This window comes from Phyllostomus discolor, chromosome 3 (genome assembly GCF_004126475.2).
Source record: "Phyllostomus discolor isolate MPI-MPIP mPhyDis1 chromosome 3, mPhyDis1.pri.v3, whole genome shotgun sequence".
In the NCBI taxonomy this organism is placed as follows: Eukaryota; Metazoa; Chordata; class Mammalia; order Chiroptera; family Phyllostomidae; genus Phyllostomus; species Phyllostomus discolor.
In genome coordinates this window covers 135,431,166-135,495,722 of record NC_040905.2, presented here as the reverse complement: position 1 = coordinate 135,495,722, position 64,557 = coordinate 135,431,166, and the positions used below count along the sequence as shown (strand labels likewise).

The following is a 64,557-nucleotide window of genomic DNA, read 5'->3' as shown; positions in this document are numbered from 1 at the left end:
ACCCCTGTCAGGCATTCTCAGGAACCCTGTAGGCCCCAACGGCCAGCGACTCTGTGCTGCCACAGTCTGTGCCGCAGTGCTGCTGCCAACCACAAGCCAGGCGAGGGGTTGCTGTCCAATAAGATTCTGATGACACCGTTGACTGTCGGATATCATAGCACAAGGCATGTCTCACTGCTTGTGGTGACACTGGTGTGACCCAAGTGACTGTGCTGTGTCGCGTAAAGTCCAGCACATTCACTCTGGTACAGTACACAATAGTGTGCTTGATAATAATAAATGACTGTCGGTGGTTTATGTGATGACTATATTTTTCATCATTATTTTGGAGTGTTCTCTTTCTACATATAAAAAGAGTTTGCTGCAAACCAGTTACTGGGCTACACTGCAGCAGCCTCACACATCTCTCAGTTGGGTCATTCTCCCCTGTGCTTGATTTACTCTCAAGTGGTTTTGTACCGTAACAGGCTGCTGGGCTTGTAGCCTGGGAGCAGCGGGCTTTCCTGTGCAGCCTGGATGTGCAGTAGGCTGCACTCTCTGGGTCCGTGTGAGTGCACAGTATGACGTTCGTACAAGGAGGAAATTGCCTAGTGGTGAATTTCTCAGAACATGTCCCCATTGTGAGGCAGCACCTGACTGTGTGTGGAACAATCGGCAATATATCGGGACAGTCGTGCCCCAGGGGTTCATGAGGCTCCTTCTTGTTTCTCCCAAGTACTCTTCCCGGATGTAAACTTCCTTCAGTTCCCTGGGAAACACACCCTTTTACAGTTGGTGGACAATCTCTGGCTGAGCTCAGTTACCAAAGTCGTGTCTGTCGAGGATTCTATTTATTTGCTACAACGGCTACCTGAAAGAGACACAACATCTCTAAAGAGAAATCACAGTTATTCTAGGCACTGCTCATTTGCTAGATCATAATCTAAGCATTGAAAGTAGATACTCAACTACCTACAAAAAGAAGCTAATCTAAGAATTTCTTAGACTCCCAACTAAGCAATAGCTTGGAGTCATGGATTGTTAGGTCTAGCTGGCTATTATAGACTATGGTTTCTAGTTTTTCTCATTGGCTTCCCTACTCTACGAATTCACTAAAATTTCAGCAAACATGAGCCCTTCCTGGGGCAGATAAACCTGAGCAAACCTTTGTAAGACTGCAACGAGTGCTGTCTGAACTAGGTGGCACTGTGCTACGGTGACCTAGCTCTCCAGGACTTTTCACTGTATTTGTGCATGAAAGAGATGACCGACCCCTGGGAGTGCTCACATGAGAACATGACAATGAACATAGGCCTAATGCCTGCCATAGTGCCTATCCTAGCAGATGGCTGGATTCAGGTGGCTGGTGCCCATCCCGACTGCCTATGGGCACAGCTGCAGCTGCAAATATTTCACTCTCGGAAATAACATTTTTTTTCACACATTCCACAGGCTGCCTAATGTCTTCTTAACCCTGAATTGACTCAGCATTTCTCTGAATGCAGACTAACCTCCTATGAGATCCTTCTGCCATCATCACCTAACCTACATCTTGCATGTTGCAATGTTTTTATTCCTGCTACATTACTATTCCTGACTAAGGCGAGCCCCAATGATTGGGAAGTAATAATGTCCCATTTTGTGACACTGTGCCGTGATTTACAATACACCCCTTTACTCCTCTGAATTTAATTTTGTTTGTTGATGGTTCGTACTGTAAAAATGCAAAAGGGGATTTTCAAGCTGTTACTACCCAACAGGAGCCACTTGGACGGGGAAATGCCCACAAGCCCAGTTAGCCCAATATTCAGAGGCCCGTGCTCTCACCAGAGCATGCCCATTACCAAAAGGGTGCATTGCTGAGACCGGTGTGCCTTTGACGTCATCCATGATGTTGGGCTGTTATGGAAATAAAGGGGTCTTCTTATTTTACAAGGACCCCAATAAAAATGGGCAACAAGTAAACAAACTTCTTACTGTTATTCTATTACCCTCTGAAGTTACTGTCACCAAAACAGAGTCATACTAACAGGACTGAGCCTGAGTGTCAGGGAAATTCCCTCGCTGACTTTCACGCAAAGGCAGCAGCAACTGAATGTAGAAAGGTCGTAACACATGTGCATAAAGTCTACGCTACTTCTGCAAAAATAGACATGGACTTTTGCCATGATGACGTCCTTGCAACACGAATCAGAGAAATCGGGATGAGCAAACAATGGTTGTAAATTAAATGAACAGTCCAGACTATGGGAAATCCAGATGGCTGCTTGGATCTTTCAGGGTCCCTGGCAAACCCCATTTTCAAAAAATTTTTGCACTCCTTCACCCACCACGGTGCAATTAAGATGACTCAAATTATAAAGAAGCATTGGCAGGGAGCCTTCTATAAAGTTGCAAAGACAGTTTACCACCAATGTCTGACTTGCCAGGTTCATAATCCTGGAAAAACTATTTTTGTACCCAGAAGTCTCAAACCTCTTCCCTCTGGACACTTAGAACACCTGCAACTGGACTGCCACTCAGTATAGGTCACCAATATGTCTTTGTTACTGAATGTATGTTTTCCCTATGGGTGGAAGCTCCCCTTTCTGCAAGGTTGATGCCCTCACAATGGCCCAGAAACTGGTGGAAAATGTGCTTCTCACTTGAGATATACTTTCAATGACCTCCAGAGACAGAGACACCCACTTCACTGGGAAAACTGTATGAGCCTTAGTAAAAACATTACAAACTTTGGAATTATTGCTGTCTCTATCACCCTCAATCACCAGGCAAGGTTGAGAAAACTGATGGGAATCCTCAGACTTAAAATCTCTAAACTTGCCCAAACTGCTGGACTCGCTTAGCCTAGGATAGGGGTGTCAAACTCATTTTCACCGGGGGGCCACATCAGCCTCGCAATTGCCTTCAAAGGGCCCAATGTAATTTTAGGACTGTATAAATGCAACTACTCCTTAACAGTTAAGCGCGAGCTCAGTGCTGCCACCTGGTAGAAACAAGGTGGAGGGCCGGATTCGGCTGGTGGGCCTTGTGTTTGCCACCTATGGCCCAAGGTGTTGCCTCTGGTCTTGCTGACTGTTCACAGCAACCCATTTGGGAAACTAAGTTACTCCACATGAAATGGTCACCAGTAGACCAGTGTATACTGGTCTACACTTGCTGTTGATCCCTTGTTATCTCATACCAGTAAGTCTGTAAAGTGTTATACTAAAGCTTATCATCAACAGGTTAAAAAGCTTTTCCAGATTTCAGTTCAGAGGGTCCCGTTGGTCATGGTCTGGGACCTGGTGACTGGGTATTCTGGAAATATCACCAGAGGAAAACAGCCCTGGACCCCACTGGAGGGGACCTTACTGAGTGCTCCTGACCGCTGATGCTGCTGCATAGTTAAACCGCATTTAGCCTTGGGTCTACATCTCACAGCTAAAGGAGGCTCCATCTGACAGCTGGCCCTGTGCAGGTGCTGGAGACCTTCAAATCAAATTGACAAGGAAGAGAGTAGCTGGCATCCACTCGAGATCCTGGATCAAGACTTCATAGTATATCTAACCACGGAACACTTTACTTTTCTTTCTTTCCTTTACTCTGGCATTGCCTGGAGATAACATCCTCATTCATACCTCCCAGGCTGTTGCTAAGGGGGGTAACCTTTTAGACTGCTAGGCTTGTCCTTAGAGATTCTGCTCTATCCATGATGCTAAGGACACCTGTTACTCCCTGTGACCCAGTTCACTTCTATCTCAATGTTGCCACAACCTGTGTATGATTGACCCCCTCACCCCACAAGTCTCTTAGCAAGTTCAATATTTATGGCCAGAGCATCCAGTGCCTTGTTTTCACCTTTCTCTAATCACAACTGTCCTTGCCGAATTAGACATAAATACTCATGTAACTCTCAGAACATTTGCACCCCAGTGTTTGCATGGTTATCTAAATCAGATCTATCCCCAATCACGAGAAGATCTCACCAGCACCACTCATCTTTGCAAGGGATTTAGAACAGCTCTTTTTAAAAAATATTTTATTGATTATGCTATTACAGCTGTCCCATTACTCCCCTCATCACCCTCCACCCTGCACACCCTCTCCCACACACATTTCCCCCCTTTAGTTCATGTCCATGTGTCATAAGTTCTTTAGCTTCTACATTTCCCATACTATTCTTACCTTCCCCTTGTCTATTTTCTACCTACCATCTATGCTGCTTATTCTCTGTACCTTTTCCCCTCTTTCCTCCTCCACTCCCCTGTTGCTAACCCTCCATGTGATCTCTATTTCTGTGGTTCTGTTCCTGTTCTAGTTGTTTGCTTAGTTTGTTTTTGTTTCAGGTGTGGTTGTTAATAATTGTGAGTTCCCTGTCATTTTACTATACGTATTTTTTATCTTCTTTTTCTTGGATAAGTTCCTTTAACATTTCATAAAATGAGGGCTTGGTGATGATGAAGTCCTTGAACTTGACCCTATCTGAGAAGCACTTTATCTGCCCTTCCATTCAAAGGAAAGCTTTGCTGGATAGAGTAATCTTGGATGTAGGTCCTTGCCTTTCATGACTTGGAATACTTCTTTCCAGCCCCTTCTTGCCTGCAAGGTGTCTTGAGAAATCAGCTGACAGTCTGATGGGAACTCCTTTGTAGGTTACTGTTCCCTTATCTCTTGCTGCTTCTATGATTCTCTCCTTCATTTTTACCTTGGCTAATGCAATTATGATGTGCCTTGGTGTGTTCCTCCTTGGGTCCAACTTCTTTGGGGCTCTCTGAGCTTCCTGGACTTCCTGGAAGCCTATTTCCTTTGCCAGATTGGGGGAGTTCTCTTTTATTATTTGTTCAAATAACTTTTCCACTTGTTGCTCTTCCTCTTCTCCTTCTGGTACCCCTATAATTCTGATGTTGGAACATTTAAAGATGTCCTGGAGGTTCCTAAGCCTCTCCTCATTTGTTTGAATTCTTATTTCTCCATTCTTTTCTGTGTGGTTGTTTCTTCCTTCTGTTCCACTCCATTGGTTTGAGTCTCAGTTTCCTTTCCATCACTATTGGTTCCCTGTGTATTTTCCTTCATTTCACTTATTGTAGCCTTTATTTTTTCATCTAATTTGCAACCAAATTCAACCAATTCTGTGAGCATCCTGATCACCAGTGCTTTGAACTATGCATCTGATAGGTTGCTATTTCTTGGTTGCTTAGTTGTATTTGCTGTGGAGCTTTGAGCTGATCTTCCGTTCGGGCCATTTTTTTTTTTTCTTGTTGCATCTATTATGTATGAGGGGTGGAGCCTTAGGTGTTCACCAGGGCGGGGCAACCCAGTTGCTGGGTTGTGACGTTGTATATGAGGGTGGGGTCCGAGAGAAAACAATGGTGTTTGCTCTGTTTTCTGCCAGATTTCAGTCCTTTCCACCACTTCCCCCAAGCAAACTGGGCCCTTCTGGTGCTAATTCTCGTGTTGGTGGGCTTGTGCACATTCTAGAACCCTGTGAGTCTGTCCAATGCACTCTCCTGTGAGGCTGGGAGTCTCTCCTTGTGTGTTAACCCCTACAGGTATTTTCAGTCAGTGCCTGGAGGCTCTATTTCCTGGCGCTGGGACTCTGGGTTGCATGGTCTGTCTCACTGCCCAATTTCATCTGGTTTAACTGCGCTCAAATGTGGGATCGCCTGGACAGCCAGGCGCTTTGCGCGCAGTGCCTCGCTTCATAGTTGCCACCTTGCTAGGTCTGCCAGCCGCCTGAGTGCCCAGGGTCAACCCGCTGCTGTCTCGTGCCTGGGATGCCTTATGTGCCCGGTGTCACTGCTCTTTGTGCAACGACCCCTCTCCACCTGGCTGCCCGACTCCGCCCTTCCTACCAGTTTGGGTGAATGTGTCTATTTTAACTCCTTGGTTGTCCAACTTCCATACAGTTCAATTTCCTGTCAGATCTGGTTGTTATCTTGTTTCTAAATTGTTGCTGATCTTATTTTGGTTGTGCGAGGAGGCACAGTGTGTCTACCTACGCCTCCATCTTGGCCAGAAGTCCTTGCAAAAATTTTTGAAGAAATTATAAAAATTTATTGAGCAATATTAAGAAGAACTAAAAGGATATGCCATGTTTATAGGTTTAATGACTCAAAAGTATAAAAATAAATGTTAGTTTTTCCCCAACTGTGCCCCAGTAGAGCTCTCCCCTGTGATTTCAGCAGTGCCCCGCTGACTATATCCTTGCAGGTTTTGTCAGCACCCCAGTGGGGTCCCTGTCCCAGGCAGTTGCTCCTGGGAACCAGCCTTGTCCTCCTGACTGTAAGCAGCTGTCTTAGTGCAGCCCAGAGAACTTCACCATTGCTTGGCTGCAACCACTCTCTTTCTAGTGAGGTCTGAACTCCAGTCTTGGGTCCAGGGCCTCCTTGCAAATTTATCTGTTCCTTAGACAATCTCCAGCCCTTGAGCATTCTTTTGAGTTCTCTTTTATGCCATTTTAGTTGCTAAATTCCTTATACATAATTAGTTTTTTTATATTACATAGCCCTTGTTCAAATGCTGTGTCGTTTGTGTCTCTTAAGTGGATCTGACTGATACACTAGTAAGAGTAAAGTTGAAGTTGCACATATGTAATATGTGTGATCAGAAATTGTGTGTGTGTGTGAGAGAGAGAGAGAGAGAGAGAGAGAGAAACTTGCACATGTACGGCCAAGAGCAAATACGAGACTCTCCATAGCAGTGTTGTTCAGCATCATCTGGAACTGAAAATGAATCCAACAGGAGGTAAACTGGCTGTGGGATGTGAAAGGAAGAGATGAGTTAAAAATATCACCAAGGTTTTTAACATGAACAACTGGAAGATAAGAGTTGCCATTTCCTGAGATTGGGGAGTCTGCAGGAGGATGGAGGTTTTGATGTTGGAAGGGAATATCAGAAGACAGTTTTAGACATCTTAAACTTGAGATGAGGCATTCAAATGGAGGTGTCAATAGGCAGTTGGATATGCCAGTCTGGATAGTAAGCCTGGATTATCATTGAAGTTGTACATTTGAGGGTCCTTGGCATACTGAGGGTCCTTAAAGTCAAGAGTTTGCATAATGTCACCAAACAGGTGTGACACTGGGACACTCTTCTTGGATGACTGTCATAATCTCCCCCCTCCCCCCAGTTCAGTGGTTGTGTCCACCCCCCATCTCTACCCCAAAAAGGTCATCTTCCTTTGGCACCCAGAGTGACCATCTAAAAGCGTAAATCAGATTATATAACTTCATTGTCTGAGTCTCTTCAGTGGCTTCCTGCTGCCTGTAGACTACGGTCCAAACTCCTCAGCAAGAGAATCTGGCTGTTCCTCACACCTGCATCTCACTTTATTCTTCTTCCTCTGTTCTCTCCAGACCAGTCCCTGTACTGGGCTATGTTGTTTATTCTTCAAATTCACAGATTGTTCTCATTCCAGGGCAGTTGTACCAGTAGCTCCTTCAGCCTGGAGGGGAACCTCATCTTTCCTGGCTCCTCCTTCTCACTCAACTTTCAGCTCAATGTGCCACATCTTTACACAATCCCTTCCTGGACACTCTGGCTAGAATATTTGATCACTAGTCTCTTTAACAGGGCACTCAGTAGCACTTTCTCATGGCATTGATATGCACCATTGTGTCAGCTCTTTGCATATCATCCGTCTCCCCTTCTGGAAGCTCAGCTCCCCCAGTCTTGCCTATGACTGTGTACTCATATTCCCAGAGCCTTGAACAGCGATGCCACCTGGTAGGCAGTCAATAAATGCTTGCTGAATAAATGACTTACAGGATACTGCATCCTTTTTAGCTTCCAAATCAGGGACAGTCCTCACTAGCATGGCTCAGTTGATCAGAGTGTCATCTTGCAGACTGAAAGGTCACAGGTTGAATTTAGGGTCAGTGCACGTACCCAGGTTGCAGGTTCAGTTCCCAGTCAGGGTGTGCATGAGAAGGAAACTGCTCATGTTTCTCTCTCTCCCTCCCTTCCACTCTCTCTAAAACCAATGCAAAATATGTCATAGGGTGAGGATTAAAAAAAATCAGGGAAGAACCTTGGGCTGCCATTTTAATTTTGTCCAAGCATTATCTTTCTTCGTGTTTGCTTTTTACTCCTTCACCAGCTCCCCCGCAGGCACAAAAGCCCAACAGTGTTATAAAGATATTAGAAAGAATACTTTATTCCGAAGTCTGTGAATCAGAGGATTGTGTAAAGAAGTTACTTTAATCTGAAGGTCTGTACACAGTGGATCACACCGGGTGACTCCAGAAGGTGACGGTCAGCCTCCCCAGCAGCCACGCCCCAGAGGGTCTGTGGAGGCTCTAGCCAGATCTGCAACTGCGGCTGCTGTGGTGCCATCATGGGGGAGGCTCTGGAGCACTTCTTTGTCTTCGTAGGGCTGCTGGTGTGCCTGGTCTACCTGGTAAAATGGGTGAGATTCTCCAAATGCGTTTTCCTGCACTTCCGGAAAGTTTTGCCAAGGTCTTTCTTGAAGTCAATGGGACAGTGGGCAGGTAAAGAAAGCATTCCATCTTTTGGTTTCTGTTGTCCTTGCTTATTATTATTTGTCTCAAAAGACATATTGCATCTTTTCCCTTTGAGAGCAAAGATGTAATTCCTTTGCGTGATTTTAAGTTGGAGGGTTCTGGAAAGCATGAGCAAAGTTTGAATTGTTGGAAAACAAAGGCTGGGCCTGAGGGGGTGAACAGGGAGGACTGCACCTGTCTGCCTGTCCTCACCAGCTGCGCTTTCTTCCCCGTGCGGCTTCTGATGGTACAAGTAGTAAGTGCTGCAGAAACTGCTGCATCCTGTTCTCCACATTTTCAGAAGCCCGGAGTGCCTGTGTTTTGTTAGTGTGTTTCAAAATTCTGAAATCTGAATCATTTCAATTCACTTTATTAAAAAAATTTTGCCACATCCTTTTGGAAAGTGAGTGTATTACAAAATCAAGGCAGGAAAGATCTCTATGGAGACACCTTTATAAGATAGTTAGACAGAAACTCAGTCTGGTGGGTGTCCCAAGTGGGTTCGTTGCTGCCTCCCAAAGGGACTTATCTCCTAGAACCGCCACGTGGAATTCCAGCCCATGGCTGGGTTTAAGGTGAAGGGCATGAGGCTGGCTTCAGCATCTCCTCAAATAAAGTACTAAGGTTACATTTCCAAGTTGGGCACCAAGAACTCCAATGACTGAAAAACAACTTAAGCAGCTTTAGAAATACCATGCCAGGAGACATTGTAAACAACCCTATAGAACTGCCAGATAAAATACAGTTAAATTTGAATTTCAGATAAACAAAGAATAATTTTTTAGTATATGACAGCCCAAATACTGCATGGGGCTTGCTTATACAAAAAAAATTATTCACTGTTTACCAGAAAAATCAAATTCAACTGGCATCTTACATCCTTATTTGTTAATCTGGCAGTCTTATAACTTGAGCAATAGAAATAAAAATTTTAACATATGAAAATTGTTTGGAATGGAAAATAGGTTTGTAACTGTGGCATGCTCCACTTGCAGCGTGTGAGTGTTTGCCCCCTTCCAGCTCTGGATTCACATCCAGTACTCTCCGGTGAACTCTCCAGGTGCTGGAACTCAGTGGTCTGGATTCACACGCTCTGCTCTACACAGATGTGAAAGCCCACACTGGGGGGCTTGGAACTCTGTGCATGTGCTGCCCATCCGTGCAGGCAAGAGCCCCTTTAAGAACATACATTGCAGAAAAAGTTCACAGGAGGCTAGAGGCCAGAGCATTTGTTGACTCAGAAAACATAATCTCAACCTGCCTTTTGAGTCAGTATGAATAATGTTATCATTAGCAGGAGTGCAATGTCTTTGAGCATAGGCAGATATTGAGGAGATAAGTAGAGGGGGTTGGAGAAAATCTAATTATTAAAAACTAAAATTTTAAACCCCCCAGAGCTCTGTGGTTGATTTGCTAATTATGTCATTGGTATATCTTAAAAGACTTGTAGCTGCAAAGTCAGACAGTTTGGGTTCAAAACCCATCGTCATAACTTTTAGCAGTGTGACCTTGATAGAGTTAAGAACGTCCTCTCTTGGCTTCTGATCTGTAAATTAAAAATAATGATAGTCCCTACATTAGAGTCTTATTCTGAATAGTAAGTGAGATGATGCGTCTATAACACTTGAAACTGTGCATGGCGGAAAGGAAGCACTCAATAGATACCAGACATTGATTGATATCATTATTTTAACTATAGTACAGGCCTTGTACCGGATGATTTTGAATGTCCCTGTAATAGAGGGAAAGGCGAGGAAGAAGATAACTCTGAGCATATGTAGCACAGGAGCTCCAAACTCAAACCAGGGAGCTGCTTAAGTGTTGGTAATGTTATTAAAAAACAACACAAAAAACACCAAGTGGACTAGCTGATATGGACAAGCCATTTATTCCTCACATTACAGGGGAGTGTGTCAACCACGGACAATCAGTGCAAGAGAGACAGCCTCTCCTGCTGTCTGAGGCTCTGTTTATAAGGGGTCCCAGACAAAGGGGGCACATGTCCTAAGAGGACTCTAAATTACATTACTTCAGTGGGTAAAAGGTCTCAAGAAGCAGTCACAGGACAAGAAGCTGCTCCCAAAGGAGATAAGGAGGGAATTACAATTCACTCCCAAAACAATACACGTTCCTTCTGACCAGCCTTCAGTCACGGGAGGGAAAGGGCCATGTCCACTGACCCCACAGCATAACAAGCCCTTCTACTAAGATGAACAGGTAATATGCATGGATCCACTAAAGTACCTAATTAAACACATAACCACTAGCAATTAATGAAATCAGGGTGCTTCTGCCAGTGTGCTGCTGGAAGCTCATACAACTTCGTGTGCTCTTACTCTCAAATAAGCTAAATGTATGTGTATGTTTTGTTCACACTTTTAGAAAGCATAACTTTTAATTGTTGGTGCAAAGGTAAATTGCAGGTATGTTTATTGAATTGTAGCACATTTTAATATTATGACTAAATGAGGTCTATCCTAGAGCTCAGCCATTAAGTATGTATGCAGTATTGAATATAAAAAAATTAGAAGGCCAATCTGATTGTTCTATATGAAACAATAGTGTCATTGAATGCAGGCTCTTCAGGTCCCTTCAGTTTATTTCATCCTCCTTTTGCATTTCTGTATTTTCATCTTTGTTAAGTTCCCTACTTTTCCTGGGCTTTGATTGTCATAGATCTGTGGGGGTGGAGAGGGGAAGGAGGAGGACTCAACTTTTAGAAGGAACCTTGAAATGTCCTTACAGTACAGTTGGATGTGTGGATGGAGATAACAAGGCACACTGCTTGCCCTTGATGAATCAAGGCTTATGGGATCTGAATGAAATGTGCCCTGGCTGAAGTTTTTTATTTCATTTTGTAGTGTGTTTTCTCTAGCCTCACCAACCCCTGTGCAGGGGGAACAGGTCATTTTGAACGTTCAGTGAGGGAATTTGAGGGCTGCAAACTTCCCAGTTGGGTGGGGTGGGCTAGGAAGCAGAAGGGTGCTGCTTTGGAATACAGTTTTGTGTCCCAGAGAGCAGGCCTGTGAGGAGACATAGCCAGTGAGCAAGGGGGCTTACAGGTTAACTCTGTGCTCTAAACCGTGTCTGCTTTTTGCAGTGATCACTGGAGCGGGAGACGGCATTGGGAAAGCTTACTCGTTTGAGGTGAGTTGGGTTCTTGGAGGCGGTTCTCTGCCTCTCATGCTGAATGCGTCGTGGTCCTGTGACGCCCACCCCGAGCACTAGTATCTGAAAAAATACAATGATATTCAAAGGTGGCAGCCTCTCCCCTCAGGACTTGTTTTAAAATTTAGGGGCCACTGTTATTTTCTAGTGTAATTGTACCACAAGCATTTATATACTTGAACACAATATAAAAAATTATAAACTACTTTTATTTAACCTTTACATTATAGTTAGAGCATATATTGATTAAAAAATTATTTGTGTAGGCAGGACATATTATCTATGACTATAATTTCAAGAAGATTAATGGGCATTACCAAATATTACATAAAGAAATGATTTGATAGGGCTGAGAGTCACTGGAATGTGATGAGCATCTTTTATATTTTTTCCCAGGCTTCTTATTTCTCTGCAGATAGATAGATAGGTAGATAGGTAATAGATGAGCATCTTTAAAAATACACTTATAGCATATGTAGTTTTATATGCTGTTTTTATTATTACTACAAATTCCATGAAGGAAATATTGTTTCCTGGAATTCCTACATAGTTTATTTCTTCCTAGAGTCATCACACTGACCTCTACAACCAGGTAAAACACAAAAGAAATAGAAAGAGCCTTAGAAATTATGAGGATGGCTGTCAAAAAAATCAGTAACACCTTAAAAATATGAAATGCACGTCAATGATGAAAACTACACTGAACACCAGCGCAGCACCCACGTGTCGCCTTGTCCCCAAAAGCCTTCATCGTGATAGATGCTAAGCCACCTGGGGTGAAATGGACAGTGCAAGGTGGAAACACCTGAGGGCACCTGGTGGGAACTTCTGGGACCTTAAAAAGCTTAAACCACCCCAACTAAAGAAGCTCCTAGTACTGGTCTCTTGGGTCTGCCCTCCCATCCTTCATCCTCTGATAGTTTCCTCGGTGCCGACATTCTGCTTCTGTTCTTGCTCTTACCCCAGTCCGTGTACAACACCTTTCTGATGGCGAGTGGTGCCCAGCGCTCGGCGGGTGAGTGCTCATATGTGTGTTGAGGTTGGGGAGACCACTCAGCAACCATTTTCTGAAACCCCCTGTCTTCCATATCCAAATACGAGGAGGAAAGCTTTTCTAGCTGTGTGCATTAAAACTGTATCATCTTTTATGTAACCATTTCCTACCTTAGACCAGGTTCCTGGAGAAGGCCTAATCCCTCATCCAAAAGACCCCTGGCCTTACCTCCCATTTCTCCAGAGTGGTGAGAACTTTAGGTCCTTTGTGATTTTCCTTAAACTCATGCTGGCTTGACCTACTTGTGGTCCTCTCGATATCTTAAGACTCAGGCCCACGTGGAAGTTCTCCTCAGTCATTCATTTCTCCACTGTTTCCAAAAGCAAACAGCCTGGGGTTTGGGAGCTGGGGGTGGCAGTCCTCACTCTGACACTAACTGGAGATTTTGGACAAGTTGCACATCCTTTCTGGGCTTCCAGTCTTCACCAGCACAAAAGATGCCTCCCAAGAACTTTCAAGTTCTAAATTCTGTTTCTGCTCTAGATTAATTCTTGTTTTGCTTTTCTTGTATAATCTTTTTCTTTGTTTCTTTTTGTTCTTTTCTAAGGCAACATGGTAGACAGTTTTCTGGGCTCCTTACTTCTCCTTCATGCAGGCTTTTCTCCCTTCCAGGGAGCCTGCTCTTGTATCTCTGGTGCATGTCATCCCAAGGGAAGCAGTGTGGAGCCTGGGAGACTGTGGACTTAGTAGCTGAGCCCGAGTTTGGGAACTAATTAGACATCTTTGTGTTTAAACCCTGGCTGTGATGCTCACTGCAGAGTTTACCCATCAATAAGCTGGATGTGAAGACCATCCCGCCTGGGCGACTGCAAAGGTTAAGTGGCACGAGGAGGGCAAAATGTTTTCTTTGCACAGAGTAAGCTCTTCAAGCTCAAGCTAGTGACTATTATTATTGGATGTTTAAACTGTGCTTCCTTTCCTATGTAATCCTTTTGTGCTTACCCATATTTTTACCCTTCCCATTGTTCTTCCTTCCTTCCTGATGTTCCCAAGATTCTGTCTTTTGTTATTTTCTTCCTATTCAGAGAACTCCTTTAGCTATTCTTTTAAGGTAAGTCTGCTGGTGACTAATTCTCTTTATTTCCTTCATCAGCAACGTCTTGACTTCCCCTTCACACCTGAAGGATAACTGCTGGATAGTTCATGGTTGACAGTCCTTTCTTTCAGCTCTTGAAAAATGTGCCACTCACTTCTGGTCTCATAGTTTCTGATGAGCCTGATGTCATTCAAATTGGTTTTCCCTTTTAAGGAGGGCGTTGTTTTTCTCTCCCACTGTTTTCAAGGATTTTTTTCTTTATCTTTAGTTTTCATTTTAATTATGATGTTTCTTGGTGTGCATTTCTTTGGGTTTAACTTGTGTGAGGTTCACACTGCCTCTTGAATTTGTAAGTTTATGTCTTTTCACAAATTTGGAAAATTTTCATTCGTTCTTTCTTCACGTACTTTTCCCTCCCACCCTTGTCTCTCCTTCTGGACCCTAGTGACAGGGCTGTCAGCCCTTTCTTACAGCCCAACGAGCGTCTAAGAGGCTTCCCGCTTTTTTTTTCAGTGTATTTTTCTTTGTTGTTTGGGCAATTTCTACTGTTTTATCTTTGAGCTCACTAATTCTTTCCTTGGTCCCCTCCTTTTTACTGTTGAGCCCATCCAACAGGTTTTTAATTTTGGGTATTGCATTTTTTGTTCTAAAATTTCCATTTTGTTATTTTTTTATATCCTCTATTTCAGGGGTGTCAAACTATTTCCACCGGGGGCCACATCAGCCTCAAATTTGCCTTCAAAGGGCCAGATGTAGATCTTCTTGCCCCTAGTTAAGGAGTAGTTACATTTATACAGTCTTAAAACTACATTTGGCCCTTTGAAGGCAACTGTGAGGCTGATGTTGACCCCGGTGAAAATGAGTTTGGCACTCGTGCTCTATTTCTTTGCTAAAACTTTCTATTTTTCATTTGTTTTAACTGTGTTCATCACTGCTTATAAAAGCATTTTTATGATGGCTGCTCTAAAATCCTAGTCATATAAATCTGACATCTGTGCCATCTTAATGCTGGCATCTGCTGATTGCTTTTATTTCTCTCAAATTGAGATTTTCCTGGTTCTTGGTGCGAAGAGTAATTTTTGAATGAATTTTGGACAGTTTTGGTTTTATGTTAGAGACTTTGGATCTCATTTAAGTCTCCTTTTTAGGGCTACACCAGCATTGCTTCAGCAGGGGAGTGGGGCTGACTTGTCCCTACAACGTGAGGTAGAAGCCCAGATTCCCGCTTGTTTTCATGGCAGTGCGTTGCCTCCTTGTTACTGTGGGGAGGGGTGAGAGCACTGGCTCCCCCTTCGGCTGCTCTGGGTGGGGAAGGTGAGAGTGTCTCCTCACTGTTCCCCATGAGGCCACCAGAGGTACCTGGGGAAGACAACGGGGTGAGGGGGAAAGTCCTGGCTGTCCTCGATGACTTTCCTGCCACCATACAAGGAGAAGGGATGTCTTGGCAGTAGAAGTTCAGGTTTCTTTTGACATGGTGGGTGGGTGGGATGAAAGTCCCAGGTCTGTACTTGGCCTTCTCTGAGACCAGCCAGCCTGGCTGGGGGATGGGGCCATTGTTACAGCAGTCTCACCCAGATGAAAGTCTCAGCTCATCACTCAGCATTTATAGGCAGTGGTGGCTGTAGGACCATAAAATGTTTTTGAATTGTTTACCTGGAGTAAAGCAGTTTTTGTTTAAAGTCTTCTGCCTTGCTGGTCCTTCGGTCAGAGAGGACAGAAGAGGCTTCTGTTGGGGCTTATGTCTGCACTTGCTGGTGTTTCTGAAGTTGGGGATATGTGAGCCCTCTAGCTAGCTGATCTTCTCTTCACCTTTTGGAGTTCCTTTCCTGTATTATGCCCAGGTTGCCCTTTGTAGTTGCATTCAGTGGCAGGAATGGGGAAAAGTACTTCTACTTCATCTTTCTGGAAGCCTATTCTATATTGCATTTTAACTTAATCTGCAGTTATATTTAGAGTGGCAAAAGAGGCTTCACCTCCTGCTAAAGGGATTTCAAGCATTACTGGGAGCAAGTGGGAAAACATTGTGGGGAGGGATGGGCCTGGGAGAAAGGACCGAAGAGGGCCTGCCTTCTGTGCCCCTGAGGCTGCTGCCCTGCCCTGTCTCTCACACCATTTCTCCTCCTTTAGCACCTGAATCCAAGCCTCTGCTTTTATTCACTGTCACACAGAGAGAGCTCTGTCTTTCCTGGCAGTCCCACCACCTGTTATAGATTAGCAGTGACAAGCACCTTCCTTGACCAAGGCCCTAATATGCAGTAGGAGAAAGGCCCATTCATCAGTGTGGCAGCCATTCTTCAGGCTGGTGCCCTGCAGTGAATTCTGGGAAAGAGAGAAAGTGTTTCTGTGGCTTAACTCCCGGGAAAAGGGGGACAGCAAAACCCGCATATGGAGCCTGTCATCCTGGACATTCTGGAAATGGATTGAGCTCTGCTCAAGTGGACAAAGGGGACAATGCTGGCCCAGACAATTGAGAGCTCTCTGCGCCCCGTCCTGGCCCAGACCACTTCACATGGAACTTAAAAATGTCGATGGCTCTTGAGAGGATGGAAAGCCCACCAGACAGAGAGCATCCTTTGTGCCGAAAATGCAAATTGTTTCCCATTTAATGGACAACCTCCCCTTCAGGAGGCCAGTGAAGTGAACTGAGACAAAGGTGCTACATTTTTAGCCATCCTAGGATGGATCCCAGGACTCAAAGATGAGGGTGGGGGGGTGGATTTCCCATGTAGAGAAGAGAGGGAAGACTCCAGTGTACCAATGGCAGGGTCCCCCTGGAAACGGGACAGTCCTTGGTTTTTATTTTTTAAATAAAATTTAAAACTTTAAATTTTCTACTTATTTTTAAGCTTATTATTAAACTTTATTTCTCAGAGAAGTTTTAGGCTGACTGTAAAATGGAGTGGAAGTTACAGAGATTTTTTGTATGCCCCCTGCCCCCACACACCCATAACTGCCCCGTTGTCAACACCCCAGCCCCTTCAGAGTGGAGCGTTTGTTACAATCAGCGAACATACGCCGACACGTCATTATCACCCAGAATCCACGGTTGACCTTAGTGTTCACTCTTTTTGGTTAGTTTTCCTGTGGTGGTTGTTTTTCAGAGGAAACAGTCACACAGGCACGACTGAAGATGAGTTTCTTTGAGGGAATCTGTCTCCTGCCTCCCGCTCCTTTGCTCAGTCTGGCCAAAATGGAGCTTTATCTAGGGTCCATCGAAACTGACATGAAATCTTCGGCAGATTTTTCTGTGGTTTATTTTTCATTTAAACCAGAGCTGTGTTCCAGCTTTCGTTTTTGAATAAACTTTTTTGTATGTCACATTTAAGTACACTAGGAAATTGACTATTGAAAGGGAACAACAGATGCAGAGAATCACCTCTAATTATCTTTTAAAAAAGATTTTATTCATTTATTTTTAGAGAGAGAGAAAGGGATGGAGAAAAAGAGGGAGCGAAAAGTCAATGTGTGGCTACCTCTTGAGTGCCCCCTACTGAACCTGGCCTGCAACCCAGGCATGTGCCCTGACTGGGAATCCAACCAGCAGCCCTTTGGTTCACAGGCCAGAGTTCAATCTACTGAGCCATACCAGCCAGGGCTAATTATCTTTTTTTAAATGTCTAGATATTGATTGATTTTTAAAAAACTTTATTGTACATATTCCAGGTCAAGGACTTTATGGCTGAGGATCATCTGTTAGATTGAATGTAATTTACTTTAAAAACTTCAGCATAGATGATATGATATGCATGTGGGTCAGTTAATTTTTATATTTTAAACAGTTTCTTGAGATATAATTTACAAAGAAAAAAATTTACGTAAGTGCACAATTCAGTGATCTTTCATAAATTAACCAAGTTTTCCACCATCATCACCATCCAGTTTTAGAACATTTCCATCACTCAATACAATTGTAATAAGCTTCCTCACGCCTGGTCACAGTAAATCCTTCATTCGCATCCCTACCCCTAGGCTGCCGCTAAGCTTTTCTGGATACTTCATGCAAAAGCCACCACACAGTATGCAGTCTTTTGCGACTGGTTCTTTCACTTAGCACAGTGTTTTTGAGGTTCATTCATGTTGTAGCATGTGTTAGTGGTTCCTTCATTTTTATTGCAGAATAATATTCCATAGTCTGGATATACCATAGTTTGTTTATTCATTTACCAGTTGAATATTTGGATGTTCCCATTTTTTGACAATATGATAACATCACTGTAAACATTCATATGTGAGTCTTTGTGTGGACATATGTTTCCATTTCTCCTGGGTAGATTGCTCAGGAGTGGAATCACTGGACTATCTGGTAAATTTATGTTTAAGGTCCACGAGTTTTAGCCCCCATTTCTGCAGCACTTGGTTCATAGCTGAGGTTAACACCCAGAGGTGATGTCTGCTAGGTTTCTCTACTTGCCTCTCCAGACCCACTCTCTGTCCTTCTTCACTCTGCACTGTGCCCCACGAGGCTGACTTGCACCAGCAAACTCAGGTGGACTCTGGTTTCAGCTGGGTTTGGCCAGTGGGGGACCCTGGCAACAGGTGAGAGGGAAGGTGGAGAGTGAGGTTGGGTTCTTTTCTGTTCTCTCTGTGGGTCACGCAGCGTTGGCTGTGACCCACTGCTGAAGATAGCAGCGCTGCTGGGCAGCCCTCTTCACATAGTTCTTACTCTGGTTCTGCTAACAGTTCATTCCTCAAACTTTTCAGGCCGCAAGTGATGACAGGCCTATTGTCATTAGCCTCAGAGTATCGTGGTTTCTCTACACCCTACACACACCTTGTTAATTGTCCTTTTAGTAAACTCTCTTCAAGTTACCCAACTTGAGTATGCTGTTTCTGTCAGGACCCTGCTACCTCCAGTGTTTAGTTAATTTTTTTAATCCTCATCCAAGGACATACTTACTGATTTTAGAGAGAGGGGCAGAGAGGGGGAGAAAGGGAGAAAAACATGGATATGAGGGAGAAACTTCAATCGGTTGCCTCTTGTATGTGATCCAACCAGGGACCGAACCCTCAACCTGGGCATCTGCCCTGACCTGGGAATCTAACCTGCAATCTTTTGGCCTACTGGACCACACTCCCAACTTACTGAGCCATAACAGCCAGGGCCAGTTTTTAGTTAATTTTTAAAGATACTAAATTGAAGTTCATCAACATGTATGCTTCAGCAAATTGGACTTTCATTAGAGGGTTTGCCAGTTAGCCAAGAGATGTTATGAATGATTTCCCTCAGATAATGTAGTCCAAGAAAATGTGGATTAGCTAGAAATATTGTACAGGCACTTTTGTTGCCCTCATTAAAAAAAAAAAAAGATGTGATATCTTGTTTGGCCATGCATCTTGACACTTAGTGAAGGATTCTGTCACCCAACCCACAAGAAGGCTGACTGCATCCTGCCCCAGGACCATATCTACCCATCTGGAATGAACTTTCATCAAGGTCCTCACAGAATGCCTAAGGGGCAGAGGGCTGGGAGTCTGCTGAGCTGTAAGAACAGGTTTGTGATAGTTTTAGGTGCCAGTTTACTGACAGATGTTGGTGTGGTAGGATTTGGTCTGAGGCTTGCTTGCATTTTGAAGCACGCCATCTGCTGGCTGGGGTGTGGGGAGAAGACATGAAGCCCTCATCTACACTGGAGGATACAAGAAAGGCCCAATGATTATGAACAACCGAAGCATTTAGAACAGATAAAGACATCAGATTTACTGCCTGATGTCTAGGGTTCTGGCCATTCAGGGCTCCCGTTAGCTGTGCCCAGGTATAGGACCCCCGAGGCATCACGTGCAACTGCTCTGGCCTGTACAAAAGCAACCTACTGTCCTGAAGCAGGGCCAGCACTGCTGTTCTCCCAGGTCTCCTTGGCCCCAGCTGAGCCCCATGTGGGAACCACCCAGTCCACATCTCTTGCTCTCTTAAAAACCACTGTGACCTGCTTTTCATGTACTTGTTTTGTTCTCCTTTAAAAAAAAATTAAAGGTTTTATTTTGAGATCATTGGAGACTCATATGCAGTTGTAAGAAATACAGAGTTCCCACATACCCTTTCCCCAGTTTCTCCACAAAGTTACTGAACAGTATCAAGCCAGGGTGTCGGCACAGAGACAGTCAAGTATAGAATAGTTTCATCACCACAAGGATCGTTTATGTTGCTCTTTTACAAACACCCCACTCCCTCCTACTCCCACTCCCTCCTTAATCCCTGGCAAGTACTAATCTGGTCCCCATTTCTATAATTTGGTCATTTCAAGCATGTTACATGAATGGAATCATATGCTTTTGTAACATTTTTGGATTGACTTTTTTTCACTCAGCATAATTTTCTGGAGATTTATCTAGGTTTTGTCAATAGTTTGTTCCTTTTTGGTGCTGAGTAGGATTTATGTTACAGCTGTTTCAGCTTGCTCTAACCTTTTACCTACTGAAGGACATCTAGGTTTTTCCCAGTTTTTGGCAATACAAATAAAGCTGCTATAAACATTTGTCTCTAAGTAATTGTGAGAGCGGAAGACTCTATTTTTCTGGGATAAATGCTTAGGAGTGCCACTGCTGGGTGCTATGGTAGTTGCATGTTTAGTTTTAAAGGAAACTGCTGAACTATTTCCCAGAACGTCTGTACCATTCCCACCAGCAATGGCTGAGTCACCCAGATTCCTCATATTCTTGTCACATTTAGTGTCATCACCTTCTTTTAATCTTATTTTATCCATTCTGCCTGATAGCTGAATAGTGAGATCTAATTGTGGTTTTAATTTGCATTTTCCTGATGTCTAACGATGTTTATGTGTATATTTTTAATTCAAAGAGGCATAAAGAAGAGAATAGCAAAGCTCATCATCTCTTTGCCTAGATAATCCCTGTTAAAGAAAAAATAATGCAGGCATAAAATGAGAAAACTTAAGCACCACAGGAAGTCATAAAAAGAAATAGAGGCCTCTCATCATCCTTGCCCATATCCTGCCCTTCTCTGTCAAGGTCTCTGTGTTCAGAATGTTTTGAGATTTTTTTCCAGAAAGTGTAAATAAAACCCATGCTTATGCCCACACTTCCATGTGGATAAGGATGTTGATAGAGTGGTGGAGGATGGCTGCAGTGACAGACGGAATGGCAGTCCAGATTTTCCTGATTGGCAGGTGGCTTTGTCCAGGCTCCTTCTGTCTTGTCTTGTGGGCCTTTGCTCCACTCTTCAAAGCTGGAGCTGGGTCATGAGGCTGTATGTGTGTGTCCTGCAAGCCCACTGACAGTTCTGTGGCCAAACCTGGGGCAAGAACAGCCAGGTGTCATTTAGTCTCATGCCCACGAAGACGTGGCAAACAGGTTTCAGTAGGCCACCAGCAGCCTCCCTCAGAATGCACGCCTGCATGTCTGCATGTTAGTTTTTGCCGTGTCAGCACCATGGGATCCTACTTTACACAGCCATGAACCCTGCTCTCATCTTTATGTTGTCCGTTGAATAATCTAGGGTGGAGATCTTGCCACAACAAAGGCATATGGGTAGATGGCCTACATTCTTTTTAATGATCTCAGGGATATTCCTCTCCAGGGATGTACCGTGTCTCTTTTATCAGCTTCTTAGGTGTTGGCACTAAGGTTGAGTTTCATTTTTGTTTTTACAAATAATGCTTCAAGACACACCCTTGAACATATACACCTTCAAATATACATCCCTATCAGTAAGATAACTGGCTCATGGCTGTGTACATTTAAATATTGGATACTATTGCCAAATTGTCTTCTATATGACGGAACCAATTTTAACCTATCCTATATTATTATACATCTTAATATTTATATAACATGAGTTTAATATATTTAAAATATTATGCATTTTACTTTTTGTCACTCTGATGTATGTAGGTAAACCTGTATTCTTGGCTATTAATGTCCAGAGAGTGCTAGAAGCAAAATACACAACTAAACATTGTCTGGTTTTATTCCTCCACATCTGGGAAGCTCTAGTGTCACCCCCAAAACCTGGGATGGTATGGATACAGGCACTGCTCCCAGCTCCTATGTGACAGACAGAGCAGTCAGAATCCTTCTCAAGACAGTTCTCCGGGAAGCTACAGGGAATGGCACAGAGCTGGCCCTTGGAGTCTATTCACTTGCCTAGCTCTGCCTCAGACCAGCCCAAGAAATCCCCACTGTGACCTATTCTTGACTGTCATCTTACTTGGCAATGTATGGTGATACTTTATGTTGTTTCAGCAAGAAAATTCTTCTTCCTAATGTCTGAATTACTCAAGTTTAAGTTATTCCATCTGCACTTTCAGCTTATTCTCTTTCATCTTGCCTTAAATGAAAATAGTAGCTTTTAATTATTTTTGCACTCCCCTGGATTTATTGCTTTGTTCTTGTGTGGCTTGACTTCAACCCTATAATTTCTGATTTAGGCTTTGACTGTCCTAGGTTCATTGTAGTATGCCATGAATGTGTGTGTGCATGTGTGTGAGAGAGAGAAAGAGAAGGGGGGAGAGAGAGAGGAGAGAGAGGACAGAGAGGAGAGAGAGAAAAATGTATTAAACAAGAGTGTATATAATGCATAGATGTGTTTTAAAAAATAGTGACATGAGTACTGTGTCCTTTATCATCCAGTTTAAGAAATAATATGTGACCCAAGTCCTTGAAGCATGCCATACAGCCACATGTCATGCCTTTGTGTTTCCTCTTCCTCACCCTACAGATGTAAGCACTATTATGAGCATTGTATTAATAATTTTTTCTTACTTAAAAATTCTATTACATATACATGTATCCCTAAACATGTCGGTTGCATCGCTTGTTTTGAATTTCATTTAAATTGATTCATATATTGATGTCTTTTTTTGTTTTTTTTAAAGGTGTGGTTGTTAATAACTGTGAGTTTGCTGTCATTTTACTGTTCATATTTTTTATCTTCTTTTTCTTAGATAAATCCTTTTAACATTTTACATAATAAGGGCTTGGTGATGATGAACTCCTTTAACTTGACCTTATCTGAGAAGCACTTTTCCTGCCCTTCCATTGTAAATGAAAGCTTTGTTGGATAGAGTAGTCTTTGATGTAGGTCCTTGCCTTTCATGACTTGGAATACTTCTTTTCAGCCCCTTCTTGCCTGCAAGATCTCTTTCGAGAAATCAGTTGACAGTCTGATGGGAACTCCTTTGTAGGTGACTGTCTCCTTTTCTCTTGCTGCTTCTAAGAATCTCTTCTTGCCTGTAATCTTGGGTAATGTAATTATGATGTGCCTTGGTGTATTCCTCCTTGGGTCCAACTTCTTGGGGACTCTCTGAATTTTCTGGACTTCCTGGAAGTCTATTTCCTTTGCCAGATTGGGGAAGTTCTCTTTAATTATTTGTTCAAATAAGTTTTCAATTTCTTGCTCTTCCTCTTCTCCTTCTGGTACCCCTACTATTTGGATGTTTGAACGTTTAAAGATGTCTTAGAGGTTCCTAAGCCTCTCCTCATTTTTCTGAATTCTTGTTTCTTTATTCTTTTCTGGTTGAATGTTTCTTTCTTCTTTCTAGTCCACACTGTTGATTTGAGTCCCAGTTTCCTTCCTGTCACTGTTGGTTCCCTGTGCATTTTCCTTTATTTCACTTAGCATAGCCTTCATTTTTTTCATCTAATTTGTGACCATATTCAACCAATTCTGTGAGTGTCCTGATTACCAGTGTTTTGAACTGTGCATCTGTTAGGTTGGCCATCTCTTCATGGCTTAGTTGTATTTTTTCTGGAGCTTTGATCTGTTCTTTCATCTGGGCCATTTTTTTTTTTTGTCTTGGCCCATATATTGATACTATCTGCAGCCAGCTTCTTATCAGTCAATATTATGTTTTTGAAATTCATCCATGCTGATATATGTGGGACACAGTTCATTCATTTGCAGAATTGTTTAGTAGTCCATTATGTAATATATCCCAATTTAGGCTTCCAATCAAGAGGGAGGTGTAGGTAGACATGCTTCACCTCCTTGTACAACCAGAAGAAGGATCACAACTAACCTCAAAACAAAAAACACCCAGGGCTGCCAGAAAATCAAATTGTGTAGAAGTCTGACAACCAAGGATTTAAAGAAGCCATATTCATCCAGATGGGTAGGAGGGGCAGAGAAGGGGAGCTGGGGCAGAGAGGAAGTGGTGTTGTGGCTGTGAAGAGGTGGTGGTGGTGGCTGGTAGAATGGGTCATCCCACATTCATGTGTGGTGGATAAAAATCAGGAGGAACACATTGGCAGCAAGCAATCCCAGCCCCAGGCTAGATTGCACAGCCCATGGTTCCAGTGTCAGGAAAATAAAGCCTCATAACTTCTGGCTGTAAAAACCAGTGGGGGTTGGGGCAGCAGAAGAAATTGCTGGTCTCTTGGGAGAGTCTAGCTAAAGGGATAGTACAGCCCTAGAATGTATGCAAATTACCTACTCTGGGAACCATCACCAAAGCAGCAGCTAGAAGGGTGCCAGTCGCACATGGGAAGGGGGTGAAATGACTAGAAACAGGACATGTGCCAAGCAAGCCTCCAGCAGCCAGACAGCAGCATTGTCTCCTCTCCAAGCCCTCCCTCACATACACAGCCATGAAGTGGTGAAGGAGGTTGCCCCACCTTGGTGAATACCTAAGGCTTTGCCCCATACAACTTAACAGGTTCACTAAGACAGGGAATAAAAGCAGCTCTACCTAATGTATAGAAACAAACACAGGAAGGCTGCCAAATTGAGGAGACAAAGAAGTATGGCCCAAGTGAAAGAACAGGACAAAATCCCAGAAAAAGACCTAAGCAAAACAGAGATAGGCAACCTATCAGATGCAGAGTTCCAAATTCTGGTGATAAGGATGCTTGGAGAACTCACTGAGTATGGCAAAAAACATAAGGGAAGAAATGAAGTGAAATAAATTGAACACTAAGTGTACATACACTAAGTGAAATAAAGAAAATTCCACAGCGGTCCAACAGTAAAGGGAAGGAAGTCAAGTTTAAATCAATGATTTGGAAAACAAGGAAGAAATAAACATTCAACCAGTACAGAATAAAGAAATGAGAATTCAAAAAAAATGAGGAGACTATAAGAAGACTCTGGGACATCTGCAAATGTGCCAACATCCAAATCATAAGTGTCCCAGAAGGAGAATAGGAAGAGCAAGAAATTGAAAGCTTATTTGAAAAAACAATGAAAGAAAACTTCCCTAATTTGGCCAAGGAAATAGGCATACTAGTCCAGAAAGCACAGAGAGTCCCAAACAAGATGGACCCAAAGAGGATCACACCAAGACACATCATAATTAAACTGGCAAAGTTAAAGATAAAGAGATAATCTTGAAAGCAGCAAGAGAAAAGCAGAGAGTTACTTTCAAGGGTGTTCCCATAAGACTGTCAGCTGATTTCAAAAGAAACTTTGCAGGCTAGAAGGGACTGGCAAGAAGTATTAAAAGTGATGAAAAGCAAGGACCTACATCCAAGATTACTCTATCCAGCAAAGCTGTCATTTAGAATGGAGGGCAGATAAAGTGCTTCTCATACAAGGTAAAACTAAAGGAGTTCATCATCACCAAGCCCTTATTATATGAAATGTTAAAGGGAATTATTTAAGAATAAAATCAGAACTATGAACATTAAAATAACAACCAACTCACAGCTATCAACAACTGAATCTAAAAAACAATAACAAAAACAAAATCAAACTAAGCAAACAGCTAGAACAGGAACAGAATAATAGATATGGAGATCATTTGGAAGGTTATCAGTGGGGAGAAGGAAAGAAAGAATAGAGAAAAGGCTACAGGGATTAAGAAACATAATTGGAAAGGTATGAAACAGACAGGGGGAAGTTACAAATAGTACAGGAAATGGAGAAGCCAAAGAACTTACATGCATGACCCATGGACATGAACTAAGGGGGATGGGGATTGCTGGAGGGAAGTGGCATACCAGTTTAAGGCAGGCAAAGGGGGAAAAATTTAGACAACTATAATGGCATAATCAACAAAATATAATTAAAATACATATCTCAATTTAGTTATTTTTTCCTCTGTTGACAAACATTTCTGTAGTTTCTCTTTTGCTGATCTGCACACATTGTCTGCGTCTCCTAAAGGACTTGTGTGAGAGCTCAGAACATGCCTGGGAGCAGAATCGCTGGCTTATAAATTGTTCAGAGCCTACATTACTAGATAATGTTTCTTCCAATTAGTTTCTAGAGTTTTGGTGTTGAGGTTATATCAGCCTCATAAACTGAGAAGGAAAATTTTACCTCTTTTTACTTTTTAGGAATTATTGGTTTTTTAAATGTTTAATAGAGTTTGTCTGTAAAACCACCTTTGTTTTAAAGTACTTATTTATATCACTATCATCATCACTGCATTATTGTTATTATATTTTAGTGGTTGTTGAGCTATTTTTGTTTTTAATATTTTTTGATAAGTATTAGATTTATATTTCCTAGAAATATATCCATTTCACCTTAAGTTTTCAAATTTATTGACTTTTTTGGTAACATTTTTTTACTATGCTTAAAAAACTTCAGCAGGAAATGTGTTTATCCAAGGCTATGAATTAATTCACAAAATCACTGGTCAACAGCTTTGTTATGAAAATGAGCCTAGATATCGAGAGGCAAGTAATGGGAGACATTCATCCCCCTCCACTTCCTCTCCTTTTTCTAGGACTGCAGTCACTCAGATGTTGGGCAATATTATTTCTGAAAGTCCTATTGTGAAGATCCTGAATTCATCCTCTATTTGTCTTTTTTTTCCCCATAATTTCTGTTTCTTTGCCTCTTTGCTTTCTTGTTTGGAAAAGGATTTCATCAATTTTGTCCTCCAACTCTTCTACTACATTTTTCATTTTTTGCTCTATTTTCTTTAAAAATTTTACATTTCTAAAAACATTAAAAATGAAAACTTTTAAAATAAATTAAAAATTCCTCACCAATTCTGATGGGTATTTTTCAACTATCTTTGCAGTTCTATGTGAAGATATTTTATTAGGTAATCCAGAATTAGAATTGCTCTATCTTTCTGATGAATTACACCTTTTACTAATCTTTATTTCTGGTAATACTTATTTTCTTTAATACTTGTCTTGGCTGATATTAATAAAGCTGTGCCTTTTGTCTTTTGATTGGTATTCACCTTGTATATATATTTTTTTCTCATTTTAGTTTCAACCTTTTTGTGACCTTATGTTCTAGAGGTGTTTCTTGAAAATATCCTAAAGCCCGATTTTAATTCAACTCCTCTCTGGTGTTCTTTGTCTTTTACTAGGGCTTGGTAGTACATTAATTTCTGAAATCTTGCAGATATTATGGTTATAGTATAACTATTGTGTTCATTTAGTCAAATGACTCAAAGGATTGCTAATATTTTATCTTCAGTATTTTAGAAGCACAAAGATACATGCTAAAACTTGTTAATCTTTTATTTAACTTAGTAAGGAAGGATACAGCAGGAAGACAAATGAGCTGATTGAGAACATTTGAGAAATGAAGTCATATGTAATCAGTCAGGAAAGGAATGTGAAATAACATTGCCAAGTTAGATACCAGATGAGCTAACTTTCTACAGGGTGATAATCATGTCATCTTTGGGTTAGCTTCTCTGCCAGGCTATGAAGTCCCCCAGACTGTTCTCTTTCAAACCTTGTTGGCTGTGAGTTCTCTGTACCTTTGTCAGTTGAGGGTTGTTAAACAAAGATTCTGTAACAGTGCAGTAACCTGCCCCAAGTGTCAGATGAGGTCAAGCAGGCTCATTAGAAAACATTCTAGGGTGATATTAATAAAAAAGTCAAGCAATTATCATTTTACCAGTGAGACAATGCATGGTGCTGTCGTCTGTTTTCTCTTTTTCCTGACTTAGCATCTCTCCTTTCCTGGTTGCTGAGGTGCTTGCACCTTCCAGGGATGGAGGAGCAGGAGAATCAGAGAGGAGAAGGGAGACCCTACACTTCTTATGCACTTGGTACCCTCCCTCATGAGAGAGCACCTAGCTCACTGGTCTTGGTGACTGACACCAAGTGTCTGAAGTGCCAGGTGACTGAAAATTACTTACTGAGTAATTTTCTGAGTTATGCACCACAGTGAGTATCCCTCCCCTTGGCCCTGGTGAACCACCCTCATCCTGCATTCTGCCTCACATTCTTCATCCAGCTGCGCTTCTGTGGAGGTCTCTTTGCTTTGAGACAATTGGTGTGGAAAGAATGTAGTCCCATACCAGTTCTCTCCCACATATGGTCAAGGAGAAAGCTCAAACAACTCTGGGTGGTGGCAGCAGAATGCGCCACTATCAGAGCACCAATAAGCTCCAGTCTCTGCTCGTAAGCTTGGGAGTTGGCCTTTGTCAGTAAGTCTACAGTTCAAGCACAATGAATAAGAAATAAGCCTTCTTATGTTACTACACTGCTGAGATTTTAGTGTTAACTTGTTACAACAGCACTGCCTATGTTATATTAACCAATTCAGGCAAAAAAGGGGGGCAGAGATAAAGAACAGGAAAGTACAATGTATGGAAAACATACAATAAGATGGGATGCTACTCCTCTCTGTTGACTCGAAGTGAGAGGCAGGTAATGCTCCTCCCTCATGCTGCCCTTGGGGATGGGAGTCACAGTTAGGAAGCAGGAAGAACCAAAGCAATCCTCTTGACAAATCCTTCCTCATTGCCACTCTGTTATATATTTATATGAGTGTGGGGTCCATCAGGGAAGGGCTCAAGAATGATATTACTTTACATTTTTGCCTTGGTTTTCTCTTTGAAATCACTTTGTGATCTGATTATCTTTTTGAGTCTTAGTACTTCTGCTGAAATTTCTAATTTAACATCTTATTACATAAATCAAAAACAATTAAGGGTATAAGAAATTTAAATAGACTCTCACACTGGTTTAATTAATATTTGGTAAGCCATTGTAGTGTATTGAGGTAAACCTCAAGTTTTGTTTAAGAGACAACAGTATATAAAACCGAGTAGCCAAAAAGATCAAATACACACTCCTTAAGGACGTTTATGGAACAATCATAAAAGTTGTCTGCTTATTAGGCTACATAGAAAACTGTGATAAGTTACAATAGCAAAAAACATACCTTTACATTCACTGAATACTATGCACTAAAATTAAGGATAATCTTGGAAAATGATATCCATATCCTTATCTATATTGAAAAATTATTCTTCAGTGTAGCTTTAAGACTAAAGAAAAAATAAAAATGGACACCCTTGTGTATCAAAGTATTATGCAGATGAAAAGTTTTAGTTTTGAATGAACTTAGTAGAAAAGAAAAGAGACTATAGTTGTCTTACCTGTCAAGAAATTGTAAAAAAAAAATAAAATAAATAAAAAAGAAATAGAAGGAGTAATTAATAAAGGGAAAAACAAAAATTGATGACTTAGGAAACACAGGAATAAAGTAAATCGATCAGTTTAAACTGAAGTAACTGATCAGTTAAGCTGATTCTTGAAAAAGACCAAAAAAGAAAACAAATCTTTAAAAAAACTTAAGCTAAGGGGAAAAAAAAGAAAACTGAAAGAGAAATAACAACATTAGGAACCTAGCTATAGACAAGATTTTTAAAAACAAAGAAGAGAAGCCCTGACTGGCTTAGCTCGTCGGTTGGAGCATGTCCCATAAACCAAAAGGTTGTGGGTTCAGTCCCCAGTCGGGACACATATAGGAGGCAACTGACTCTCTCTCTCTCTTTCTCTTTCCCTTCCTCTCTTTCTAAAAGCAATAAAAAAGTGTCCTTGGGTAAGGATTTAAAAAGAGAGAGAAGGAAGAAAATATTATTTAAAACTTTGTATCAATAAATTGAAAATTTAAATGAAAGAAATGATTTTATTCCTATGGAAATGTAATCAAAGTTGACTCAAGAGGAAGTAGGAAAACAATAAGAGACAAGTACTCACAGAAGAAATGTGAAAGGTTATACTTAAATAAAACACCTAAACATTTCCATAAGTAAATATTAGTAAATTCTCAAGGAATAGGTAAAACAAAATTTAAGATGACTAACCATCTTGATTTGCCTGGATCCGAGGCAGTTTCTGGGATGTGGGGATTTTAGTTTTAAAATTAGGAAAATCCTGGGACAAGATGGTTACCTACATGTTTCATGAATTGAATAGACAGATTAACATGAATCATACTGAAATGGAATAAAGATAACATAGGAGTATTAGAATCCAAGTTAAATACTAGCAAATGGAAGTTTTAAAAAGAAGTATTTAGAAAAAAGAATGCATGAAGATATTCTGAAATCTATAAATGTTATCTTCCAGAAATACTGGAAACATTGTGCATCGTATTGAGAAATTTGTTCTCAGTATAGTAGGAAACAGACAGTAATGTTTGCTTAACATTGTTCAGGAGGTGTTAATCAAGATAATAAGGACAAAGTATTCAAATCTTGTAAAGGAAGGGATGAATGATACTTTGTAGAGTATATTATCATCCATGATAAAAGTCAAATGTTGATGAACAAGTTATTAGAATGCATTTTTTTAACCTAGGTAGCTGGGCAGAGTTTCTAATTACAAATAATAACAAATTAGAGTATATAGAAAAAAGGTCGTGGCTGGGTAGCTCAGTTGCTGAGAACATTGTCTCAGTATGCCAAGGTTGCAAGTTTGATCCCTGGTCAAAGCACCAATGAACGCATTAATGCATAAAATAACAAATCAATGTCTCTCTCTTTCTGTCTCTCTCACTCTCTCTCTCCTTTCTTCTCTCTAAAATCAATTTAAAATATATAGAAAAAATAGCTAATACTATTTGAGGGTTTCAATATGTCAGGTTCTATGCCATAAACTTTTAAATGCATTTTCTAATTTAATCTCAGAACAAGTGTATAAAGTAGGTCTATTGATGTCCTTGTTTTGCAGACGAGGAAACCAAAGGACCAGGTTGTGCACACAGGTGCAAGTGATGAAAACAGGAATTGAATCTAGGTATTTAATTCTAGCCTTTCTTCTTCTTTCTATAGTAATTTAATTCACAAAACCAGAGTAGGGATATGGAGGAAACTACATGTCCTCCATATCCCTACTCTTCCTTGCATTGGTATAGAGTTGCAGCTGATAAGTGGTTGCCCAGCCAGGAAATTTCCCAGCCTCCCTAACATCTGGGTGGGGCCATGTGACTAATTGTGCTAGTGAAATCAAGCAGAAATAATGTGTGCCACTTCTTAGCCAAGGTGGCAAAGGCAGGGCATCTTCTCCACCCTCTTGGAATTGTTGCACTGGCTGCCTGTCAATGCCCTGGGCAATCTTCAACCTAGTGCTGTGTGGTAAATAAAGCCTTTCTTAGCTGTGGACTATTTACAATAGAGTCTGTTATATAAGACAAAAGCCAAACTTCGTTGTATTAAGCCACTGAAATTTGGAGTTATTTGTTACAGCAGCTAATGTTATCCTAACTAATGCAAATTAACAAGAAATGCTCCAAATTTACATGAAGAAACTTCTAAAAGTGTTTAGAAGAATTACAAAATCTGAATAAATGGAGATCATATTTATGGCTGAGATGACTGATCAATGCCAAGGAGTAACTTCCCTCCTGATTATCTCTAATTTCAATATAATACTTTCTAAAAAGACATAATTTTACCTCGAAAATTACACTAAGAAGATAAAACAAAAATGTTTTGAAAGAGCATAATAAATTGTGGGGATTTCCTCTATCAGACATCAGTTACCAAAGCTTATTATAAGATTATGATTAGATTGTAAGTGGCAGTGGTATATAAATTAACAAATAGGTCAATGAAACAGAACAGGCAGAATGGAAACAGACCCATGTACCACTGAAAATTTTGCATATGACTAAGTTAGCATTTTAAATCAGGAAAGAAAGGACAAAGAGAAAAATATTGTTGAGATAATTAGCCACCCATTTTGGAAAAAATAATGCTAGATGATTTCAATCTCACCTTATTTTCAAAAATAAATAAGAACAAGAACAACAACAAAACAAACTACGGAGAGTTATAGGAAAATCTATTTATATTCTTGGAGTTAGGGAAAATCCTAAAGAAAAATTTTTTTAAACCTTAAGGAAAATATTCACAAACTTGATGACATTAAAATTAATATATCATGTATGCTAATGTTGCAAAACAGACCTAAGGGGGGGTGTACGATATACTATTACTGAAAGGACCCCCCACTAGTTTCGCTATGCCCACCACCAGAGGAAAGACATCTCTCAATGCCAGAGATTTGTGAAAAGAAAAGGAAATATTTATTTAAAGCTATACAGACTTAGAGTAGTAACTTAATGTCTTCATTAAAATGTTAAAATCCTTTAGGATACCCACAGATGCACACAGTCCTTCTTTCTCCCTCTGCCAGTCTGGGGTACCATATCTCAGGAAAAGAAGCAGAAGTCTGTGATTTGGGTTCCCAGCACCATCAGCTGTGTTGTTGCCAGTGATCACCAGTTAATCCAAAGCCATGTGGCACCTTCTCATGGCCCACCAGCAAGAGTCCTTTCACCCCTTTTCTTCCAGGCAAAGTTTCTCCTGCTTCCTAAGCCATGTGGCAAAAGGGAGCATCCCAGAGCCACATGGTCCTCACTCTCACCAAAGCTGCAGGGTCCCTACTCTGCCAAAGCCACGTGGTTCTCCCCTCACATGGCTGCCGAGTCTGGGTTTAAATCCCCACGCCAATCTTCCCCTGCACCCCCATTTCCGACTCCTCCTACAATCAGTTACACCTGCCAGCATTCCTGTATTCTTCCAGCTTTACTGGGCTGCCATCGTAAGTCTAGGCAGGTGTGACCCCATGGCATGGAGCCAATCTTCTCCAAGCTCTCACGAGGGTGCTGTAACTAGGGGAGAGCTGCCTCCCAGTTACATCTTGGGTGGAAGTCACTTCCATTCCCCTGGCTCAAAGCATGGCCACAGCTATTTAACATACCTATGAAACCAGTTAAAGGTTATAGATATGTTAAATGACCATGCCAGAGGTTAGCTGTGAAGCTGTTGCCATACAAAATAGCTCTGCATGGTTCTGCTCCATGTGTCCCTTCCCCCAACTCAAACCTGTGGCAGGGGAGGGGTGAGGATATCCTATATATTTTTCTAATATTTCTTGGACACCTTGAGTTCTGGACCCCATTCCAAATCCCTGTTGGGACGCCCTTCTTGGCTGCATCCTGTTACACCAAGACACCATAAATAAAGGAGAAAATGCTATGTACATAGTAGGCAAAAAATTAATACACAGAACATATAAAAAGACTCCCACAAATAAAAAAAATAAAAATAAATTAAAAAATGACAACCCAGTAGAGGAATGAACAAAAGGTACATACTGATGTTTCATCCATAAATATACAAAAAGGTACTTAGCCCCACTGTTAATTGGAGAAATGCAAATTAAAACAAGAAAGGGATGTAATTTATTGACCATTAGGTTGGAAAAAGTCGAAAAGTTTATTAGTATAAAATATTGGTCAGAGAAATAGCTGTAATTGTATTTCTAATGGTACAGTTTTAAAGGAGGGCATTTGGGCAATACTGTTAAAATTTAAGAAACACATACCCTTTGACACAACAATTCTGCTGCTTGTCTATTTACTCTAGGGATTAATTCACTTGTATACACAAAGAGCTATTTAAGGTTTTTTCATGTAGCAGTATTGGTAATGAGAGAACTTGACAACCTCAATGCCCACTGAAAAGTGAACTATGAACACCTTGGAGCACTAAGAAGAAGCAAGGGGCTCAACACGGGCGGATGTAGAAACGGGTACCATACTTAGCAATAAGATAAAACAGTAAGTCAAAAAGACAATACTCACAATGCTATTTTTAAAGTGTGAAAAGAGAGAAAACCCACAAAGTGAACATTTGTTTCTGCATGTATTTATACAATACGTGAATGCATGTATATGCCGAGATGAAGTTAGGAAGTCGGAGCACCAAACCGGAGACAGCAAGAGCCTGTGGTGAGTGAGGGTGTGGACTGGTGGCATCAGGGACACCTTTCACAATGAGAATGCATTTGTGTATTTAATAGTATAATTTAATAAATTAAATTAGAGAATATGTAAATGCTGAGGCTTCAACCCCAGAGATGTTTATTTGGACGGTTTGATAAGAATTGGTGTTTTTTGACATCTTCCTGGGTGATTCTGAGACCACTGGCTTGAAGGTCGAATGAGTGGTTCTTGTAGACCCTATGTTACAGTCTTTCATTTGGCATCTTCTGTGTTTTCTAAAATACATAATCCTTTATGAAAATACTGGCATAGTGCTTGCTTTGGCAGTATACTATATGTACTAAAATGGGAATGACATAGAGAAGTGAGCATGGGCCCTGTGCAAGGTAATGTGCAAAGTCATGAAATATCCCATATATTCATTAACATTGAAGATTTCCTGTCATGTGTAATTTACCACAATTAAAGAAGTATAAATCATTTAATTAAAGCCATAAAGATTTTTTATTAACTGGGTCCTTTGTCACAAACTCAAATGTCATCAGTCTCTGTTTACATGAACATTGGTTTTCCCTCTTATCTTCAGGAAAAGCTGTAATTTTCTTCATGAGTAGCATTTTTAGGTGTGATGCCCAGCACAAAGTTTCCATGTCCCCTGTGCCATGTTATGCATACCACTTCCGCACTATCTCACTTGGCCCCCATGGGTCTTAGTCATATACATTCCAAAGAGAATGCCTTGCTGATCTCATGGAAGCATCCACTTATCCTGTACTTCCCTATTTCATTTTCTGCCCTGTTGGGAGCCAGAGAATAGCGAGAAAGGGCTCCAGTCCACGATCATGGCTATATAAAGTGAACCACAAGAAGAATGTCCATGTGAATAGGAAGCAGCTCAGAAGTTGCTGCAGAAATATGTTTTTTTATTAAGGAGTGCTGCCCTGGAGCCTGATACATGAATTATAATACCCTCCAAATTCTGATTTCCAGCACACATCCCATCCCAGGAGGTTCAGATGAGAGGGCATTCAGAAGGTAGGTATCTGCACAAAAAGAAAGGTGAAATAGTTCCTGGCACATCATAAACGCACACACATGAACTACTATGGTTATGTCACATTTAGCCTGACATGATGTGGCTCATAAACCAGAAACTTTTGCCACATTCTGCACATTTAAATCCAGGAGAAGCAAGCACATTCCCTTGCGACCAGTGGGTGATATTCCAGTTCGCCCTTAAATCAAGCCTTCCAGTCTACTGATAAGCTTTGTCTTTTTTGGTTTTCCCACCCCCAGCTAGCAAGACAAGGGCTCAACGTTGTTCTGATCAGCAGGACGCTGGAAAAACTACAAACTCTTGCCATGGAGATTGGTGAGTGACCCCCAAGGAGTAAGGACGATGTCTGTGGGGCCCACTGGTCAGGTCTGCTCTGGTTTTTTCCTCAGCATCCCTTCATCTGCTCTCTTAGCCCAGGTTGCTGGTGCTTCTTCGGGAGCTCAGTTTACAAAGTTAAGCACTGACTGATAAGTGGGGGGCTTCAATTCACCAGTGAGTCTTTGGGCTCGATGAAGCAGGATCAGATTCACGCACGAATAGGTCTACTCTCTTCATCTCTAGCTCCGGTATCTTCATCTCTAGAATCCGACCTCCTTGTCCAGAGGCCTAAGCTTCCTGGCTACATCTGCCACTCCCTTCAAAAGCAGATCTGTGTTTCCCTATGTCTGTGCTCTGCTTCATGCAGGAGGGTGAGGGGCAATGTTTAGCGGTGGTTGTCAGGTTTTAAAAAAAGATTTGATTCAGGGCTGCTCTGTATAGCTGTGAAGGTTGCATACTGTACAATACTGTCCTAGGGGGCAGCATTCATGTTACAAAGTTTTATTATTATGATCCTCTCTGAAGTATTCTTAGTTAATGATGATCATAATATCCCTTTTTGGGTATTTGCATTTTAATCATTAATTATTTATTTAGTGATTAATAAACTCCTTAAGTTAAAGGAACCGCCTTCAATTGTACAAAGACCATGAAGACCGTGGCAGGCTGTCTGGGAGACGCCTTTGTGCTCCTCAGGCGGTTTGGGTTCGGAGAGTGTGGGAAGCCCAGGCTGAGCAATCACACCACGAGGACCATTGAATGCCATTGGACCAATGAATTCTGCTTTTGTTTTATGTCTGGATATCAGAAGTAACTTTGACCAAGATTAGGACATTCTTCAGTGTTCCTCTCACAATGTTAAAATGTGCTTTTTATCATCCTCTTGAAAAGCAAGCGGCGTCTTTAGTATAAAAGCACTCCCCCACCCCCAAATTATGCCTCAAGATCACTTGCCCTTGAAACACTGGGTCTGAATCCAATGCTGAGCAGGCAGCAGCTGGTGAAATCTGTCTATTGCTTTCATATCTGCCTGAAGGCTCCTGCACGAGGCAAATCTGGGGGGAGGACCGAAAGAGCCCTGTCTGGGTGGGAACAGGGTGTGTGTGCCCTTGGGCGAGGTAGATAGCCTCTCAGAGCCTAGTTTTCTCCCCTGAAAAGTGGGGGATAATACTTACTTTACAATGCTGTAGAGAAGATTAAAATGTATTGTGTAGGTAAATGCTTTATGAATCCTAAAGTGTTGGACAAATACAGAATGTTGCTGTCTCTGTGGAGGGGACTGATACAGCACAGGCAGTGTCACTGTTTGCTGTCACAGCTCTTGGTCTATGCGTTTCAAAGTTGAGTGTGAAAGTCACCTGGAGTGTGTGTGCAAAGGGATCCCTGGGCCCACTCCCAGGTTTTTCTGGACCTGTAGGTCTGGGAGGAGCCTGAGATTTTGTGTTTCTAGTAAGTGCTCATGCTGAGAATCATGGCATTAAATCGTTGTAATGCATATACTTGTTATTGTAGTAACTCTTAGACTCACAGAGAAACCACCATTCACAAATCTTTAGCCCATCCCAGCATTTATCCAGGGCTATTTCTTGTTTCTTACAGGGAGTTGGGCTTGTGCTCTTCATAGTCTGCTCAGGTTGTGTGGGAGTGCCAGGGAAACTCCCCGGGGAAGAAGGGCATTTGGGCTCCTGTTCATTAAAGAGTAACCGTTGTTTCTAATGCAGAGCGGACTACAGGGAGTAGTGTGAAAATTATACAAGCAGATTTTACCAAGGACGACATCTATGAATATATTAAAGGAAAACTTGAAGGCTTAGAAATTGGGATTTTAGGTAAGTTGATTGCAAAGTTTGTTGTAATACATCAGTGAAACAATGATCTTAGTGACATTTGACTATTCCATGGTGGCTTAAACTTAACTCATAACTGTATTTTAAGCTGTAGCATTAAATGAATATTAAATCTCAATTCTTCAAGAGGCATTACTGGATTAATAGACTTATATATAGCTTTAGCATGTATCAGATTTACACATTTCTACTTACTCAACCATGTTTCCTAATATTGAAATGAATTTTCTTTCACTGAACTGATATTGGCACTCTACAGGAAGAGGGATTCTCAGAAACAGCAGCCTAAAGGAGTTCATTTAGCAAACAAACATTGCGTGGATGATCCATGAAAGTGGCAAGTCAATGTGATTATTTGAGACTTGACTACCTTATTCAGGAAACAAGATAATATTTTTTCTGTGCTGATTTATAAATGAGCTATTTTATAACTAAATACACCTTCTGGGGACAGTGTTTGTATTGTTCATAGAAGGAAGGTTTGATTCTGAACTTCCTGCTGAATTTTAAAAATATACCCTGGCTGCTGTGGCTCAATTGGTTAGGCATCATCCCACAAAGCAAAAGGTCGCAGGTTCGATTTCCCGTCAGGGCACATGCCTGGGTTGTGGGCTAAGTGCTTGGCTGGGGCGAATGTGAGAGCCAACCAATCCATGTTTCTCTCTCTCACTTTGATCTTCTTCTCTCTCTCCTTCTCCCTACCTTCTCCTCTCTATAAATAAATAAACAAACAAACAAACAAACAAATAAATAAAATCTTAAAAACATAATTACTAATTCTTTTTACTAATATTCTTTTTCTGCAATGTAAAACATCATTGCAGAAAAACTGGAAAGAGTAGAGAAGCACATAAAAGAATTATAAATTTCTCAAAATCCTGACAGCCTGAGATAGCATTTTGGTGCATATCCTTCTAGATACATAGTTTTATATATTTACATAAATTTTACATATTTACACATATTTTCAAAACGGGATTTAATTTACTGTTTTGTAACATTTTCAAAAACGGTACAGCACAGGCCTTTCCCCGCGTCTCTCAGACCCCAGGGGGCGGCAGCGGGACAGACTGCTCGCACTCCAGCCCAGGCTGCACGCACCCCAGTGCGCTCAGGGGCTTCCTGTTGTCAGACCACAGCATGTCCCTCAGACTTCCTCGCTGTCATCAAATCATGCTGCAGTGAACAACGTCATAGAAAAACCTTTTTGTACATTATTTCTTTAGAAACACTCCCCAAGAGAAGAATTTCTGGGTTGAATGTGATTATTTTTAAGGCTTTCAGTAAACGTTTGCCACTAGCTCTTTTGACGTCTCTCTGCTTTGCCTCTCCTTGTCAGTCAACAATGTTGGAATGCTTCCAAGCCTTCTCCCGACACATTTCCTGAATACACCAGATGGAATCCAGGTATATCTGTGCTTTCTGGGGATAGTGTCCTCTCACCAGGTACTGGGCTCCCTGGCTGGGTCATCACCAGGACCTGGGAAGGGTGTCTGGAAAAATTCTGAATTCCAGGTGGATATCTGGGGGTTTCCCTTTCCTTTCATCTTAGTGCTTGACAGTCAAGGGTACCACTGTTCACAGCTATCTCTAGGGTAAGGTCATCCCCCCCTTCTCTGCACATCAAAACTTACCTGCTTACTGTCTCAGTCTTTTGGGGGCTCTCTGCTCTGCCTTATAAGGGGTCGTACTGCCTGAAAAATTTACAATTGTGTATGCAAGTGGGAGGCCAGCTTTTTTTTTTTTTTTAATTGTCATACTAGGTAATAACATTTGTTCAATTTTCAGTGTGAGGGAAGTCAGTAACACAAATTCTGTGGTTGAGGGTATTGTAAGTTCAGCAAACTTGGTTCAGAACCATGGCCACCCTTGTTGGTCATGAGTAAATTTGATATGCATTTAGCAGTCTTTGAAGGTACTATTTGTTAAGTCTTTCCCAGGCCCTGACCTTTGACATCATGGGGTTATACCAATTCTGAGCAGGCTGTCATGTTTCTGCAGGTATTCCTATGTTCCCGTGGAAGCCCTGAGCCTACTGAATGGGAATAGAATGCCAGACTGTGTGGACGTCATTGTACATCCTTGCCAAACGCTGCTTCACCATTCCTCTAGCCCTGTGGTCGTTGCTTCTGGCATAAATATGTGTCTTTTCATTAAGCAGATTCCATTCTTGCTTCTCTTTCTCTATGTACACCTGTATTTGTGCTTGTTTCTGTGTCTGTCCCCCTTTACCTCTGTCTTGGGCAATTCTAGTAGCTTCTTATCTGGCCTCTGTAGCCCAGAATCTCTATCTAGAATTACACAATCATCTGCCTTTCTGTTCTCTATCTTGTTGTCTTCTAGACCCACACATGCTAACCTCTCTCCCTGCAGCTAGAAATTAACTATCTCCCTTTGAAAAACTGAGTCCATATTCCTCTTTAAATTTTTGAGGATACTCTTAACTTCTATTCAAGATCACATTTTATAGAAGCACACAGTGTGGATGTCAGAGGTGCCCCAGTTCTAGGGCATACTTGCTGAACTTCAGTTAGGAGTCTGAAATGAGTGAGCAAGCAAGGAACAGCTCACACACATGCGTTTGCCCACTTTATGGTTCTTTAGCACTGACTGCATCTCAAGAGAATTTCTGAAATGATCTGGATGATTTGTGGTTATGATTATTTATTACAGAGCCTCATCCATTGTAACATCACCTCGGTAGTGAAGGTATGTGGTCCATGTATGTGCTAAATGCATAAAATGAAGCAGGTATTAGAACGTGACAACTCGGGAGAATTGGCCCCTTCCTTGTAGAAGGAGAATTCTCTGAAATTGAACTGCACTTGACTGAGAGGTAACATAGCGACCTTTTAATGTCTTACTCTGTTTTCATCAAATACAATGATGAGTTTATTCTCCCTAGCGTTTAAAGCCTATTTCTGCATTGTTTTGTCACCTATCAGAGCATGTTAGACCTGATGATGCTGAAACTGATTCTGGATTCCAAGGTGACTTTTAAAAAATATTCAGTACTGTCCTCTGATTTTGTTCTTGTAAACAGAGGAAAACTCACTCTGTTTGGAGAAAAGACAGAGGGTGTGGTGTGGATTTTATAGACTCTTGTTGTTCAATAAATATACATACACAAAAACAAAACCCCACCCAAACTGGAATTGTTTTCTGGAGGGCAGGCCCTTTGTAGTACAGGCTTTTCCCACTAGGTGAGTGCTGTAGGAATCCATCTGTATCAGTGTACCAGCTAGCATTATTGTGAGAGGCTGCATTCTTCTGCAGTGAATTTTTTTTTGAAGACTCTTTCAACGCCCATTTCATGATGGGTGATTTATGAGTACTCACTGTACTTGAGTGTTCAGCAGTGTTTGACCCAAAACGGCATGACACCCATGCCCCACACTCTCTATTTACCTGATCTTGCCCCAAATGGCTTTTCAGTTTGTTAGTTTCTCCGATGAAAAAAGTCCTCAAAGGGAAATGTTTTGCCAAAATGGAAGAGGTAAAACAAAAATGGCAGAAGCACTAAAAGGCATCAAAATTGACAAGTTCAAAAACTGTTTTGAGCAGTAGAAAAAGTGTCTCGATAGGTGTATTACATCAAATGGAGAGTACTTTGAAGGTGGCTGAAGTTTAGACATGTAAGAATAAATACACAATTTTTTATAAATAAATTCTTGGGGGGTTTGGTTCCCTTTTGTGTTTGTTGAACTGAAGTTCACATTCAAGTGTATTTCTGACCCTAGCTCAGCTACTAGTTAGTCAAACAGTGTTGGGATGTATTTAACTTCCTTGAATTTCAGATTCTTCATCTGCATTAAAAGTGTTGGGCTAAACCCTGGTCAATGGGGCTCAGTTGGTTAGAGTACCGTCTTATAAACTGGAAAGTCATGGGGTCAATTCCCAATTAGGGCACATAGCCAGGTTTTGGGTTAAGTCCCTGGTCAGGGTGCACAGGAGAGGCAATGGATCAATGTTTCTTTCCCTTCCTTTCCCTCTCTCTAAACTCAATATGCCTGTCCTTGGGCGAGGATTATTAAAACAAAAAAAAAGGATTGGACTAAGTGTTGTGTCTGGTGCCATTCAGCGTAAGAACTTATAGATATGACTACCACAAGGCTGTCCTATACTGTACTCTTGATTGAATTAAAAAAACCACCCTTTTTGGGCAGTTTGGCAAAAGGTGCTACTTAAGAATGGACACAACCCGCTGCTTGGTGAGTAGATGGTACTTTTGTGTGAACACTGTGTTTTCCTTTCCTCTGAATGGTGAGAGCCCTTTAAATGGCTTGTGAATGAACCCTGGGCTTTCAGCCCCCCTTAGCCTACAGCTGGGCACCTGGCTCAGCACACAGAAACTGCATGTGGCAGCCCTTGTGACCATTCCATTCTGCAGCAGTGAATCAGGTATGATCCCTGATTTCATGGATCTAGATTGTGGCGGGGGAGTAGCAGGAGGCTCAGTCTCATCTTGAAAACATGGCTGTGGGGCTGAAAACATGGATGGGACTGGCTGTGGAGGGCTGCTTTCCCCAAGGAAAATCAGTTGCTCTCATCCTAAGAGAGGGGATGGATGCTGAGAAGACCAAAAAAAAAATTCCAGGGGAGTAAGTTGGACTGAGAATTCTTTTCTTTTCTTTTCTTTTCTTCTTCTCCTCCTCCCCTCCTTCTTCTTCTTCTTCTTCTTCTTTTTTTTTAATCATTGGTTGTTTTTCTGTAAGCACACTGGTATTTTATAGTTTCCTGCTCAGTTTTTATTGATATACACATTCTTTTTTGCTGAGCAATCAATGGCTTTTTAAAACTCCCAGTTGATGTAATTGTAAGTTTTATATGTCCAACTGTTGGCAGACTTACCACTAAAATCTTCCACATTATTTTATATGTTGATCTTTTGGTTTCGGTTCATTTGATCACAGGGCTTCCCAAATGCATTTGATAACCTCTGATTCCTATAGCAGAGAAACTTGATTTGTTAAAAAAAAATAGTTTACATATTGCTAGATACCAATTCCCTAAAAACAGAGAAAACACATTGCAGATTAGGTTGTAAGTATGCCATCTCCAGTTGTCCATGCTGGTTGGAGGCATGACAAGTATCACTTAATCATTCCAAAGGAACCATCTGGAAATAGCAGAGATCTCTGTCAAGGGCAGAGATGGGAGATGAGTTTGAGGGCAAAGGAAGGTGCAATCAGAGAATAAATGCTAGGAGCTTTGTGACAGAGATGCACAAAGTCTGATGTTCCCTCTCTAATTGGTATTCCCTGCCCAATGAGGCTGGAGAATTCATGTGGGACACTCTGAGGATGTGCTCCATGGACACCCTCAGTGAAGCTGGAAAAGCCCAGGAATGGTAGTGACACAATCTGGCCCTTGTCCTTCTTTCACCTCCATTAAAATCCAGGACTTCAGAAGGCAGTCCCATGGGTTCCAGGGAGCCTCCTCCCCACTACTCCCACCCCTCCGGCTGACCCTGCGCAGCGAAACCATCGCTCTGGAGGCCCCTGCAGTTGGGCGTAAGGGCCTGGCCTGTGAGGTGGGAGCGGTGGCAGGACTCCCACACAACACAAAGAAATAGGCAAAACTTGTCTTCTGGTCCTGAGTCTTTTTTATTTCTCTGCCTCTCTGCATCCATTTGGTTCCTCTCTGTCTCAAAACTGCTCTCCAGATAGGACCCGAGTCCACACAAGTGCACTTTTGAGAATGTTTTAGACACACAGTCGCCTCCTCCTCAATTCTTAAAATGTGGGCCTTATAAACCTCTTTTCATGGGACATTTAACCTCCAGAAGTGGCAGAGAAGACATCTTTGACGGCAGAAGAGACTTCTTAATATTGTTGCAATTCTGACAGACAGATAGACAGACATGTTCTGTTTAGGGAGATATTTCACAGACCACCTGCAGGTTGCTTATGTGGCTGCTGCTGAATTGACAGATGTCCTTCTCCACCTCATCCTGTGAACTTGAGATGCTTATGGATGCTTGCGTGGTTTCCTGATGGTCCCCCAGTCCTAACTCATGGCCGAGGTTTATGCTGGCCAGCTTACTTTTCCCTCTCTCCCAAAGTAAAGAGTATCTGGGGACCTCAGTGTTGGCCCCGCAACAAGAAGCCAGTTGCCATAATTTGTCATTGCCCTCATTTTGCAGGAAGACTTTAGCTTTATGGAGGAGAAAACAGAGGCCTCGGAGCAGTTTGCCATTTGTCTGGCTGCCTCTGTGGGTTTCAGCCAGGCTCTGGTGTTGCCAGAACGACCTCCAATAAGTGTTAGCAGAGTTTCAAGCCCATCTGAGGTTGAGCAGTTCTCCAGCTTCCTCCCACACCCGCTTCCCCAAGTCACGCTGTCCACTGCCGTTTACTTACTTTGTCCAGGCTTAACTTTGGTCTTCTCTTGTAGATGACACAGCTGGTTCTGAAACATATGGAATCAAGGTAAGGCCTTTCTTTGAAAGGGAGTAGAGTGGCAAGGTCTTCCAGGTCTGGCAGTCAGACTTGGAGATTGGGGGGATGGAGTTCATCTGGCTGCTACTTTAACAAATGATAAAACTATGATGAAAGGACATGGAGATTACAGAAGAAGAAAAAAAACCCCACATTCTGAGCCTGGCCAACTTTGCAAACAGATAAGCATATTGGAAGGTCAAATGTAACATATACTGGAGGGAAGAGAACAGCAGATTCAGCACACATTGTATTAAAAAAATTAACTTATGTTGAGCATAAAAGAAACTTCAGAAGTTGGCCTGAGACCACAACCATCTCTTTGTTATTATGAATTTCAGCTCTTGTCAGAATGAATATTCCAATTTAGTGGTAAAAATCACCACCCCATCAGTGCCTCCATTTATTCCATGTTTTTATCACCCTATTACAACACCCATTTGGGAACTGTTTTTTTTTTTTCAGATGGTATTTATTAAAAGCAAATGGTCGATAGTTTTATCTTCCCTAGAGGAAGAAAGGGCTTGGCTATGGATTCTGAAGTGCAGTTTCTTGGTTTTTCTGAATTGAACCCATCTCATTGGGATGGGTTAAAGAGATTAAATTTCAAAAGGAAAAGTAAGGACCCCAGAGACTTGTGTGGGGTGCCTGTGTGAGCAGATGATGGACTGTCAAATTCCACCCAAGACACATGGCATCTGTCTTGTCATGGGTTGTGTCTATGAGTCAAAAGGGAACTTGAGCTCCTGTGGCCACATTTGAGAGAGAAGGATCTCTTCCCCCGATCTTGTCTGAGCTCAGCTGGTTTCCTGAATTTCGGTGGGGGAAGCTTTGTTACAGCAGAGCCCATTTCCAGTCACAAGCCCTGATGTCAACTGACTGACGAGTGATGTCATTGTGTAGTGTCATAGACCATGACAAAGGGAAGCTCCACTCCCAGTCCTTGGAAGCAGAGCAGTTAGTGCACGTGCAAGCCTAAAGAGGGTGGAGTTTCCCGTGTTCACAGGAGTCCCTTTGTTCCCTTCCTTCTCAAGGTATGACAGGCAGCAAAGCAACCAAAACTTTGCTTCTTTGCCTTTTAGGCAGAAAGGGCTCATCTTGAACATATCTTCTGGGGTGGCCCTCTTTCCCTGGCCTCTATACTCCATGTATTCAGCTTCCAAGGTGAGTGATAGCATGTAGTTTGAGTTCCCTTCCCCTTCTTCCTCGTGTTTCTCCTAGTCGGCATTTTCTTTTGGATTATCTGACCAGTGGATGGACAGATCTGCCAGGAGGCACTCTTCTGTGCACAGCGTGGAGCTGTAGTCAGCAGGCATGTGGGTGCACACTGGGAGAAGGCACTGCTGCCAAGCTGACTAAGGCCTGCATGCCCTGCAAGCTGGGCATGAACAGCCCCCGGGGCCTCCAGCCCTCACTCACTTCCTTGCCTGGGAGCCCTGCTGCCTTCCTGTCAGCAAGTAACACTGTGATTTCCTTCCTGCCCTGGAGGTCTAGCCAGGTATCCTCAGGCCTTAGTCTTAAAAATAAACTCTCAGGGAGGGGTTAATCTACACAAGGGGCTCTTCCCCCTGGTTTGGGTCACTTATGTGCAGTGATTGGAGGTATGCATCTGTCCCCAGATGTATGTTCCCACTGATTGAAGGAGCTCTTCTCAGACTGAGAAATGAAGTCCTAACTGTCATTAAGAAAAGCTGCTGTATTTTAAGATAAGCGAAGGCTCCTGTGGCACCCTTTAAAATCTGAGTAAGTGGGTTCTGATGGAGAACCCAAGCTCTGGGTCCTGAGGTGTTTCTCCTTCTTGCTCTAGGCTTTTGTGTGCACATTTTCCAAGGCACTGCAAGCAGAATACAAAGCGAAAGGAATCATCATCCAGGTGAGGGTAACAGTTCTGAGTCCATGGAAATAAGAACTCCAGATCCTTATTGAGCTGGGGGCACTGCCCCCTGCAGGGCTGGTGGTGCAAGTGTAGCCGGGAGGAAGGTGGTCTGAATGACGTTCCCACAGCCATTGCAATGGCCACTGTGCCACCTTGGTACCACCTGCTGCGGCCCTCCCCCATGCCCTGGGTGCTGGTGCAGGAACTGGACAAGGTGAGTGAGCGCTCAGAATGCTGTTGACCCTCTTGCTACCTTTACTCTCTGATAGAGGTGCAGAGGACAGGCTTACATGGGAGGAATTGGGGAGAGAGAACAGAAGAACACTGGGCACTCGGCCCATGTTGGGAGGAGTGTGGCCTCCCTTGCAAGCCTTCCACTTGTGGTGGGCCACAGACAGCCTCCCACTTGGGGTCCTGAGCAGTCGGGAAAGAGGAGCTCTGCTTCCCCTTTCACCAGCAATGACAAGACTCTCATGGAGATGACCTTGTCCTTGTGCAAAGTGGTTGGGTTGTCACTGCTGTCTGCAGGCCAAGCAATATGGCACCTTGAGGTGTCAGTGATACACATGTGGTTAGCTCAGCAACACAGTCTACTGGTTTCTATAACCTGGAACAAAAAGTTTACAGAGGGTTTTGTTGTTGCTTGGGAAGCTGTGTGACATACTATTAGAAATGTGTGACATACTTTAGCAATACCTGCTTACCTCTCTAGGTTATTATAAAGATTTAATGAATAAACAAGTATGCAAGTTTCATCACTATTTTCTACAATAAGGTGTTTTGTCAACCAAATCTCACTACAGGAATGAAAATACTTATTATTTCCATGTCTGGAAATGGGTTGGGAATACATGCTCCTATATCTCTCGCTTGAGAGTAATGCTTTGAGATCTTTGGAAGAAAAGTGTTATGCAAATTAATAACTGCATTCATTTCCATGAGAACAAATTCAATTGGATTGATTCGTAATTATATTCAGTTATACACAATGTTATTTCAAGTGTGATATGAAGAAAATGTGATATGACAAAAATTACAAATGTGATTTGAAGAAAAAACAAACCAAGCATGGATCTTTTTTTTCTCTCTAAAGATGCTGCTAAGGTCTTTATGTTTGGGAAAAAAGTAAGAAACCCCTTGTGAAACCTCATGTCAGACCACATGGTGGTGCGACCATGGGCAGAAACAGTGTCAGATTTGGGGGGACAATGTGTAGTTGGTTTCTTTTCCTTATCAAGACAGGACAGATTACAAGATCTGTGCCACTCCTGGCTCCTAACTGAAGTGTGAAAGTGGGAACCCAGAGTGCTTTAAAGTGCTCCAACTTTGGCCATATAGGTTACAAATGAACTTCTGAGGTAGAGTTGCCAGATAAAATACAGGAGATCCAATTAAATTTGAGTTTCAGATAAATAACAAATAAAATTTTAAATGTAAGTATAGCCGATGGAATACTTAGGGCATAATTATACTGAATTATTTTGTTGTTTTCTTGGATTCAGTTTAACTGAGTGTCCTGTGCTTTTATTTTCAAAGTCTGGCAACCGTATTCTGAGAGATACCCCGTGACCTCAGTCCCCTGTCTGAACCCCTTGGTGGTGTGTGGCTAAAGCCTCCCCTTGAGTCAGTGGTAGAGTGAAGCTAGAAACCCGATTGCCCACTCTGGGCCAGTTCCATGCCTTTTTCGGTGCTCCCTTATCGTTTTGGATCCTGAAACTTGTTATGGGAAGGGCAGAGTTGTAAAATGAAGGGATGGGGAAATGGGGGTTCATTTTTCAGGGTTGGGCAGACTACTGCTGTGTTATGGCTTTATTTCCCATTGTAGGTGCTGACCCCATACTCTGTTTCGACCCCAATGACAAAGTGTCTCAATACCAGCCTGATAACCAAGACCGCCAATGAGTTTGTTAAAGAATCACTAAATTATGTCATGATTGGAGATGAAACTTGTGGCTGCCTCGTCCATGAAATCTTGGTAATTCATAACTAACTTCTCCTTTCTTGAAGCAATGAGGACAGGTGTGCAGGTGGTCCTCGCAGGGTTGGGCTAGCTTTTCCTTGCTATTGGAGGCCTGGGTGCTTAGCCCACAAAAAACCTCCAAGCTGGCAAATCTCACCTCTGGCTGCCTCCCCTCTTGCCTCAGAAGGTAAGGTGGCTTCCAGAGGTCCTGGGAAAAGTCGACCAAGACACAGGGAGCTTCTCTGAGGGGGTCCTGTCATCTCTGACCCTCTATATTCATAAATAATTAATTCTCTGGCTCTCCAGAAAAAAGTAAAACAAAACACCTCAGTTTGCAGCATTTGCTGATTTTCATCATTTAACTCCTCCCTCACAGTTGATTTTAAGCTTCCAGTGTGTTGTCCGTGCAGAGGAATTTAGGAGCGTGCTCGGCTGGCTCCTGTGAGCAGCACAAGCTGGCGCCTGTGCTCCACGGACTCTATCGAAGGTGGAAATGGGCTTCGCTGGCATGTGTCTCCAGTTCTCGCCATTCCCTGGCCACTTTTAGAAACAAAAACAAACATGAAACAAAAGTAAATGCGAATATTGCATGGTAATAGTGAAAACAAAACAAAACAAAACAGTTTCCACATAGTGCTGTTTCGAGAATCACCAAAGAATTTTAAACAGATCTTTTCCTGCAATCTCATTTTAACAGAGCCTTGGTAGGAAAGACATGCAGAAGCTGGGAGATGGAGCACCAGGGAAAGAAAGTGTTCACAAAGAGAAAGAATGGAGGGAGGGTGCTTTACCATGGACACAGCTCTCTTAATTTAGGGCTGTACTCAGGGCTGTTCCTATAAGCGGCTGTTTTAGTCTCGAGAAAACCTTGTTTGCTGAGAAAGTGTCACAAAACCTTTATATTTTAGCAACTGTAGTCATGCACTGTATAACAACTACGTATCTGTCAAAGACAGACTGCATATGTGATGTAGTCTCATAGATTACAATGAAGCAAAGGTTAAAATTGGCATTGCCTAGTGACCGGGAGCTATCATAGTGTCGTAGCACAATGCAGCACACATTTATGGTGATGCTGGTGTGAACAAACCCACTGTGCTGCCAGTTATATACAAGTGTAGGACATATAATTATCTGAAGTGTGTATTACTTGACATGATAATAAGTGACTATATTACCAGTTTATGATATACTGTATTATGCTTGTTGTTATTTTTTTAATGCATACCCTTTCTATTTATGAAAAGTCTGCTGTAAAACAGTATGCCGTGTTACAAGGGCATCCACCTCATACATGTTGTGTCTGCCACGACTCTTGAGTACATTTTCTCTAGTGCTTGTGTTAACCTTGTGTTGTTTTGTTTGCTGTGGCCCCTAAGCACACAAAGCCCACTGTTAATGTTGCCACATTGAGTGATTGACCTGGAAATGAAATTAACTGTGATTAAGGACTACAAAAGTGGAAAATTGGTGATGGCTATTGCTCACCAGTCAAGCATGCCCCAATCCACCATGGCTATGATCTTGAATAACAAGAACAACGTGATGGAAACTGTTAAGGATCTGCCTTATTGAAGGCAACAAGACGACAAGTTGTGAAGGGACTATACTACACAGAGAGAAACTTCTACTGACCTGGGTAAAGACTGGACACAGAAGTGTATCCCTCCCAGAACCGCAATGATCACGGCCAAGGCAAAACATTTGTGATGTTGAAAGAAAAGGCTGCACCTCACTATGATGCCGAATTTACTGCTAGCTCTGGGCATTTTAAATAATTCAAGGACCATTATTCATTCCATAATGTGGAAGTGAGTGGTGAGTCTGCAAGTCCTGCTCTGAAGGCAGCTGAAGAATTTTTGGAAACTCTAGATAAGCTGATTATGGAGGAAAATTACTTGCCAGAGCAACTATTCAGTATGGATGAATGTCTCTGTTTTGGAATGGATGCCCGAAAGGACTTTCATCCATAAGGAGGTCAAGTCAATGCCAGGCTTCAAGAATTTAAGGACAGAATGACAGTCCTGCTTGGGGGCAATGTCACACAGGCTACAGACTGAAACACCGTTTGGTCTGTCAAGGTGAGAACCCCAAGGCCCTTGAGCACATCAGAAAGCACACACTGCCAGTGTACTGCAGGAGCAATGAGAAGTCCTGGGTGATCTGGCTTCTCTTCCAAGATGCCCTCCTCAATGGCTATCCAGCAAAATGGAGAAGTGCTATTTGGAGAATAACATACCTTTCAACATTTTGCTTATTGTTGACAATGTCCCCAGATATACTCCTTTTACTGGTGATTTTTATCCCAATATCAAAGTGGTGTCTCTCCTTTCAAACACAACCTCTTTGATTCATCCAATGAATGAAGGAGTCATAGCAGCTTTTAAAGCCTCCTACATGAGGAGGGCCTTTGCCCAGGCTATTGCTGCAACTGAGGAAGACACAGATGCAATTTTGGAAAAATTACATCTATGGCTGCATCAAGAACCTTGCTTGGGCTTGGTCAAAGGGTGAATGGCATCTAGAAGAAGACACTCAAGAAGTTCCCCCCATGACTTCAAAGGATTTGCCAAGAATGAGGAGGTTGCAAAACCAGCAAGGCTGTGGTTGAGGGGACAAACGCCTTTCACCTGGGTGTGAGTGAGGATGACCATGAGGAGCTCCTAGTGGTGGTTCATAAAGAACGGACTAATAAGGAGTTGCTGGAACTGGAACAGGAACACATAGCTTAAGATGACACAAAGGAAAAGGAAACTGCAGGAGAAGAAAAACAACCTTCAAGAAAATTCCCAGTGTGGAGGTTAGCAGAAGTTTTGCAGACTTCAGCAAGATCCTTATAAAGTTTTTAATTAAAAAAAAACACCAAAAGGTTTTTATTTATAGAGAGGAATATTTGGATTGCATTATCTGCTTACAAACATATCTATAATGAAAAAAAGAAACAAATTAAATAAATCACCATGGACCCACTTCTGAAAAGAGTGACACCTCCTCAAGAAGAACCTAGGCAGGTCCTTCAGAAGTTATTCTAGAAGAAGGCATTGTTTTCATAGGAGATGACAACTCCATGCATGTTATTGCCCCCCAAGACCTTCTAGTGGGACGAGATGTGGAAGGGAAGACAGTGGTATTAAGGATTCTGAGCCTGTGTAGGCTTGGGCTAATGTGTGTGTTTGTATCTTAGTTTTTAACAAAAAAATTTAAAAAGCAAAAAAACCCTTTTAAATTTAAAAATATGAAAAAGTGTATAGAATAAGGATTAAAGAAAGAAAACATTTTTGTACAGCCGTAAAATGTGTTTGTGTTTTAAGTTAAGTGTTATTGCAAAAGAATTGAAAGATAAAACAACTAAAAAGTTGATAAAGTAAAAAAGTTATAGTAAGCTAAGTTTAATTTATTATTGAAGAATGAAAATTAAGAAATTAATTCAGTGTAGCTTAAGGAAATAGTGTTTATAAAGTCTACAGTGGAATGCAGTATTGTCCTGGTCCTTCTAATTCACTCACCACTCACTGATTCACCCAGAGCAACTTCTGTTCTGGTGAGTGCCCTATGTAGATGTAGCATTTTTATCTTTTACACTGTATTCTACCCTATTTAAAATTTTTAAATGTACTTTTGTACATGTACTTCTGTACATGTTTAGATATACAGATGCCATCATGTTATAGTAACCTACAGCATTCAGTACAGTAATATGCTGTACAGGTTAGTTGCCTAGGTGAATAGGCTGTACCACACAGCCTTGGTGTGTAGTAGGAGATACTATCTAGGTTTGTGCAATGTTTGCACAATGACGCACAATGACGGCATCATCTAATGGTGCTTTTCTTAGCACGTGTCCTCCTACTTAAGTGACATATGACTGAACTAGAAGATTTTGGGGCTTAACTTCAGTAGTCAGAAAAAACATTTTAAAAGTGATGAACATAAAAGTGATGAGATGTTTTAGTTATAACTTCCTTGCTCTTTTTCTCACCCAGACACTCATGTTTTTGTCTATTTAAGGCGAGATTTCTGAGCCTGATTCCATCCTGGGTCATCTATAGCAGCATGTTCAAGAAGCTGCTCCTGACTCGTTACACCAGCTACCTTGAGCAGAACACCAACATCAGTAGTCTAGGTGGGCTGATGGGCCATCCAGCATCATTTTCTTCACCAAGTTCTTCACTGGCTGCTGAAAATAAAGAAGCAGACCATCACCCATCACCCTCTGAAGCTGGAGGGCCATGCCACAGACACAGTACCTAGAATACAGCTTTTGTGTCATTTTGCTCATGTTAAAATTGAGGACAAATGGAGACCAATCTTGAAAATTCCCTGAGCAGATAAAGCCAGTTTACTCATACAAACAAAACTTACTTTAGCTTATTATGTAAGACTAATGATGGGATTCAGGGCAGGCTGCCCCAAAGTATGTTGCTTTGGTATATTGATTATTTTGAATTAAAGTTACTTTAGGAACAGCAAGAACACTCTGACCCTTCTTTGCCCCTCATGTAATAGGAAATATTGTTGTGACCATCTTTGGGAAATACAATGAGCCACACTAATTAATCTTACTGCAAGTGTTTGTCCTGGCATATATCAATTATGAGGAATTGTTTGACATTTCAACTACCAATGGAGTAACTTATAAAAAGTGTAAGCATGGTGTTTCTAAACCTTCACATCAAACCCTGGTAAATTAGCCTTTAGGGAAGAACTTCCACAACCAGCAGCTTAAGTGAGAAAAGAAATATACTTTAGCTTATATAGCATGGGGCATATTTTAGAAATAATTTTTAGTTGGTTAATAGGGGTTTTCCTAATGTATTATCCTGGCTTGATTCGAGTGATTGTCTACAACCTTTTTAAGGGTCTTTAAAGTAAGAGAGAACTTCCTCAAAATAAAGGCCCCAAGATGCTGGACTGGCTTATGAAACAAAGATAGAAAAGCTCTATAGTTTAAGATTTTTATACCCATCACCACTAGCACTAGATAATAGCTAACATTTGTTGTACACTAATCATGTGTCAGGGGCTGTGTAAATCCTCATAACTTAGAAAGTAGAAACTATTACTATTATTGCCTTCATTTTTACAGATGAGGAAACTGAGGCACAGAAAAACTGAGTAACTTGCACAGATTCACCTGACCAGTGAGTAGCAGAGCTGGGATTTGAACTTGGATCATCTTCCAGCATACATAGTCTAACGCACTACAATAGAGCCCTACCTGTCTGGGATTAGGTTCTTTAATTGGACTTAATGCAAATGGGTGAGCCCAATTTTCTCCAACTCTGTATTTTTTACTTTCGTATTTTGTGAAGAGAGGTGAGGAATTGGGTTCTGCAGCCAGGCCCGCGTGTCTCCACTCAACACTGACCACTTTCCCAATTTACCATTGTCTGGGAATCATTTCAGAATAGGGAGGCTTGCCAAACTTCACTGAACTTTTGTTTCTGTTGAGGAGTACTGAGCTCTTGTTTATTGCTTGATTCTTTTCTTTTTGTTTGGGGGTGTGGGACCCCAAGGAGCAGCATCAGCAGCTGGTCATTTTTATGGAGGCATTCACTCTCTGTTCCTCCAGCCTTCCATCTGTGCTGCCTCCCAGCATGCCAAAAGCCAGAGGATCCTTCTGACAGCACATGGAGCAGGGAAGTAAGGTGATTATGGGCTGCTCCTCTGAAAAAAAGTTGGAAGCTGTTGCTGGGGCTGTTTCCTGGTGTGTCATTCATTTCTTGTTCTTGTGGGATGGGAACCAGAATGCCCCACTTCAAAAAGACTCCTTTAGCTAATGCTTGCCAGAAAAAGCTGAAGATGGTCATCCCAGGGTCAGCATGATTTTAATCATGTTTGTCTGCTTCTGATGCCAAAAAAAGATGATTATTCTCACTGTAGTTTATCCACTGTGCTTGGGACTTAGCCTGGCTTGACTTGCTAGTGCCCTCTAAAGGTGTGAGAGAGAGACTGTTGGGTCTTTCGGTCTAATCTTGCAGGAATTTTAGAACAGAATCCAATTTGGGGAAAGAAATCTCTCAAAAAAATTTAGTTCTTTTTAAATAAGTTGAGATGTAATTGTCACATAACATTATATTAGTTCCAGGTGTTCAGGTATATAACATAGTGATTCGATGTCAGATTTTGCAAGACAATCACCACGAGCCTAGATAACATCCATCACCACACCAGGTTACATTTTTTTGTTCTTGCGATGAAAACTTTTAAGATCTGCTCTCAGCAAGTTTCAAATATACAATAGAGTATTATTAACTATAATCACCATGCTGTATATTATATCCCCAGGACTTATTTATTTTGTACTGGATGTTTGTACATGTTGACCATCTTCACCCATTTCACTCACTCTCTACCCCATCCTGCCCTCTGCTAACAACCAATCTGTTCTCTGTCTCATTGTTGTCATTGTGTTTAGTTTTCACAGACAGGTAAGATCATATGGCATTTTTCTTTCTTCTTTCTGACTTACTGTACTTTTTGGACCATAAGATGCACCTATAGAGGTTTTAGAGGAAAATAGGTAAAAAAAAATTGAAGCAAAAAATGTGGTAAAATTTAATAACATAATATTTCACCATTGTAAATGTGAACAGAACTCAAAAGCAGCATTTACAACCATTATTTCTCCCAATTTTGGGGGGGGTGTGTCTTATAGTCCAAAAATACATTATTTGTCTTAGCATAATGCCCCCAATGTCCACTCCTCAATTTTTTTTAGCTACGCTTTGAGTGTGTGTAGGGGAGTCATCAGAAAGAAAGACAAGGGGCAGAGAAGAGGAATGGAATTCTCTGAGTTTCGCATACTCGGCCAAGATGGCTGACAACCGCCAGGACACAGCCTTTTTGGACCCTGATCACTTCATCAGTAAAACTAAAGTTTGACTACATAGTCTATAATTTTCTATTCAGCTCTTATAGTCTATATATTTCAAGTACATTTTGGAAATAAGCTCTCTCAATCTTTAAAAAATAATTTCATTGTTTATATATTCAGTAGGAAATATAATAATTATAGAAGAAAGGGAAGAAAATAAAAATCACTATTTATTTCACCAGCCAATATTAAGCATTCTTCATTGATTGCAGATTTTCTTTTATAAATTTCTTGTGTGTGTGTGTGTGTGCGTGTGTCTAAGTGCAGATTTTACATTTTGTCTTTTCCCTTAATATTACAGTATAAGGTATCTTGGTGTTGAAAAGTATTCAAGAGATGAATTACAATGGTTACTTAATATTTATTCATATGACTGAATGCAATAAATTTTACCATCCCTTTCACTTTTCATTTAGGCATTTTCTGATTTTTACAATCTTATAAATAACATACAATCTACACCCTTACATGTGCATTGTCTTCTTGTTTTGAATATTTTTTAAAAGATTTTATTTATTTATTTTTAGAGAGGGAAGGGAGGGAGAAAGAGAGAAAGAGAGAGAAACATCAATGTGCGGTTGCTGGGGGCCATGACCTGCAACCCAGGCATGTACTCTGGCTGGGAATCGAACCTGTGATGCCTGGTTCTCAGCCCATGCTTAATCCACTGAGCTATGCCAGCCAGGGCGTTTTGAGTATTTTTATGGTGGTTTTATTAATTCCCATACTATACAATTCACCCACTTAATATATACTGTTGATTATTTTTATTATATTCATGGAGTTGTGTAAACATTACCATGATCAATTTTAGAACATTTCATCACCCTGTGCAGAAACCTCATCCATTGGCAGTCACTCCTCACTGCACATCCCCCTTCCCAAGATCTAGGTTACTGCTTATCTAGTTTATGTTTCTGTGGATTTTCCTATTCTGGGCTTTCAATACAACTGGAATCATATAATATGTGGATTTTTGTTATTGGCTCCTTTCACTTAGTGTAATGTTTTCAAGGGTCATCCATGTTGTAGAATGTATAAGTACTTCTATTTTATTGCTGAATAATATTCTATTGTATGGACAGGCCATCTTTATCAGCTCATTAGCTGATGGACATTTAGGTTGTTTCCATTTTTGGCTATTATGAATTATGCTGCTATAAGCATCCATGTACAAGTTTTATGTGTGTATATGTTCTCACTTCTCTTGGGTATATACTTAGGAATGGGATTGCTTCATTGTATGGTAACTTTAATTCTAAACTTTTGAGGAACTGTCGAGCTGTCTTCCAAAGTGGTTATACTGCCCTGGCTGGTGTGGCTTAGTTGGTTGGAGTATTGTCCTGTAACCAAAAGGTTGCAGGTTCAATTCCCAGTCTGGGCACATGCCTAGGTTGCAGGTTTGATTCCCCACCTGGGCGTGTGATACTCAGTCTGGGAGCCTACAGGAGGCAACCAATCAATGCTTCTCTCTTGTACCCGTGTTTCTCTTTCTCCCTTCCTCTCTCTCTAAAAGCAATGAAAAAAATGACCACAGGTGAGGATAAAAAAATTAAAATAAACCAAAGTGTCTGTACCACAGGTAATAAACACAAGGCCTGCGGGCTGAATCTGACCCTCCATTTTGTTTTATTGGCCTGGTACCTTGTTTCTACCCAGCAGCAGTGCTGAGCCCCTGCTTAACTCTTAAGGAGCAGTTACATTTATAGAGTCCTAAAATTACCTTCGGCCCTTTGAAGGCAACTGCAAAGCTGATGTGACCCCTGGTGAAAGTGAGTTTGACATTACTGGTCTATACCATTTTTACATTACCTCCAGCAGTGTATAAGGGTTCCATTTTCTCTACATGCTCACCAACACTTGTTCTTATCTGTCTTTTTGATTATAGCAATCCTGGTGAATATGAAGTAATATCTCATTGTGACTTTGACTTCCGTTTCCCTGATGGCCAATGATGTGGAACATCTTTTCAGGCACTCATTGGCCATTCCTCTGTCTTCTTTGGAGAAATGAATACTCCAATTGTTTACCCTTTTTTAAAGGAGGTTGTTATTTTTATTGATGTGTACATCATTAAAGATGTGTGTACACCTTTAACTTTCTGTTTTGTTCCCTTGAAGTAGGATTTCTGGATGAAAACATCTAAACATTTTTTAGAGTTCCTAATACTTATTACCAAGTTGTTTCTAGAAAAGATGTATAAATGTATACCTCCATCTTTGGCAGTGGTTCTCAATGCAGGTGTGATTTTGCCCCTGAAGGGATATTTTGTAATGTCTGAAGACATTTTTGACTTTCCCAACTCAGGGAAGGAAGATGCAACTGACATCTCCCACTCTCTCTCTTTTTTAATCTCCACCCAAGGACATGTTTCATTGCTTTTTAGAGAGAAAGGAAGGGAGAGAGGAAGTGTGAGAGAGAAACACTGATGCAAAAGAGAAACATTGATTGGTTGCCCCCTGTAAGCACCCAGACCGGGGAAGGAACCCGAAACCCAGGTATCTGCCTTGCCTGGGAATTGAACTCACAACCTTTTGATTACCAGACAATGCTCCAACCAGCTAAGCCACACTAGCCAGTATATGACTGGTATCTTTTATAGGCAGAGGCCAGGGATGCTTCTCAACATCCTACACTGAACAGCATAGCTCCCTTCCCTCTACCTAAGATGGAATTATCTGGCCCCAAACATCAATAGTACTAATGTTGAGAAAATTTGACCTTTGTTTTATGAAGGTGTTTGTCTCAATATTCTACTATTTACATCCAGCAAGTCTTGGTTTTAGAATTATGTTAAATCTTGCCTGTTGAAATGATTAAACTTTATGCTTTTTAATTATTCCCCTTTGGAACAGTATGTCTTCTGTAAGAAAACTGGAGTGTGATACATTCAATTTACTCCTACTAGTATTTGTTGAGGCCTACAGCATGTTACTTATTGCTGGACACACAGTGGTTTACAGAAAACCAACAAGACATTAACTATTACTAAAGGTGTAATGATAACAATTATTTACTATTTTTGATACCTAATATGTTTTATAACATGTACATTTTCACTCATCATGATACACTATGAAGTACATATTGTACTAGTTAGGTTTAAGTTCACTTGTGAACTTGTAATTGTGTCATAGAGACTTGGACAGTGGCTTAAAAAATGAAGACCTGTATTTCTTTGTTGCACCACAGTCTGTAGATAGGCAGTGCAGAGCAGGAATGGCAGCTCTGCTGGATGACGTTTTAAACATCCAAGTCCCTGCAGTTTAACCTCTATTCCAGGGGTATCCAAGGTGGTGTCTGGAACTCCAGCTATCACATTCACATCCAGGCAGCAATGTGGAAGAAATGGATGTCAAAAAAGGAGCAAAGAGTGAATGCCAAGTTCACTTTAAGGAAGATGCCTAGGAGTTGTTGCATAACATATTCTTTTACGTCTCATAGGCAGAACTTAGTGGTGCAGCCACACCTAGCTGCAAGGAAGGCTGGTGTTCTGCAACACCATATGCACATCTCAAGACTTCTATTACTGTGAAAAAAAAAGATATGGGGAGACAAAAGCAGTCTATGCACGGTTTTCCACTCCTTTTACAGGTAAAGACATGGAAGTTCAGGAACATTTAACAGTCATAAGTTACATGGATTAAAAATGCCAAACCTGGGATTTGACCCTAGCTCTGTCTGATAATAAAAAAATCAAGTCTTTGCCCTGGTTGGATAGCTAAGTTGGTTACCCAGAGCATCAATCTGATATGCCTAGTATGCAGGTTCAAGAAGCAACCAATGAATGCATAATAGGTGGAACAACAAATTGATGTCTCTCTCCCTTTCTCTCTCCCTCTCTTTCTCTAAAGTCAGTAAATATAAATTTTTAAAAATTCATATTTTTTGTTATATCACATCATGTTTCACTTAAAATTTTAATGAGGTTCCAAGACATGAATTGATTATAAAACAAAGAAGATACTTTTACTTTTTTATTTTTTAAATTATACTTTATTGATTATGCTATTACAGTTGTCCCAATTTTTCCCCTTTGCCCCCCTCCATCCAGCACCCCAAACACCTCAGGCAAACCCCACACCTTTGTTCATGTCTGTGGATCATGCATATTAGTTCTTTGGCTGCTCCATTTCCTACATGGTACTTTACCATGGCTATTCTGTAACTACCTATTTGTACTTCTTAATCCCCTCACCTCTCACCCATTCTCCCACACCTCACTCCAATCTGGTAACTATCAAACACTCTCTGTATCCATAATTCCATCTCTGTTCTTGTTTTCTTAGTTTGTTTTTTAGATTCAATTGTTGATAGATATGTATTTATTGCCATTTTATTGTTCACAGTTTGGATCTTCTTTTTCTTAAATAAGTCCCTTTAACATTTCATATGATAATGGTTTGGTAATGATGAAACTCCTTATCTGCCCTTTGATTTTAAATGATACCTTTGCTGGGTAGAGCCATCTTGGCTGTAGTTCCCTTATTTTCATATCATTGAATATTTCTTGCAAATCTCTTCTAGACCGCAAAGTTTCTTTTGAGAAATCAGCTGACAGTCTTATGGGAACTCCTCTGTAGGTAACTAACTGCTTTTCTCTTGTTGCTTTTAAGATTCTCTCTTTATCTTTATTTAACCTTTGGCATTTTAATTATAATGTGTCCTGGAGTGGGCCTCTTTTCATCCATATTGTTTGGGACTCTCTGTACTTCCTGGACTTGCATGTCTATTTCCTTTGCCAAATTAGAGAAGTTTTCTTTCAATATTTTTTCACATAGATTTCCAACTTCTTGCTCTTTCTCTTCTCCTTCCAGAGCCCCTATGATGTGAATGGTGGACCTTTGAAGTTGTCACAGAGACTGCTTATCCTATCCTCATTTAAAAAAAATTTTTTTTCTTGTTGTTCTGATGGTTGTTTTTTGCTTCCTTATGTTCCAAATCATTGATTTGTTGTTCAGCTTCATCCATTCTATTTTTGTTTCCCTGTAAATTGTTTTTTATTTCAATTAGTGAATCCTTTGTTTCTGCTTGGGTCTCTTCTATGCTGTTGAGGTTCTCACTAAGTTTCTTGATCATCCTTCTAACCAGTGGTTTGAACTCTGCATCTGATAGATTGCTTGTCTCCATTTTGTTTACTTCTTTTTCTGGAGTTTTGATCTCTTCTTTCATTTGAGCCATGTTTCTTTGTCTCCTTACTTTGTCAGCCTCCCTGTGTTTGTTTTTATGTATTACATAGAACTGCTATGACTCCTGACTTGGTAGCCTGGCCTAATGTAGTAGGTGTCTTGTAGGGTCCCATGACACAGCCTCCTCTGTCACCCAAGTTGGGTACTTGTGATATGCCCTTTGTGTGGGCTGAGTAAACTCTCCTCCTGTTATTGAGCCTTGGTTGCTGTTGGCAGATTAATGGGAGGGATTTACCTAAGTCAGTCAGCTGCAAGGACTGACTGTGACCACTGGCCATCAACCTCCACTCTCCTTGAAGGATCAGCTGTGCAGGGGCAGGCTGGTGGTGCTTTGATGTGGTTCTTAGCTGTCCAGTGGGTGTGTAGGCTCTGGACTTTCCTGGGTGGTTCAAGCTAAGGTCAGCCCCCACCTGTGTTCTGCCCGGGGGGCCCTGCATGAACTACAGAGCAACCTGAGGTGGCTGCTACTTGTGCTGGGCTTGGAGATTCCAAGGCGAAGTTAAGCTGTGAATCTAGGCTGGTTTCCACTAGTCCTTTGCCTGGGGCCACTTAGCAAGTGGTAGGGAGGCTAGGGGCTCACTGAGGCCATCTGTTACCTGTTTGAGAGGATTCAGGAAGTTGTAAAGCATGAGCCAAAATCAGCTACTAATGTGGAAAAGTCACTGAGGTGGGTCCATAAGTTGGGTGGAATGGAATCTTAGGGGGTCTCCAGAACAAGGCAAACAGTGTTAGCCAGGTTGATGCAGTCGCAGATATGGCAACCACCTGCTGGCTCTGTGGCACGGTGTGGGGAGGGCTCAGAAAAGGGACAGTGGCCTCCACCCACATTTCTTCCTGTGAGAAATATGTTCCCCTGCTCTTGTCTTGATGCCCGACACTTCAGTTCTTCTATGTATGCCACTGTTGCCTTTCAAGCTGCTACCCCAGTGCTGAAGTTAGAGGGATTGTGTCTGAGTAAGTCAATGTGTGGGTTCTTTAAGAACTTCCTGGAACTCCAGCAGTTTCTTCCACCAATTCAATCCCCACTGGTTTTTGCAGCCAGAAGTTATGGCAACTTACTGTATTTTACCATGTATAACACGCACCCATGGCTTAGTGCTACCCATGTGTAATGTGTACCCTTATTTTTCCCTCAAAAATTTGGGCAAAAGGATGCACATTATTTGTGGCAAAATATGGTATCTTCCTGGAAATGGCACCCTGGGCTGGGGGACCTTTTGTGGGGCTGGGACTCCTGTCTCCCAAGGTATAACTCCTGAATTTTACCCACTGCACACAGAACCAGCCCGTTCTGCATCTCCACCCTTCCTACCAGTCTAGATGGATGTGATTTCTTTAATTCTGTAGTTGTCGGACTTCCATTTAACTCAATTTCTGATGGTTCTCAGTGATGATTGTTGTATTGTTTAGTTGTAATTTTGATGTGGTTGTGTGAGGAGGTGAGCTGTGTTTACCTAAGCCCTATCTTGACTTGAAGTCCTTAGATATTTTTAAAGTGTTAGACTATGTGGTAGAGAGCTATCCTGGCTGTGGTTTTAAAAGCTCCCATGTGCTAACCTCAGACCAGAGCTGTGAGTCAGCCTTCTAGAGAGAGTATGCAGTACCCTGAGTGGCAGAGGCCCCTTACTGGGGCAGGGAGTTAGACAGCTCATCAAAAAGGCTGGTTAAACAGCAGAAACAGAAATCAGGAAAAAAAATCCCATTTGACATAGCAAAAAGAAAAATAAAATACCTGGGAATAAATCTAACTAAGGAAGTAAAAGACCTGTATAAAGAAAACTACACAACACTGAAGAAAGAAATTAAGGAAGACACAAACAAATGGAAACATATAGCATATTCATGGATTGGAAGAATTAACATCATCAAAATGTTCATACTACCCAAAGCAATTTACAGATTCGATGCAATACCTATTAAAGTACCAATGGCATATTTCACAGACATAGAACAAACACTTCAAAAATTTATATGGAACCATAAACGACCTGAATAGCTGCTGCAATTTTGAGAAAGAAAAGAAAAGTAGGAGGAATCACAATACCTGATACCAAACTGTATTACAAGGCCACTGTAATCAAAACAGCCTGGTACTGGCATAAAAACAGGCACATGGACCAATGGAACAGAACAGAGAGCTCAGAAATAAACTCAAGTCTCTACGGTCACTTAATATTTGACAAAGGGGGCAGCAACATAAAATGGAGTAAAAACGGTCTCTTCAACAAATGGTGTTGGGAGAACTGGACAGCTACATGCAAAAAAATGAAACTTGAGCACCAACTTACACCATACGCAAAAATAAATTCAAGGTGGATAAAAGACTTAAATATAAGCTACGTCACCATTAAAGTCCTAGAGGAAAACATAGGCAGGAAAATCTCAGATATTTCACACAGAAACATTTTTACTGACATGTCCCTTAGAGCAAGGGACATAAAGGAAAGAATAAACAAATGGGATCTCATAAAAATAAAAAGCTTCTGCATGGCTAAATAAAACAGTATTAAAATAAAAAGAGAACCAACTGTCTGGAAAAACATATTTGCCAATGATACCTCAGACAAGGGTTTAATCTCCAAAGTATATAAAGAACTTACACGGCTCCACTCTAAGAAGACAAGCAACACAATTAAAAAATGGGCAAAGGACTTGAACAGACACTTCTCCAAGGAGGACATACAGAGGATCCAGAAATACATGAAAAGATGCTCAATATCACTAGCTATCAGAGAGATGCAAATTAAAACCACAATGAGATACCACTTTACACCAGTCAGAATGGCCATCATAAACAAAGCAACAAACAAGTGTTGGAGAGGTTGTGGTGAAAAGGGGACCCTAGTGCACTGTTGTTAGGATTGCAGACTGGTAAAATCACTATGGAATTTTCTCAGAAAACTAAAAATGGATCTGCCTTTTGACCCAGCAATTCCACTGCTAGGATTATATCCTAAGAGCCCTAAAACACCAATCCAAAAGAACCTATGCACCCCAATGTTCATAGCAGCACAATTTACAATAGCCAAGTGTTGGAAGCAACCTAGATGCCCATCAGTAAATGAATGGATCAAAAAACTATGGTACATTTACACAATGGAATTCTATGCAGCAGAAAGAAAGAAGGAGCTCCTACCCTTTGCAACAGCATGGATGCAACCGGAAAGTATTATGCTAAGCGAAATAAGCCAGATAGTGAAAGACAAATACCATATGATCTCACCTTTAACAGGAACCTAAACAACAAAACAAAGAAACAAGCAAAATATAACCAAAGGCACTGAAATAAAGAACAGATTGACAGAGTTCAGAGGGGAGAGGAGAGGGAATTTTGGGGGAATTTCAGGGGAAAAGGGGAAGGATTTACAGGAACTAGTATAAGGACACATGGATAAAAACTAGGGGTGGGTGGAAATGGGAGGGAAGAGGGGAGGGTTGGGTGGGTGGGTTGGGCTGGGAGTAAAAGATAGAAAATTGTACTGCAACAACAATTTAAATAAAATTTTTTTAAAATTCACCAATTTTAAAAAAAGGCTGGTTAAACAATAACAACAAAATATTGGTTAAATCTGGAGAAAACAGAGGATCACACATACCTTAATATTTTTACTTAAATTATTGTTTAAGTAAAATTCCAAACACAAAGCAATCAGAGTAGAATAAAGTATCCTCATGATACTATTAAACAATTATCAACACTTGCCATTCTTCCTTTATCTCTAACTTCATCTTCTCCCCATCCCCACTCATGTTTTTAAATTCTGTTTTCTTTAGGTAAAATTTACATACATTAAAATACAGTAATCTGGAACTGTACAATTTTGACAAATGGAGACAGTGTATGCTCCATAATCTTATCAAGATATTGAACATTTCCTGAGTCCTATCACTGTAGATCAGCTTTGCCTGTGATAGAATTTTATATGAATGAAATCATGAAGTATGCATTCTTTTATGTCTGGCTTGTTCCTCAGTGTCATGTCTGTGAGAGTCACCCTTGTTGCTACATGCATTACTTTTTTGCTGCTGAATATTATTTCATGTAAGAAAATATCACAGTTTGTTCATTCATTCTTCTCTTAATGGATATTTGGTTTTCCATTTTGGATTATCATGACAAATGCTGCTATGAACATCTTTGCCTAGGGATTTTTGTGGATGTATGTTTTCATTTCTTTAGGTTTATATCCAGGAGTGAATTTCCTGGGTCAGAGGGTAGGTGTATTAAACATTTTATTTTAATTTAAAGCACATAAAAGTATAGTCCTTTTCCAATCTTTTCATGTAGGGCTAAGTCTTTCTTTTTAAGAATGGGTCCACTGATTGGAACTGCAGCTTGTCTATCTTACATAAATCACACCATCAACTACAATATATAGTTTTTATTTCTTTAAAAATAAGCGAGAACTTAAAGACATTTAAAAGCAATCTGAATGCAGAATCTTTTTGAATTTTCAAAGTCCTCCTATAATTTCTTACAGTTATCTTGTCCACATGTAATTCTACTGTAATATTTTTTTTATCAATCTGCCCTTATTGATTCTTTCCAAAGCATTCACCTTAGTTTTTATAATAATAATAACAACTCTCTATTCATACAAGATTTTATTGGTTTATATAGTTTTTAGTTCAATTGAGTAAGCATACTAATAAATACAACTGACATAAACAAGGTTAGGAACAATGCAATGCTTCTTCATAACCAAAGAATGCAACTGGCAGGAAGAAACACAGGGTACATAATAGAGGGGAGGAACTTTATATTTTGGTAGTAGATATTTAGTAAGCATACTCACTGATTTGTAGTCAGTTTGTTTTGCAAAGAACACAAAAAATGCCAGTTTGCTCTGGTTACTGTTACTAGATGGTTAGTATGCCCACATTTAACAGCTTAATGTAATTATTTTATTACACTCATGGGTTCTGCGGGTTATAAATTTGGACAGGGTTTGGTAAAAAAAGACTTATAAATGCTTCCCTCAGCTGGGAAGCCTTGATGGATGAGGGTGACAATGGCTAAAGACTGGAGTCATCTGAAGGTCTCTTTATTTCACATCTGGCAACTGATGTGAGCTACTGGCTGGGACCTCAGATGGGGCTGTCAATTGAAGCCTCTCCACGTGGCTTGGACTTCCTCACAGTACAGAGGTCTTCTTACTTGATGACTCAGGGCCTCAACAGAGTGTCCCAGTGAATTTGTAGAAGATAATTGGTTTTTTGTTTGTTTATTTTACCTAGTGTAGAGTTACTTCTTTTCATTACAAATAAATGATATTGAGCATCTTCTTATGAATATGTATTTTTTGCCATCCATGTATCTTTTTTGGTGGAATGTTTATTCTAATCTTTTACCAATTTTATAATTGGATACCTTGCTTT

At 41.2% G+C, this 64,557-nt stretch overlaps 1 protein-coding gene across 1 annotated transcript; it reads left to right on the top strand.

Moving 5' to 3' along the window:
• The first annotated feature begins 8,296 nt into the window (after positions 1 to 8,296).
• On the top strand, positions 8,297 to 51,650 carry HSD17B3 (hydroxysteroid 17-beta dehydrogenase 3). The gene is made up of 11 exons (XM_028531450.2): positions 8,297 to 8,450; positions 11,563 to 11,609; positions 34,914 to 34,989; positions 36,714 to 36,821; positions 38,179 to 38,246; positions 39,513 to 39,548; positions 43,233 to 43,267; positions 44,359 to 44,440; positions 45,084 to 45,149; positions 46,978 to 47,127; positions 51,121 to 51,650. Exons 1-11 carry the CDS (start codon positions 8,297 to 8,299, stop codon positions 51,361 to 51,363), a joined length of 1,065 nt encoding a protein of 354 aa, XP_028387251.2. The 3' UTR covers positions 51,364 to 51,650.
• The last annotated feature ends 12,907 nt before the right edge of the window (positions 51,651 to 64,557 follow it).

Coding starts and splice junctions, on each gene's coding strand:
- HSD17B3 (XM_028531450.2), top strand. CDS start 8,297: ATGGGGGAGGCTCTGGAGCACTTCTTTGTCTTCGTAGGGCTGCTGGTG. Junction 8,451..11,562: donor GTCAATGGGACAGTGGGCAG/GTAAAGAAAGCA, acceptor TGCTTTTTGCAG/TGATCACTGGAGCGGGAGAC. Junction 45,150..46,977: donor CGAAAGGAATCATCATCCAG/GTGAGGGTAACA, acceptor TTCCCATTGTAG/GTGCTGACCCCATACTCTGT.